This window comes from Arachis ipaensis, chromosome B1 (genome assembly GCF_059453495.1).
Source record: "Arachis ipaensis isolate K30076 ecotype BB chromosome B1, ASM5945349v1, whole genome shotgun sequence".
NCBI lineage: Eukaryota > Viridiplantae > Streptophyta > Magnoliopsida > Fabales > Fabaceae > Arachis > Arachis ipaensis.
In genome coordinates this window covers 17675393-17747481 of record NC_142436.1, presented here as the reverse complement: position 1 = coordinate 17747481, position 72089 = coordinate 17675393, and the positions used below count along the sequence as shown (strand labels likewise).

Genomic DNA, 72089 nt, shown 5'->3' with positions numbered 1-72089 from the left:
AAACGGTGAGTATCTGGGCAACCCGCCCAATCAAAATCACTGCATCCACATATATGAACAGAAGAGTCACGGAAAAAGAAAAGGCATCTGCCTGGATTAGACTTCAAGTATCTCAAAACTCGATTTACTGCACGAAAATGGGATTCAGTAGGAAAATCCATGAATTGGCTAAGCTGCTGCATAGCGTATGTAATGGTAGGCCAGGTAGTAGTAAGGTAGAGGAGACGGCCAACAAGACGATGATAAATTAAGGAATTAGGAAGCAAAGGGCTACTATCCTGATACAACTTTGTAGAATTGTCCATGGGAACAGATGCTGGTTTAGCACCCAACAAATCAGAGTCTTCCAATAAATTAACACAGTACTTTCTTTGAGATAAAGAAATTCCTTGAGCAAAATGAGAAACTTCAATATCCAAAAAATATTTAAGAATACCCAAATCTTTGATTTTGAAATGCTGATTTAAAATAGATTAAATAGCAGCCATCTCAAAAATAGAGTTACCAGTGAGAATAATATCATCAACATACACCAATAAGACAGAAATTTCAATACCAATAAATTTGATAAAAAGACTGTAACCAGAGAGAGTTTGCCAGTACCCATAAGAAATTAAAAGTTTGCATAATGATGAGTTTAGAAAACTCTAATTTAATATGATGATGATCAAACATTATTAAAATTATTTTTTAAGAAATTGTTGATTTAATTTCAGCTACAAATTATTTGATTAATAATTTCTGTTTTTGCATGCAGAATTTTGGCCATTGGGTTTAAACAACAAAAAGCCCAATATGATGATAATATTCAGCCTTGTCCTAATTTGTTATATGATATGTGGCTGAATCATTGATATGTTAATTGGGCCAAGAAATTGTTGAACAAGCCCAATTGAAATCTTTATTACAAGACCAAAAGGTTTGGTCCGAATTAAAAAAAAAAAAGAAGGAGGGAACTTTGCATGCTTAGTTTGGTTACTTTATTCACTCCATAGATGGAATTTAAAATTTGATTAAATGGAGTTAATGTAGACATTAGTAACATGAGAGAGAAATTGCAATTGATTTGATTGCTATCATTAATGACACACGCTACTAAGCAAAAGGGAAGTAGAAATTAATTCATTTTAATTTCTCTATTCAATTCCATAGAAAGCATTCTCTCTTCTCTCTCTTCTCTCATCAATTTCGGTCATGTCACAGAGAAGAAGAAGCTGCAAGTTATCAGAGATGAGGCACTGTAGCAGTGAAGCTACAAGCAAGAAAAGGGCTAAGGTGATGATGTCCTTAGCAAAAAGAAAATCTATAGTATGGTATGGCTGAGATCTTTGCCACTAAAGGTAAGAAGTAGTGAAGAAGTCTCAAGCTCTCCATACCCGAAAATGGAAGAGATCCAACTCGGTCAGAGAAGAAGATCCTAGAGGCATGGCTCATCTCTACTTTTGATCAACCATCATAGAAGGTAGCTACTGTAGCTACGTGGAGGAAGAGGCAAAAGTCGAGCAGGAGGAGCTGTCAAGCATCAAGGACTCATCAAGGGCTAGGAATCCTTCTTGGGGAGCAAGTCAAGATAGAAGGCCCGGATTGATGAAGCTTGGTGAGATGGGATGAGGAAGAGGTAACTGCATGTTGGTTTTTACATTCGGTTCTCTCTCTTCTCTCTTTGGCCAGACCAGTTTCGTTTGAAGAAGAAGAAGATTAGCTCGGTTGGACCGGTTTCAACCTTGGAGGCTTCCCCTTCTATAATAAGGGTGAACAGCCAAGGCTTTAAGCAAGGAGAAAAGAGTGAAAGCACAGAGTTCTCATAGCTACCCAAGCTAACAGAAGTTCTTCTCCTTTAATGTATTTCATGTTGTATTTTTCTGTTTAGTTTTGTCTGTCTTGAGTCTCATGGAAAAAGGCAAACATTGAGGTTTGTATGAAAAAGCCATAGAGCGAAAAAAGGCAGAGTATACAAAATTAAGAGAAAAATCCATAGATGTCCTAGAGGTCCTTTGTACATCTATGTTGTGTTTCATGATTCTGTGGGAATCCCCTTGCAAGTTGGGTTATCACTTAGTAGTTGAAAGCTTGGTAGGTGACCAAGTCAAGTTTAGGATTGGGGTTAGATTCTGGACTTGTCCCGAATAGGAAGGGTAGTTCCTAGGGAGAATTGGTGTCTGTAATCTGTTTGATTATAGTGAAATTCCGTCACTGTTGTGATGGAGATTGGATGTAGGCTGCACTGCACTTAACAGCTGAACTAGGATACTTCTGGGTGTGATTCTCTCTCTCTCTTCTACTCAATTTCTATTTTATAATGTGGGCCTCATTGTTTGTTTTGATCACAAAGTTAAAAATGATTTGTTTTTAGGATTTCTCATCAAGTCAAATCAAATTTAGAGTTTCAAAATTATATTTGACTTGTTTTTTCAACTGCTTGCTTTCATATCTCTTCAAAATCATTCTTTTTGAAACACTTTTTAATTTTCTTTAAAATATCATTTTATATTTTCAAAACTCAAGCATTTATAGCAGTTACATCTTGTAAACTATTTATCTTCTCTCTCAACTTCCATCAATTCTCCAAACTGCATTCATTGTTCTTTCATAAAGATGAGAAAGAAGGTTGCTACACGAAGAGGCACAGGCACCTATCGTGTTCCTAGAAACTCTCCATCCAAAGTCAAGCTCACACCCATATCCATATACACTCTCATTTATCTTCTCATTCTTTCCTGTTCTCGAACCTATGGCACAGACCAAGACGATTGCTTGACAACCTTCAATGGCACCACCAAAAGCAGGAACTTCTAGGGCAAATGCCGCCAAAGGGAAGAGATACATGAATGAAGAAGAACCTCCAATGTCTCCTCCTCCTCGTTCTTCATCTCGTCCTCAAGGATGTCCTGCACTTTCTAGTCGCCCTTCCAAAGGTAACCGAAGACCTTTTCTCAATTTTGTAAAAGAACTTGCAAATCCTGATCCTGTAAGCTTCAAATTCCATTTTGGTAACCTTCTTCATTCTCACTATGATCCGCTTCATTTTTCTTCAAGTATGAACTTTGAATTTCATAGAGAAATTGCTTCCAAACGTCCCTTGTGTTCCTCATATGTGGGTGATTTAAAGGCTCTGGCTAACAAAGGGATAAATTTTGTTGAAAACATTATTTATTTGGATTGAAAAAATTTATTTGCTATTCGAAAACCTGTTTAGCCAGATTTAGTTAGAGAATTTTATACCAATATGTACTATTATGAAGAATCTATTCACTCTTATGTTAAAGGCCATGAAATTCATTTAAACCAAGAACCTATTGGTGAAGACCTAGATTATTATGATATTGGTGTTAATACCTACATCATTGGAAAATGTGACAATGGTCTAGGTATTTCACACAAGAATGTTTTGGAAAACATTTGTGAGAACATATCCCTCATGGATGGTGTTACCCCTAACCATCCAGCCCTAAATCCTGTCAAAGTCCAGTTAGACTGCATCATTATGCACATTCTGTTGCCTCAAAGCGGGTCATATGAACGAGTTACTCTTTGTGACACCTTGGTTCTCTATACCATTATCAATAAAACTGAAATTTCTTTTGCGTATCTTATAATGCGTCATATGTATAATTGCATCAAAAGTGATAAAAATATTTCTCTATCATATGACATATTTTTGACTTGCATCTTTGAGCCCTTTGGTGTTGATCTGAACAATGAGACCCAAGAGAATAGAATTTCATCTTTTAAGGACGGTGATGCAGTCAAACAAACAAAGGGAAAAGAGACTAAGGCTGCTAGGGACACAATTGTGGAAGAAGAAGAAGATGAAAGTATCCATCCTCCATCAACTGCCGACACATCATCATCCCATAAGTACTTGGTCAACAGTATAGTGCAGGACGTCTTACAAGAATTTGTGAACCTAACCAAGCATATGATCAACTCAAGCCAACAAGCTAGGAAACTAGCTATACAAAATGAAAATTCCTTAAGAAATCCCAAAGTTGAGTTGAAGTACTTTTGAAGTACATTGATTCCTTGAAAGATGATCAAATAATGTCTGAACAAGAAGAAGATATTCTAGGAACCGAGAATGAGGAATCTGATGTTTAGCTCCTTATTGATGCTCCTGATTTCTGAGAAACTGATTTCTAATGTTTAATTTTTTATTTTTGAATACTTTTTATTTTTGGATAACTCTAATAGTGATTTTAGACACATAACTTTGAACTGATTGAACTACTACATTGCTTTGCAAGCCTAACAAACTTTTGTGCATGTGGTACTAACTTTCCTTGATGACAAAAGGGGGAGTGAGTATGAAAAATGAACTATTTTGGTTTGAATTGTTAAGATAATAAGTTGATGGTGTTTTGTTGCTATTCTTAGTGAACTATTGGTGCAAATTGATTAATGATGTGAATAGTTAAAATATGAATTATTGGTTAGTTGGTGCTGTTATTTTGTTTTAGCAAGTAACAATTTTGTTAGTGCTAATGAATTATTGAAGTTGTTGTTTATAATGATCAAATTTGATTGCTCTTTGACCACTGTCCAGATTGATACATTGGTTTTATAAGTGCTTGATGCTGAATCTTTTGATAGCCTTATTTTTCTGAAAAAATAACTTATCGGGCTGGATTGTTTTGATTGATACAAAGCCTATTTGAATTATTTTGGAATGTTTGGCATAATTCTTGTATAAATTCCATTGATCACAGGTTAAAAAAATACTAACATTCAGGGGGAGCCAAGTGAATAAAAGAAATGGAGAGTTCAATTTAAAATTGTATCAAAGGGAAATTCATTCACACTCTCTATTTCATTAAAGTTCATTTTATAATGTTTGTTATCAAATGGGAGATTGTTGAGTTTAAAGAACAAATAACAATTAATTGATGATGATCAAGCATTATTATTGAGTTAAAAGTCCAATTATGTGTGTGATTAGTTTGTTGATTGTGCAAAAAATATAGAAATCAAAACTGGCCCAATAACAAGCTTTAGGCCTATAAGAACTCATCTCAACTCTCATGGTTCAAGTGAATACTTGTTGATCACTAATCATACAAACACTTTCTCATCAGAATCAAAAACAAGCTTTAGCCCCAATTGATGATCCAAACCCATGTTCACATCATTCAACTTATTCACTCACTAATGGCCCAAGGAGTGGTTGCTAGTCACTAACCTAAACTAAGAGAGGCAATTCACTTCCATCTTAACTAAATTTAGTGAAACCAAACTAATTCTCTCTCTTTCTCTCTCTTTTCTCCCACCCACGTGAAGCATTCCAAAAAAAAGCAAGAAAAAAAGAAGTCTAGTTAGGGTTCAAATCAAAGATAAAAAAGTGGGTTACCAAAATCAAGCAAGAAGAAGAAAGTCAATAGCTAGGGCTCAAAAGTCGGTTACCATCTTTGTGCTTCATTGATGCTTGTTGAAGATGCCTTCTTTATGCATACACCATTTGGGAAAATTTAAGAAAACGGAGGTTATGGAACTTTGCTACAAATCAAGGGACAAGAAAGAAACTTGGAGCCAAAGCACAAATAAATGGCTCATATCTTTGAAGAAATTTGAAAAAGGATGAAAGAGAAGATGGTAGGTATGGATGCATGTAAGGTTCATACTACTCTATCTCTTCTCTGCACTGCTGCTGGTGTATTTGGGGAAGAAGAAGTGAAAACTGTTCAAACTAAGTTTCAAGCTTCAAAAGTTTTACTCATCTATTAAAGGGTAAACGGCCAGAGATTGAAGTAAGGATTGAGCACACAAGTTTGGGTATTCATAGCTTTCAAGATATCCCTTTTTCTCCTTTATGAGTTTACATTAAATTTTCTATTCTTCCATGTTCATCTTTCTTTGTTTTCTTTTCAATGGAAAAAGGCATTAATTGAGGAATCAATAAAAGCCATTGAGAGAAAAGACAAAGAGAGTTATCAAGAAAAATCCAGAAAATTATGTCAAAACTCTTTTGTTTGTATTTCTATTTTATACACATGATCCTGAGGGAATTCCCTTGCTAAGTTGGGTAAGCACTTAGTGTGACACCCTACAACACAAAGCTTTACACCTAAGATGTAAATCAAAGGTGGCGAGGCGCTACGACCTCTAAAAGTAAAATATGTACGTATATATATATATATATATATATATATATATATATATGAAAGGAAGTTTAACTAGGAGCCTTGAAAAGGAAAAGGGTACGATCAAAACCAAACCGAAGATACAACGCTCACGAGAAACGAAAAGACAGAAAACTTATACGGAAAACCAAGAGACAGATATATATAAGTAGAGTTCCAAAAGATAGTTATTTAATCAAGATCTAGACTCGACCTGCGAAGCAAAGGCCGGCTAGATTATATACATATACAACCCAACAGTAATCCAACAGACAAAATACAAATCCTAATTCTCCAAAGTCAATCTCTAAGAGGGACAAAACATAATATATACATGGTGGAGATTCTATACACATATATAAACATAAACAAAATACAATACTAAGTTCCAAGAGTTCTTCACTTCCAAAGAGTCTCCAGCATGCTTAGTGCGGTGCCTCGCGTCCTACATCTAAAAACAACAATATATGTATGGGGTGAGAACCGAGGGTTCTCAGCATAGCAATGGTGCACACATAAATAATATATAAGGTCCCAAAAAAGCCAGAGATGATCCTACAACTCCGAAGCTCAGATTTAAAACTTAGAGTTATAATTTAAACTAGAGAAAGAGTAAACTATCTAGGATATATACTTAAGTTCTAATCCAAATATGACTTAACACCTCAATCTCACTCTCATACAACCAATCTCACTCTCCTCCAACCCTCCAAACACCGGTGGATCTACCCTCATCACTCCTCCGCTATATGAGGGGTCTCTCAGTTGCACAAACATACAATTCAGACAAAGAAAACACAAATAGAAGTACAGATATGCCAGTGAGCAAATAGCAGTTAAGCATGTATAAGCATTTAGACAAACCAAAACAAAGCATACTCAAGCAAATCACACAAATGCACATGATGCATGCCTATCCTACGGCTAATGAGCTCATTTGTTGGTTATACAGCCAACCCGACATGTCCGGTAGCTAACCCAGGCATTATCTCTCTGTTGTGCACAAAAATTTTAGCACATCAACTGACCGGTAGAGGGAGAGTGTCTTGTTACCATTAGAGGGAATATATGCCCTGTCACCATTACAACCAGAAAGAAAACACAGACACACTCATCATCAATCATCCTCAATCATGCCTCACTTATCTTATTTATTCAAAATTCATAATTAACTCAGTTTTCATCATTCTTCTTCCTCATCTCTTACCCGGAGTAGGTGGACAATGTCACTGCCCCTTACTTGGGATCACATATATCTCATCTAATTACACATCATCATTACTCCCATCATCCTCATCAATCTCCTCGCATTCAATGTTACCAAAGCCTCATTAATTTAGTTATTACTTTGTAAAATCCTTCCAAATATCTTCTCAATTTATTTGACACACTCATTCTCATTCTAAGGCCTAAAGGCTTACTAACGGACCTTAAACAAGTGTAAAAGAATTTTGGAAAGCTAGAGAATTGGTTAAATATTTAAAAATCTCATTTTTGGCTAAAACAGGGGGCTCGCGTACGTGAAACTTTGTTCCTATACGCCAGATTGTAAAACAGAGAAGTGTGCTCGCGTCGCGTGCGTATTCTCGCGTATGCGAGCTTTCGAAAATTGGGTTCCGTGTACGCAGGCCTTTGCCCTGCGTACACGAGATTACAAAACAGTGAGCATAGCTCGCGTCGCACGTGCAGGTCGCGTACGCGACACTCCCTTTTCTTCAAAGGCTGTTAAGTCATTAAAAATCAGTTTTATACACCTAACTTCCGACGCTCATAACTTCTTCTACAAAACTCCAATTTTCACAAACTGTAAACCGTTTTGAAGCTCTTGAAATTATCTTTAATTTGAAATAAATTTCATTCAAATACAAAATCTGAGACTCAAGTTATGGTCCACCAAAATTTGTTAAAAATCTATTTTTTACCAAAAGAGTTCAAAACCTCTATTTTCTAAACTTTCAATTTCAAACCAAAGTTTCACATCTAAAAACAATATTATATACACTCAAGCAACTCCATAACCATTTCATTCCTTCCACAATATCTTAATATCCAATTTCATCAATTCCAATCCAAACAATTCATAATCAAAACAACATTATTCATAATTCATCAATATATCATTATCATAACTCATAATCGTTATCAAACCTCATCATCAATCTGCATCAACATCAATAGTTCATCATATTCTCATAACAAGCTCAATATTCATACTAAGACTCACTAAACTTTAACATGTTCACGTAATCCAACTTATCCTACAGGCTACAGCCAACCATCCTATGTTTTCACGTTACATTTCACATTATCTACGAGAAACCAAAACCATACCTTGGCTGATTCTTTCCTAAGCTCGGAACGTCACAAAATATACCGTTTGATAAATGTCCAAAGCTCCAAAGTAAAATAGAAAATCCAGCCACAAAGAATCAAACTCAAGCTTCCAATATTCACTCTCAAGCCTCCAATTCCATCAATTTGCCTCCATAACACATAATTTAATCTAATACCATACAAATATTACTAAATCAACATAGGAATTTTTATACCAATAATTTCATAAGAGTTAGAGGATCCTCACCTTACCAATAGATATTTGGGACAAGACCCAGCAAGTTCACAAAGCTAATTTGATCCTAAACACCAAAATTTAACAAAATCTCAACACATTTACTCAAAGTTTTCGAAATTGGGGAAGGAAGAACTGAGTATGAAATTGAGATTTTCTTACCAAATTGTTCAATAGGTTTTATAGGAAATTCCAAGACGAACGCGTGGCCGCTGACGGCTCGTCAAGTGGAGCTCCGGATTGAAAGTTACAGAGGATTAAAGATTGAATTGGAAGTTGGCTTAGGTTTTCATTCCTCCCTTTCCTCTCTCACCATGGAACCCTCACTTTTTTTGTGAAAATGAGCTGAAAAGCTCAAGATTGATGCATATATATGTTGGGTGTTGGGTCCGGTTTGGGTCTAGTTTAACCGGTTTAGTCTGTTGGTCTAATTTTGGGCCAAAAACTTTAAAATTAGTGTCAAAATTTATATTTTAATTATTTCTACCCTTCTAACTTATCAAATTTAATTTTCTAATCTTTTTAAATAAAAAATAATTTATTAATTAACTATTTATTAATTATTCGAGGTTTACATTTAGTGGTTGCAAGTCTAGGGAGTGAACCTAGCCAAATCTAGCTTGGGTAGAAGTTGGGTTTATCCCAGATAGGATTGGGTTGAATCCTCGAAAAATTGGTATTTATAATCTTTGAAAGGTAGTGAAAATTTTACCACTATTGTGGAGGAGACTGGATGTAGATTACTGATGAGCGGATAATTTATACGCTTTTTGGCATTATTTTTAGTATGTTTTTAGTATATTTTAGTTAGTTTTTATTATATTTTTATTAGTTTTTAAATAAAAATCACATTTCTGGACTTTACTATGAGTTTGTGTATTTTTTTGTGATTTCAGGTATTTTCTAGCTGGAATTGAGGAACCTGAGCAAACATCTGATTCAGAGGCTGAAAAAGGACTACAGATGCTGTTGGATTCTGACCTCCCTGCACTCAAAGTGGATTTTCTGGAGCTACAGAAGCCCAATTGGCGCACTCTCAATTGCGTTAGAAAGTAGACATCCTGCGATTTCCAGAAATATATAATAATTTATACTTTGTTTAATAATTGATGGCCCAAACTGGCGTTCAAAGTCAGCATAGAAATTCTGGCATCAAAACGCCAGAACTGGCACAAAAGCTGGAGTTAAACGCCCAAACTGGCACAAAAGCTGGCGTTTAACTCCAAGAAAAGTCTCTACACATGAAAGCTTCAATGCTCAGTCCAAGCACACACCAAGTGGGCCGGAAGTGGATTTCTGCATCATTTACTCATTCTTGTAAACCCTAGGCTACTAGTTCTCTATAAATAGGACCTTTTGCTATTGTATTTGGGAGCTTGGTTCTTCTGGTTCCCCCTGAGGGACGAAGCCAATGAACACTATTATCACTTATGTATTTTCAACGGTGGAGTTTCTACACACCATAGATTAAGGTGTGGAGCTCTGCTGTTCTTCACGAATTAATGCAAAGTACTACTGTTTTTCTATTCAATTCACGCCTACTTCTTCTCTAAGATATTCATTCGTTCTTCAACTTGATGAATGTGATGATCCGTGACACTCATCATCATTCTCACCTATGAACATGTGCCTGACAACCACCTCTGTTCTACTAGCAATGGCTTGAATGCTATCTCTTGGGTTTCTAATCTAAGATTGGAACCTTCGTGGTATAGGCTAGAATTATTGGCGCTCATTCTTGAGATCCGGAAAGTCTAAACCTTGTCTGTGGTATTCCGAGTAGGATCTGGGAAGGGATGACTGTGACGAGCTTCAAACTCGTGAGTGTTGGGCGTGTGACAGACGCAAAAGGATCAATGGATCCTATTCCAACATGATCGAGAACCGACAGATGATTAGCCGTGCGGTGACAGCGCATTTGGAATATTTTCACTGAGAGGACGGGAAGTAGCCATTGACAACAGTGATGCCCAACATACAGCTTGCCATGGAAAGGAGTATGAATGATTGGAAGAAGGCAATAGGAAAGTAGAGGTTCAGAGGGAACAAAGCATCTACATACGCTTATCTGAAATTCTTACCAATGAATTACATAAGTATCTCTATCCTATTTTATGCTTTATTCATATTTTAATTATCAATCCTCCATAACCATTTGAATCTGCCTGACTGAGATTTATAAGATAACCATAGCTTGCTTCAAGCCGACAGTCTCCGTGGGATCGACCCTTACTCACGTAAGGTTTATTACTTGGACGACCCAGTGCACTTGCTGGTTAGTTGTGCGGAGTTGTGATAAAGAATTGAGATTACAATTGTGCGCACCAAGTTGTTGGAGCCATTGATGATCACAATTTCGTGCACCAAGTTTTTGGCGCCGTTGCCAGGGATTGTTCGAGTTTGGACAACTGACGGTTCATCTTGTTGCTTAGATTAGGTAATTTTATTTTATGTTTAAGCTTTTTACTTTTTATTTTCGAAAAAAAATTTTTCAAAAATACAAAAAAAAAATTCTATTTTGTTCCTCAGAGTTTTTAAGAATGAATTCTAGAGTTTCATGATGATTTGTGAAGCCTGGCTGGCTGTGAAGCCATGTCTAATCTTTTGGACTGAGATTTCAACTTATCATCACAAGAGCTTGTTGATTTCTATCAATCTTGCTGTTGAAAGTAATGATCTGCTAAAGCTTGGCTGGCCATTGGCCATGTCTAGTGTTTTGGACCGAAGATTTCATTGAAAGCTTGGCTGGCTAGTAAGCCATGTCTAATTCCTGGACCGGAGTTTTAGACTAACATTGCAATGATTCCTGGAATTCTCATTAAAAATTTTGAATCCCTTTATTTTCTTTTCCATATAATTTTTGAAAAATCACAAAAAAAATTTTTTTAAAAAATCTTAAAACAAAAAATATTTTATGTTTGAGTCTGGTGTCTAATTTTAAGTTTGGTGTCAATTGCATTCTTCTAATTTTCGAAAATTACATGCATTTTATTCTTCATTGATCTTCAAGTTGTTCTTGATGATTTCTTTGCTCTGATCTTTAAATTCTCTTGTTTTGTGTGTTTTGTTGTTTTTCATATGCATTTTTAATTTATTAGTGTCTCTACTATGTCAATTTTTTAGTTTGGTGTCTTGCATGCATTGTTCATTTAGTTTTCCATTATTAGTTGCATTTTGATTGTTTCTCATCATTAAAAATTCAAAAAAATTTTCAAAATTATGTCTTTTCAAGTCAATAATACAGAGAATTGAAGATTCAGAACATTCAGCAGAGAAATTATACAGAAAAAGCTGGGTGTTCAAAACGCCCAGTGAGGAAGAAAAACTGGCGTTTAAATGCCACCCTGGCTGGGCGTTAAACGCCCAAAAAGGTAGCATTTTGGGCGTTAAACGCCAGAATGGCATTTTAACGCCAGGAGGACACTAGAGGGAAGATTTTGTTTTTAATTCAAATCTTTTTCAAATCATATCTTTTCAATCATATCTTTTCAAAATCAATTTCTTTTCAATTTTTTTATTTATTACTATTTTCAAAAATCCTTGCTACAATTAATGATTTAATTCAAAATTTTCAAGTTGTTATTTGCCTATTAAGAAAGGATCAAGTTTTAATTTTAGAATCATATCTTTTACTTTCTTGTTAGTCAAGTAATCAACTTTAATTTTAAAAACCTTCTTCTTTTTTATTTAATTTTCAATCATATCTTCTCAATCATATCTTTTCAATCACATCTTTTTCAAAATTAATTTTCAATCATATCTTTTTTATTTCTAATTTCAAAATCTTTTTCAAAAATCACTTAATTTCTTTCCCAATCTTAGTTTTCGAAAATCATTTATCAAATTTTCAAAATTTCTTTTAATTATTTCAAAATCTTTTACTTTAATTTTCAAAAATTCTTCCCCTCTTCTCAAATCCTTCTATTTATGGACTAACACTCCCCCCTCCTTAATGTACAATTCGAACTCTATCCTTCTTGATAAGTTCGAATTCTTTCTTCTCTACCTTCTCCTTCTATTCTTTTTTACCTCTGACACCTCAAGGAATCTCTATACTGTGACATAGAGGATTCCATATTTTCTTCTCCTCCCTTTTCATATGAGCAGGAGCAAGGACAAAGGCATTCTTGTTGAAGCTGATCCTGAACCTGAAAGGACCTTGAAGAGAAAGCTAAGAGAAGCTAAAGTACAACTCTCTATAGAGGACCTAACATAACTTTTTAAACAAGAAGAAGACATGGCAGCCGAAAACAACAACAATGCCAACAGTGCAAGGAAAGTGCTTGGTGACTTTACTGCACCTACTCCTGACTTCTATGGGAGAAGCATCTCAATCCCTGCCATTGGAGCAAACAACTTTGAGCTTAAGCCTCAATTAGTTTCTCTGATGCAACAGAATTACAAGTTTTATGGACTTCCATTGGAAGATCCTCATCAGTTCTTAGCTGAATTCTTGCAAATCTGTGACACTGTCAAGACCAATGGGGTTGATCCCGAGGTCTATAGACTTATGCTTTTTCCTTTGCTGTAAGAGACAGAGCTAGAACATAGTTGGATTCACAACCTAAAGAAAGCCTGAACTCTTGGGAAAAGCTAGTTAATGCCTTCTTGGAAAAGTTCTTTCCACCTCAAAAATTGAGCAAGCTTAGAGTGGAAGTCCAAACCTTCAGACAAAAGGAAGGTGAATCACTCTATGAAGCTTGGGAAAGATACAAGCAATTGATCAAAAGGTGTCCTTCTGACATGCTTTCAGAATGGAGCATCATAGGTATTTTCTATGATAGTCTATCTAAACTGTCCAAGATGTCATTGGACAGCTCTGCTGGAGGATCTCTTCATCTGAAGAAGACGCCTGCAGAAGCTCAGGAACTCATTGAAATGGTTGCAAATAACCAATTCATGTACACCTCTGAAAGGAATCCTGTGAATAATGGGACAAATCAGAAGAAAGGAGTTCTTGAGATTGATACTCTGAATGCCATATTGGCTCAGAACAAAATATTGACTCAACAAGTGAATATGATTTCTCAGAGTCTGTCTGGAATGCAAGCAGCAATAGGCAGTACCAAAGAAGCTTCATCTGAAGAAGAAGCTTATAACCCAATAATGGAAGAGGTGAATTACATGGGAGAACCCTATGGAAACACCTATAATCCTTCAGAGAGGAATCATCCAAACCTCTCATGGAAGGATCAACATAGGCCTCAACAAGGCTTCAACAACAATAATGGTGGAAGAAATAGGTTTAGCAATAGCAAACCTTTTCCATCATCTTCTCAGCAACAGACAGAGAATTCTAAGCAGAGCCACTCTGACTTAGCAACCATAGTCTCTGATCTAATTAAAACCACTCAAAGTTTCATGACTGAAACAAGGTCCTCCATTAGAAATCTGGAGGCACAAGTAGGTCAACTGAGTAAGAAGGTTACTAAACTCCCTCCTAGTACTCTCCCAAGCAATACAGAAGAGAATCCAAAAGGAGAGTGCAAGGCCATCAATATACCCCACACGACCGAACTTGGAGAGGAGGAAGAGGCAGTGATCTCCACTGAGGAAGACCTCAATGGCCGTCCACTGGTCTCCAAGGAGTTCCCCAATGAGGAACCATGGGAATCTGAGGCTCACACTGAGACCATAGAGATTCCATTGAATTTACTTTTGCCATTCATGAGCTCTGATGAATATTCTTCCTCTGAAGAGGATGAAGATGTTACTGAAGAACAAGTTGCTAAGTACCTTGGAGCAATCACGAAGCTAAATGCCAAGTTATTTGGTAATGAGACTTGGGAGGATGAACCCCCATTGCTCATCAAAGAACTGGATGACTTGACTAGGCAGAGATTACTTCTGAAGAGACAAGATCCTGGAAAGTTCTCAATACCTTGCACCATAGGCACCATGACCTTTGAAAAGGCTCTGTGTGACATATGGTCAAGCATAAACCTTATGCCTCTCTCTGTAATGGAGAAACTAGGAACATGTGCCTGACAACCACCTCTGTTCTACTAGCAATGGCTTGAATGCGTATCTCTTGGGTTTCTAATCTAAGATTGGAACCTTCGTGGTATAGGCTAGAATTATTGGCGCTCATTCTTGAGATCCAGAAAGTCTAAACCTTGTCTGTGGTATTCCGAGTAGAATCTGGGAAGGGATGACTGTGACAAGCTTCAAACTCGCGAGTGTTGGGCGTGTGACAGACGCAAAAGGATCAATGGATCCTATTCCAACATGATCGAGAACCGACAGATGATTAGCCGTGCGGTGACAGCGCATTTGGAACATTTTCACTGAGAGGACGGGAAGTAGCCATTGACAACGGTGATGCCCAACATACAGCTTGCCATGGAAAGGAGTATGAATGATTGGAAGAAGGCAATAGGAAAGCAGAGGTTCAGAGGGAACAAAGCATCTACATACGCTTATCTGAAATTCCTACCAATGAATTACATAAGTATCTCTATCCTATTTTATGCTTTATTCATATTTTAATTATCAATCCTCCATAACCATTTGAATCTGCCTGACTGAGATTTACAAGATGACCATAGCTTGCTTCAAGCCGACAGTCTCCGTGGGATCGACCCTTACTCACGTAAGGTTTATTACTTGGACGACCCAGTGCACTTGCTGGTTAGTTGTGCAGAGTTGTGATAAAGAATTGAGATTACGATTGTGCGCACCAAGTTGTTGGAGCCATTGATGATCACAATTTCGTGCACCAATTACATTGCACATGGTGGCTAAATCAGGATACATGACTATGTGATTCTCTCTTCTCTACTCTTCTATTTTTTTTTTCGTTATGAGACAAAATAAAAGTGTCTCTTGCATTATCCATATCTCAGAAGTCACAGCTTTCCACAACCAACGAGTTGCTTTGTTTTAGTCAGTATCGCGAATAGACAAATTCAAATTGTCTCCTGAATTTAATTTGGCAGACTTAACCGCAACTAAGTTTCTATTCCAGTCAGAAGTTAAAAACAGAAGAAGTTCAAAATGGATGCCATAGATTCAACTCCCTTTCTCAAGGCCATTTACAAACCTTTAGTATGCTTGCACCAAACCAGAATTTTCTAGGTGCGTCCACTTGATGGAATTCGGATAAGAGTTAACATTGCATTCATATATATTTGTTGTTTGTGGTTGTGATTGTTTAAGTGTATGAATGATTTTTGGTTATTCTTTGTGACTGCTATCTATTGGGGTTATAACTGGGAAAGTGTAGAGAGGTAGGATGAAATGAAAGGGAACCTCGGGTAGACATAGCCAGTTAGGGCTTGAGATTGAACTAAAGTATGTGATTTTAGTAGCACCATGTTGGGGTTGCTCCTAAGTTGTTTCTCTTGCTTTCTTTGTAGTTTGTTGATCTTTCTTTTGCAATATTATTTTTTCATGCTCTTTTTTCGGTATCTTTTTTTTTTCTAACAAACTTTTCTAATAAGACATAAAACAAACTTGACATAAGAACTAAAGATACCTGATAATAATAAATCAAATTTTATAAAAGGAATAATAGTAGGTCACTATATTAAACTTACATAATTAAAGTACTAATAAGATCATGTTCTCTGTCATGTGTGCTTGTTTGTGTGGGGTTAAAGGGTTCATAATCACTTAATGGATTAATTTGTGGCGATCTAAGGCCGCACAAAATGTTAGAAAGGGCAGCACAAAATTTTTAAGAAAATAATATATAATTTTTTATGAATTTAAAACAAAACAAACTTATTTATTTAAAACATTCGTGCTTTTTTGTTTTTTACCCACATTTGTGTTCTTTTTTGCTTGAATTTTTTGTTTGAGCATCTTTAAATTTGTTCTTTTTTGCTTGAATTTTTTGTTTGAGCATCTTTAAATTTTGTTGCTTTTGTTCTATAACAATAACAAAATAATTAAAGCAGCATAGAAAAAAAATTAAATCATTGCACAAAAATAATAGATAACATCATATAATTAAAGTTTTATAGTATATAAACTTTTTTTTTGTTGAACCTTTATTGTTTGCTGTGTCCTCTCCCTTTTTTTTTTGGTTGTTCACTTCTAATAATACATTCAAAAATCTTGAATAAAAAAGGGAGAAAATTTTATAATAGAAAAAAATTTATTAGAAAACAGTATGAAGCTTATTTAGAATCTGATTCTGTTTTAGATTCTATTTTTTTAAAATCAGAAGTGGAAGGAGAAATTTCTATTTTTTTCAATCTTTTTGGCCTCCACACGAGCTCTTTTCGTCTTTGTTTTTTATTGCTTTATGAGGCCGTGAAACAAATAGTTATTTAAGACATTTAGTTTTAGAAAAATTAATAGTATATTTAAGTCATAGAAAACTAAATAAAACTGGACAACACAGAAATTCCATCTTTCTTGGATTCATTCTCAATCCTTTTTATTAATTTTTTTTCTATCCTAGTACAACACCTATGATCCTTGAAGGGCGGTAGATCTTGGCTCAACCTCTACCTTTTGCTATAGAAGTATATGATGACTAGGGCATATATGCAACCATCAACAAATTTTTTGTTCCTTTTTCTAGAGGTTATAATTTCTTGTATGAGAAATTTATGAACATGATTAGCTTAATTTTTCTCAGTTATGTTTTCGATATCCAGAATTGTAAGGAAGTCAATTGGAGATATTTTTGGGGCTATTGTTGGGCAATTTTCTTTAGTATCAACAACAGTTTGGAGAACTGTATTCCTCAAATCCGTTAGGAACTTGTTCTGAAATGGCTTATTATATCTTTCATCTCTTTGTTGATTCAGATTCTTTAATTTTTGAAGGTAAAGCTTCACCTACAAAATAAATAGTTTAAAAAAATTTTACACAAAAGTAGAAAAATATGAGTTGTTGTGAAACACAAAAATTTTGAAACACAGTATACTAATTTAAAGATAAAGCATAAAAATTTTGAAAAATAACACCAAAAGTACCTATTGATGTTAGACCTAGGCTTGCCCAATCTTTACTAATGTGATTGAGATTGCAACATATGGAGTTCTTAAGCAGTCATTATCAAGATCATAATATCTAGTAAGCTATATTTGAAGTGTGTGGCTCAGGTTCAATGATGGGATGTTGCTTAATGTTCCAAGCCCCATTTCATTGACAATATCTCTTTTATCTTTGAACATTGTTTTGAAAATCTTCAGAACATATCACAAAAAATATCTGATGTTAGATGAAGTTGAATATTAGATCACATTGTCTAGATGAAGTTGAATGTTAGATCACATATATATACTTATAGAATTTTTTTGTTTCTTTTTTTTTTTTGGTAATAATATGGGGCACTAGCCCAAAAGAAAAAGACTATACAAAAATAGTACGAGAGATAGAGACTCTCGTTAAGTCATCAATAAGCAAGCTCTGAAGATCTGAAGGAGGCAAGTCTATAAAACTATAACCTACTAATTGACTCTGAGTACTTCTCGCTAACCAGTCTGCACACCGATTCACCTCCCTGTAAACATGTCTAAATATAATCTCCCAAAGTCGCTTCATCCACTCTGCTATCTTTTGGATGATATGGCTGTGGCCATGGCTGTCACTGGGGTTTCTCTTAATGTACATGATTGCATTTAGAGAGTCCAACTCTACTATAACCCTTCTCATCCCTAGACTCCATGTTGTATGTAAGCCATAATGAACTCCCCATAGCTCTGCTTGGGTGGCTTGGCAATAGTCCAGGTTTGCGCTGAAGCCTCCGACCCATTCCCCCTTACTAGTTCTGATTAGCCCACCACAGCTCGCTTGCTTGGTAATTACTGAGCCATCAATATTCAGTTTCACCCATCCCAAGTGGGGGGGAACCCATGCTATAGTTGAGATGACTGGGTCTCGCTTCACTTCGACAAGTTTGCTCTTCTTGAAGGCCTCCTCTATCCTCCTTGAACTCTCCATAATAATCAAAATGCATCCATCATTTGTAGGTCTACTGAAGGCAGGTTCATGTAATTCTTTGTTTCTCCATTTCCAAAGCCACCAGCAAGTTGTTATGAAAATATCAGTCCAAGCAGTTGAACTACCACAACCTATGGCATTTGTGAGATTTAAGTTTAGCCAGCTCTTAAAATCGGCCGTAAAGAAGGTGGCAAGAATACTCGGCTATACTAACTTATTCCAAACAAGAGCCGCACACGGGCAGTCCCTCAGCGCATGTAAGGTGGATTCTTCTTGATTAGGACATCTGTGACAGTATGGAGGAGTACCCATCAGCCTAGCTCTTCTCTTGTCCGTGAATATTATATCATGAGCAACCTGCCATAAGAAGACTTTAGTTATTTTTGGACCCCTCCATTTCCATATTTCCTTCCAATTCTCCGCGGTTTCCCTACTTTCTCGAGTTAGGTGCTTATAAGTCGAGGCCACTGTAAATACACCACTGTAAATGAGATAATTCTTTAGCAATCAAAATGTTATCTTGTATCTTTCACCCTGGAACAAAGCTTGACTGATGGGGAGCGATTCTATCAATTAAGGCAGGTTTAAGTCTATCCACCAAAATCTTGGACAGGCTAGTGCATGAAATCGTGATCGTTCATTCCTTGGTAACGGCGCCAAAAACTTCATGCGCACGTTCATAAATTTAGTTCTTTGTCACAACTTCGCACAACTAACCAGCAAGTGCACTGGGTCGTCCAAGTAATAAACCTTACGTGAGTAAGGGTCGATCCCACGGAGATTGTCGGCTTGAAGCAAGCTATGGTCACCTTGTAAATCTCAGTCAGGCGGATTCAAATGGTTATAGAGTTTTAATAATTAAAATATAATTAAAATATAAAATGGGATAGAGATACTTATGTAATTCATTGGTGAGAATTTCAGATAAGCATATAGAGATGCTTTCGTTCCTCCTGAACCTCTGCTTTCCTGCTGTCTCCATCCAATCATTCCTACTCCTTTCCATGGCAGGCTTGTGTAGGGCATCACTGTCGTCAATGGCTACATCCCGTCCTCTCAGTGAAAATGGTCCAAAATGCGCTGTCACCGCACGGCTATTCATCTGTCGGTTCTCGATCATACTAGTATAGGATTCAGTAATCCTTTTGCGTCTGTCACTACGCCCAGCACTCGCGAGTTTGAAGCTCGTCACAGCCATCCCTTCCCAGATCCTACTTGGAATACCACAGACAAGGTTTAGACTTTCCGGATCTCAAGAATGGCCGCCAATAATTCTAGCCTATACCACGAAGACTCTGATCTCATGGAATGGAAGGCTCGGTTGTCAGGCGAGGCAACCATGCGTCATGAACCAGGAGGCTAAGAGATATGCACTCAAGCTATTGCAAGTAGAATGGAAGTGGTTGTCAGGCACGCGTTCATAGGTGAGAATGGTGATGAGTGTCATGGATCATCACCTTCCTCAGGTTGAAGAACAAGTGTATATCTTAGATAAGAAATAGGCTTGAGTTGAATAGAAAAACAATAGTACTTTGCATTAATTCATGAGGAACAGCAGAGCTCAACACCTTAATCTATGGTGTGTAGAAACTCTACCGTTGAAAATACATAAGAACAAGGTCCAGACATGGCCGAATGGCCAGCCTCCATGATCTAAGAACTAAACGTCCCGAGATGTAAATACAATAGTAAGAAGTCCTATTTATACTAAACTAGTTACTAGGGTTTACAGAGATAAGTAATTGATGCAGAAATCTACTTCTGGGGCCCACTTTGTGTGTGCTTGAGCTGAGCGTTGAAGCTTTCATGTGTAGAGGTCTTCCTTGGAGTTAAACGCCAGTTTGTAACTTGTTTCTGGCGTTTAACTCTGCTTTGCAACCTGTTTCTGGCGTTTAACTCCAGAATAGGGCAGAGAGCTGGCGTTGAACACCAGTTTGCGTCATCTAAACTTGGGCAAAGTATAGACTATTATATATTGCTGGAAAGCCCTGGATGTCTACTTTCCAATGCAATTTAGAGCGCACCATTTGGACTCCTCTAGCTCCAGAAAATCCACTTTGAGTGCAGGGTGGTCAGAATCCAACAGCATCTGCAGTCCTTCTTCAGCCTCTGAATAAGATTTTTGCTCAGGTCCCTCAATTTCAGCCAGAAAATACCTGAAATCACAGAAAAATACACAAACTCATAGTAAAGTCCAGAAATGTGATTTTTATTTAAAAACTAATAAAAATATACTAAAAACTAACTAAATCATACTAAAAACTATGTAAAAACAATGCCAAAAAGCATATAAATTATCCGCTCATTGATGAGTGGATAATTTATACGCTTTTTGGCATTGTTTTTAGTATGTTTTTAGTAGGATCTAGTTACTTTTAGGGATGTTTTCATTAGTTTTTATGTTAAATTCACATTTCTGGACTTTACTATGAGTTTGTGTATTTTTCTGTGATTTCAGGTATTTTCTGGCTGAAATTGAGGGACTTGAGCAAAAATCAGATTCAGAGGTTGAAGAAGGACTGCTGATGTTGTTGGATTCTGACCTCTCTGCACTCAAAATGGATTTTCTAGAGCTACAGAACTCAAAATGGCGCGCTTCCAATTGCGTTGGAAAGTAGACATCCAGGGCTTTCCAGAAATGTATAATAGTCCATACTTTGCCCAAGTTTAGATGACACAAACTGGCGTTCAACGCCAGCTCTCTGCCCAATTCTAGCGTCCAGCGCCAGAAACAAGTTGCAAAGTGGAGTTCAACGCCCAAAATGGCACAAAAGCTGGCGTTCAACTCCAAGAATGACCTCTCCACGTGTAGACTTCAAGCTCAGCCCAAGCACACACCAAGTGGGCCCCGGAAGTGGATTTATGCATCAATTACTTACTTCTGTAAACCCTAGTGACTAGTTTATTATAAATAGAACTTGTTATCATTGTATTCAGAGTCTTGGTTACTCCGGTTCCCCTCTGGGGCCAAGACCAATGAACTCCATTATCACTTATGTATTTTCAACGGTAGAGTTTCTACACTCCATAGATTAAGGTGTGGAGCTCTGCTGTTCCTCAAAGATTAATGCAAAGTACTGCTGTTTTCTATTCAATTCATCTTATTTCGCTTCCAAGATATTCATTCGCACTTCAATCTGAATGTGATGAACGTGACAATCATCATCATTCCCTATGAACGCGTGCCTGACAACCACTTCCGTTCTACATTAGATTGAATGAGTATCTCTTAGATCTCTTAATCGGAATCTTCGTGGTGTAAGCTAGAATGATGGCGGCATTCAAGAGAATCCGAAAAGTCTAAACCTTGTCTGTGGTATTCCGAGTAGGATTCAATGATTGAATGACTGTGACGAGCTTCAAACTCGCGATTGCTGGGCGTAGTAACAGACGCAAAAGGATAGTAAATCCTATTCCAGCATGATCAAGAACCGACAGATGAATAGCCGTGCCGTGACAGGGTGCGTTGACCATTTTCACTGAGAGGATAGGATGTAACCATTGACAAGGGTGATGCCTCCAGACGATTAGCCGTGCCGTAACAGGGCATTTGGATCATTTTCCCGAGAGAAGACCGAAAGTAGCCATGGACAATGGTGATGCATTACATAAAGCCAACCATGGAAAGGAGTAAGACTGATTGGATGAAGATAGCAGGAAAGCAGAGGTTCAGAGGAACGAAAGCATCTCTATTCGCTTATCTGAAATTCTCACCAATGATTTACATAAGTATTTCTATCCCTATTTTATTAATTATTTTCGAAAACCCCATTACTATTTTATATCCTCCTGACTGAGATTTACAAGGTGACCATAGCTTGCTTCATACCAACAATCTCCGTGGGATTCGACCCTTACTCACGTAAGGTATTACTTAGACGACCCAGTGCACTTGCTGGTTAGTTGTGCGAAGTTGTGAACCATGGTATTGGCATCATGTTTTTGGCGCCATTGCCAGGGAAAGAAAGAGCAATGAATTTTACATAATCAAAGTGTAATCACAATTTCTGCACACCAAGTTTTTGGCGCCGTTGCTGGGGATTGTTCGAGTTTGGACAACTGACGGTTCATCTTGTTGCTCAGATTAGGTAATTTTCTTTTTGTTTTCTTTTCAAAAATTTTTCAAAACTCTTTCAAAATTTTCTCATTTTGTTTTCGAAAAAAAAAAAAAAATATACAAAAAAATTAGAAAATCATAAAAATCAAAAATATTTTCATGTTTCTTGCTTAAGTCTTGAGTCATGTTATAAGTTTGGTGTCAATTGCATGTGCATCTTGCATTTTTCAAAAATTTTCATGCATTCATAATGTTCTTCATGATCTTCAAGTTGTTCTTGGTAAGTCTTCTTGTTTGATCTTTGCATTTGCATGTTTTGTGTCTTTTCTTGTTTTTCATATGCATTCTTGAATTCTTAGTGCCTAAGCATTAAAGATTTCTAAGTTTGGTGTCTTGCATGTTTTCTTTGCATTAAAAATTTTTCAAAAATGTGTTCTTGATGGTCATCATGATCTTCATAGTGTTCTTGGTGTTCATCTTGACATTCATAGCATTCTTGCATGCATTCATTATTTTGATCCATAACTTTCATGCATTGCATCATTTTTCTTGTTTTTCTCTCTCATCATTAAAAATTCAAAAATTAAAAAAATATCTTTCCCTTTTTCTCTCTCATAAATTTGAAAATTAGATTTGACTTTTTCAAAAATTTTTAAAATCTAGTTGTTTTTATGAGTCAAATCAAATTTTCAATTTAAAAATCTTATCTTTTTCAAAATCTTTTTCAAAAACCAATCTTTTTCAATTTTCTTAGTTATTTTCGAAAATTCTAAAAACATTTTTCAAAAATATTTTTCTTATTTTTATATCAAATTTTCGAAAATAACATCACCAATTAATGTTTTGATTCAAAAATTTCAAGTTTGTTACTTACTTGTTAAGAAAGATTCAAACTTTAAGTTCTAGAATCATATCTTGTGATTTCTTGTGAATCAAGTCATTAATTGTGATTTTAAAAATCAAATCTTTTTCAAAACTAATTTCAATCATATCTTTTCAAAAATATCTTCCTATCTTATTTTTTTTTAAAATTTGATTTCAAAATATCTTCTCTAACTTCTTATCTCCTTATCTTTTCAAAATTGATTTTCAAAATTTGTTTCAACTAACTAACTAACTTTTTGTTTGTTTCTTATCTTTTTCAAAACCACCTAACTAACTCTCTCTCTATTTTTCGAAAATATCTCCCCCTTTTTCAAAAAATTTCTTTTTAATTAACTAATTATTTTAATTTTTTTTATTTTCATTTTCGAAAATTACTAACTCTTTTTCAAAAACTATTTTTGAAAATCCTCTCCCTCTCTCATCCTATTCTATTTATTTATTCATCGACTAACACTTCTCTTCATCTCACATCACTGCTCCTATCCTTACCCTTGTGTTTGGATTCTTCATTTTTCTTCACCCATATTCCTTTTCTTCTTCTACTAACAATAAGGAACCTCTTTACTGTGACATAGAGGATTCCTCTTCTTTTCTTTTTCTCTTCTCTTTCTTATGAGCAGGGACAGAGAAAAAGGCATTCTTGTTGAAGCTGATCCAGAACCTGAAAGGACTCTGAAGAGAAAACTAAGAGAAGCTAAATTACAATAATCCAGAGACAACCTTATTGAAAATTTCGAACAAGTAAAGGAGATGGCAGCCGAACCCAACAACAATAATGCAAGGAGAATGCTTGGTGACTTTACTGCACCTAATTCCAATTTACATGGAAGAAGCATCTCCATTCCTGCCATTGGAGCAAACAATTTTGAGCTGAAACCTCAGGTAGTTTCTCTGATGCAGCAGAACTGCAAGTTTCATGGACTTCCATCTGAAGATCCTTTTTAGTTCTTAACTGAATTCTTGCAGATCTGTGATACTGTTAAGACTAATGAAGTAGATCCTGAAGTCTACAGGCTCATGCTTTTCCCTTTTGCTGTAAGAGACAGAGCTAGAGTGTGGTTGGACTCTCAACCCAAAGACAGCCTGAACTCTTGGGATAAGCTGGTCACGGCTTTCTTAGCCAAGTTCTTTCCTCCTCAAAAGCTGAGCAAGCTTAGAGTGGATGTTCAGACCTTCAGACAGAAGGAAGGTGAATCCCTCTATGAAGCTTGGGAAAGATACAAGCAGCTGACCAAAAAGTGTCCTTCTGACATGCTTTCAGAATGGACCATCCTGGATATATTCTATGATGGTTTATCTGAGCTATCAAAGATGTCATTGGATACTTCTGCAGGTGGATCCATTCACCTAAAGAAAACGCCTACAGAAGCTCAAGAACTCATTGACATGGTTGCTAATAACCAGTTCATGTACACTTCTGAGAGGAATCCTGTGAATAATGGGACGCCTATGAAGAAGGGAGTTCTTGAAATTGATACTCTGAATGCCATATTGGCTCAGAACAAAATATTGACTCAGCAAGTCAATATGATTTCTCAGAGTCTGAATGGAATGCAAGCTGCATCCAACAGTACTCAAGAGGCATCTTCTGAAGAAGAAGCTTATGATCCTGAGAACCCTGCAATAGCAGAGGTGAATTACTTAGGTGAGCCTTATGGAAACACCTATAATCCATCATGGAGAAATCATCCAAATCTCTCATGGAAGGATCAAAGGCCTCAACAAGGCTTTAATAATGGTGGTAGAAACAGGTTTAGCAATAGCAAGCCTTTTCCATCATCCACTCAGCAACAGACAGAGAATTCTGAGCAGAATCCATCTAGCTTAGCAAACTTGGTCTCTGATCTATCCAAGGCCACTGTAAGTTTCATGAATGAAACAAGGTCTTCCATTAGAAATTTGGAAGCACAAGTGGGCCAGCTGAGTAAAAGAATCACTGAAATCCCTCCTAGTACTCTCCCAAGCAATACAGAAGAGAATCCAAAAGGAGAGTGCAAGGCCATTGACATAAGCACCATGGCCAAACCTGTAAGGGAAGGAGAGGACGTGAATCCCAAGGAGGAAGACCTCCTGGGACGTCCAGTGACCAATAAGGAGCTTCCCTCTGAGGAACCAAAGGAATCTGAGGCTCATCTAAAGACCATAGAGATTCCATTGAACCTCCTTATGCCATTCATGAGCTCTGATGAGTATTCCTCTTCTGAAGAGAATGAGGATGTTACTGAAGAGCAAGATGCCAAGTTCCTTGGTGCAATCATGAAGCTGAATGCTAAATTATTTGGCATTGAAACTTGGGAAGATGAACCTCCCTTGTTCACCAATGAACTAAGTGATCTGGACCAACTGACATTGCCTCAGAAGAAACAGGATCCTGGAAAGTTCATAATACCTTGTACCATAGGTACCATGATCTTTAAGGCTCTGTGTGACCTTGGTTCAGGAATAAACCTCATGCCCCTCTCTGTAATAGAGAAACTGGGAATCTATGGGGTGCAAGCTGCTAAAATCTCATTAGAGATGGCAGATAATTCAAGAAAACAGGCTTATGGACAAGGACGTGTTAGTAAAGGTTGAAGGCCTTTACATCCCTGCTGATTTCATAGTCTTAGATACTGGAAAGGAAGAGGATGAATCCATCATCCTAGGAAGACCTTTCCTAGCCACAGCAAGAGCTGTGATTGACGTGGACAGAGGAGAATTGATCCTTCAAATAAATAAAGACAACCTTGTGTTTACAACTCAAGGATCTCTCTCTACATCCATGGAGCGGAAGCAGAAAAAGCTTCTCTCAAAGCAGAGTCAAACAAAGCCCCCACAGTCAAACTCTAAGTTTGGTGTTGGGAGGCTACAACCAAACTCTAAGTTTGGTGTTGAACTCCCATATCCAAACTCTAAGTTTGGTGTTGGAGAGTCTCAACAATGCTCTGAACATCTGTGAGGCTCCATGAGAGCCCACTGTCAAGCTATTGACATTAAAGAAGCGCTTATTGGGAGGCAACCCAATTTTTATTTATCTAACTATATTTTTTTCTTAGTTATATGTCTTTATAGGTTCATGATCATGAGGAGTCACAAAATAAATATAAAAATTGAAAACGGAATCAAAAACAGCAGAAGAAAAATCACACCCTGGAGGAAGCATCTGCCTGGCGTTCAACGCCAGAACAGAGCATGGTTCTGGCGCTGAACGCCCAAAATGGGCAGTATCTAGGCGCTGAACGCCCAAAATGGGCATCATCTGGGCGCTGAACGCCAGAATTGCACCCTGGAGAGGAGCTGGCGCTGAACGCCCAAAACAAGCATGGTTTTGGCGTTCAACGCCAGAAATGGGCAACAAATGGGCGTTGAACGCCCAAAATGGGCACCAACCTGGCGCTGAACGCCCAGAGTTGTGTGCAAGGGCATTTTACATGCCTAATTTAGTGCAAGGTTGTAAATCCTTGAACACCTCAGGATTTGTGGACCCCACAGGATCATCTCAGGATCTGTGGACCCCACAGAATCCCCACCTACCTCCACTCACTTCTTCTCTCCCCTCACCACTCTCTTTCACAAAATCCCATAAACACTCTTCCCCAAAACCCTTCACCAATCACCTCAATCTCTCTTCCCCATCACCTCCTCACCACTCACATCCATTCACTCATCCCCATAAACCTACCTCATAAACTCCAACTACCTTCAAAATTCAAAATCAATTTCCCACCCAAACCCACCCTATATGGCCGAAACTCCACCCCCCTCCCATCCCTATATATAACCCTCCATTCTTCCTCATTTTCACACAACACAACCCTCTCTTCTCTTCTTGGCCGAAACACAACCCCTTCTCCCTCTCCTCCATTTCTTCTTCTTCTTCATCTATTCTTTCTTTTCTTGCTCGAGGGCGAGCAAAATTCTAAGTTTGGTGTGGTAAAAGCATAAGCTTTTTGTTTTTCCATTACCATTGATGGCACCTAAGACCGGAGAATCCTCTAGAAAAGGAAAAGAAAAGACAAAAGCTTCCACCTCCGAGTCATGGGAGATGGAAAGGTTCATCTCCAAAGCCCATCAAGACCACTTCTATGATGTTGTGGCCAAGAAGAAGGTGATCCCCGAGGTCCCTTTCATACTCAAAAGAAATGAGTATCCGGAGATCCGACATGAAATTCAAAGAAGAGGTTGGGAAGTTCTAACAAATCCCATCCAACAAGTCAGCGTCCTAATGGTTCAAGAGTTCTATGCCAATGCATGGATCACCAAGAACCATGATCAAAGTAAGAACCCGGATCCAAAGAACTATGTTACAATGGTTCGGGGAAAATACTTAGATTTTAGTCCAGAAAATATGAGGTTGGCGTTCAACTTGCCAAACATGGAAGAGAACGCACGCCCCTATACAAGGAGAGTCAACTTTGATCAAAGGTTGGACCAAGTCCTTATGGACATATGTGTAGAAGGAGCTCAATGGAAAATTGACTCAAAAGGCAAACCGGTTCAACTAAGAAGACTGGACCTTAAGCCTGTAGCTAGAGGATGGTTGGAGTTCATTCAATGCTCAATCATTCCCACTAGCAACCGGTCTGAAGTTACTATAGACCGGGCCATCATGATCCATAGCATCATGATTGGAGAAGAGGTGGAAGTTCATGAGATTATACCTCAAGAACTCTACAAGGTGGCTGACAAGTCCTCCACTATGGCAAGGTTAGCCTTTCCTCACCTCATTTGCCACCTATGCAATTCGGCTGGGGTTGACATAGAGGGAGATATCCTCATTAAAGAGGACAAGCCCATCACTAAGAAAAAGATGGAGCAAGCAAGAGAGCCCATTCATGGAGCTCAAGAGGCGTATGAAGCTCATCACCATGAGATCCCAGAGATGCCTCAAATGCATTTTCCTCCACAAAACTATTGGGAGCAAATCAACACCTCCCTAGGAGAATTGAGTTCCAATATGGGACAACTAAGGGTGGAACATCAAGAGCACTCCATCATCCTTCATGAAATAAGAGAAGATCAAAAAGCAATGAGGGAGGAGCAACAAAGACAAGGAAGAGACATAGAAGAGCTCAAGGACATCATTGGTTCCTCAAGAAGGAAACGCCACCATCACTAAGGTGGATTCATTCCTTGTCCTTATTTCTTCTGTTTTTCATTTTCTATACTATGTGCTTATCTATGTTTGTGTCTTCATTACATGATCATTAGTAGTTAGTAACTATGTCTTAAAGTTATGAATGTCCTATGAATCCATCACCTCTCTTAAATGAAAAATGTTTTAATTCAAAAGAACAAGAAGTACATGAGTTTCGAATTTATCCTTGAACTTAGCTTAATTATATTGATGTGGTGACAATGCTTCTTGTTTTCTGAATGTATGCTTGAACAGTGCATATGTCTTTTGAAGTTGTTGTTTAAGAATGTCAAATATGTTGGCTCTTGAAAGAATGATGACAAAGAGACATGTTATTTGATAATCTGAAAAATTATAAAAATGATTCTTGAAGCAAGAAAAAGCAGCAAAGAACAAAGCTTGCAGAAAAAAAATAGGCGAAAAAAAATATAGAAAGAAAAAGAAAAAGTAAGCAGAAAAAGCCAAAGCTCTTAAAACCAAGAGGCAAGAGCAAAAAGCCAATAACCCTTAAAACCAAAAGGCAACGGCAAATAAAAAGGATCCCAAGGCTTTGAGCATCAGTGGATAGGAGGGCCCAAAGGAATAAAATCCTGGTCTAAGCGGCTAAACCGAGCTGTCCCTAACCATGTGCTTGTGGCGTGTAGGTGTCAAGTGAAAACTTGAGACTGAGCGGTTAAAGTCAAGGTCCAAAGCAAAAAAAGAGTGTGCTTAAGAACCCTGGACACCTCTAATTGGGGACTTTAGCAAAGCTGAGTCACAATCTGAAAAGGTTCACCCAATTATGTGTCTGTGGCATTTATGTATCCGGTGGTAATACTGGAAAACAAAGTGCTTAGGGCCACGGCCAAGACTCATAAAATAGCTGTGTTCAAGAATCATCATACTGAACTAGGAGAATCAATAACACTATCTGAACTCTGAGTTCCTATAGATGCCAATCATTCTGAACCTCAAATGATAAAGTGAGATGCCAAAACTATTCAAGAGGCAAAAAGCTATAAGTCCCGCTCATATGATTGAAGCTATGTTTCATTGATAGTTTGGAATTTATAGTATATTCTCTTCTTTTTATCCTATTTGATTTTCAGTTACTTGGGAACAAGCAACAATTTAAGTTTGGTGTTGTGATGAGCGGATAATTTATACGCTTTTTGGCATTGTTTTTAGTATGTTTTTAGTAGGATCTAGTTACTTTTAGGGATGTTTTCATTAGTTTTTATGTTAAATTCACATTTCTGGACTTTACTATGAGTTTGTGTATTTTTCTGTGATTTCAGGTATTTTCTGGCTGAAATTGAGGGACTTGAGCAAAAATCAGATTCAGAGGTTGAAGAAGGACTGCTGATGTTGTTGGATTCTGACCTCCCTGCACTCCAAATGGATTTTCTGGAGCTACAGAACTCAAAATGGCGCGCTTCCAATTGCTTTGGAAAGTAGACATCCAGGGCTTTCCAGAAATGTATAATAGTCCATACTTTGCTCAAGTTTAGACGACGCAAACTGGCGTTCAACGCCAGCTCTCTGCCCAATTCTGGCGTCCAGCGCCAGAAACAAGTTGCAAAGTGGAGTTCAACGCCCAAAATGGCACAAAAGCTGGCGTTCAAGTTCAAGAATAACCTCTCCACGTGTAGACTTCAAGCTCAGCCCAAGCACACACCAAGTGGGCCCCGGAAGTGGATTTATGCATCAATTACTTACTTCTGTAAACCCTAGTGACTAGTTTATTATAAATAGAACTTGTTATCATTGTATTCAGAGTCTTGGTTACTCCGGTTCCCCTCTGGGGCCGAGACCAATGAACTCCATTATCACTTATGTATTTTCAACGGTAGAGTTTCTACACTCCATAGATTAAGGTGTGGAGCTCTGCTGTTCCTCAAAGATTAATGCAAAGTACTGCTGTTTTCTATTCAATTCATCTTATTTCGCTTCCAAGATATTCATTCGCACTTCAATCTGAATGTGATGAACGTGACAATCATCATCATTCCCTATGAACGCGTGCCTAACAACCACTTCCGTTCTACATTAGATTGAATGAGTATCTCTTAGATCTCTTAATCGGAATCTTCGTGGTGTAAGCTAGAATGATGGTGGCATTCAAGAGAATCCGGAAAGTCTAAACCTTGTCTGTGGTATTCCGAATAGGATTCAATGATTGAATGACTGTGACGAGCTTCAAACTCGCGATTGCTGGGCATAGTGACAGACGCAAAAGGATAGTAAATCCTATTCCAGCATGATCGAGAACCGACAAATGAATAGCCGTGCCGTGACAGGGTGCGTTGACCATTTTCACTGAGAGGATAGGATGTAACCATTGACAAGGGTGATGCCTCTAGACGATTCGCCGTGCTGTGACAGGGCATTTGGATAATTTTTTCGAGAGAAGACCGAAAGTAGCCATTGACAATGGTGATGCATTACATAAAGCCAGCCATGGAAAGGAGTAAGACTGATTGGATGAAGATAGCAGGAAAGCAGAGGTTCAGAGGAACGAAAGCATCTCTATTCGCTTATCTGAAATTCTCACCAATGATTTACATAAGTATTTCTATCCCTATTTTATTAATTATTTTCGAAAACCCCATTACTATTTTATATCCGCCTGACTGAGATTTACAAGGTGATCATAGCTTGCTTCATACCAACAATCTCCGTGGGATTCGACCCTTACTCACGTAAGGTATTACTTGGACGACCCAGTGCACTTGCTGGTTAGTTGTGCGAAGTTGTGAACCATGGTATTGGCATCATGTTTTTGGCGCCATTGCCAGGGAAAGAAAGAGCAATGAATTTTACATAATCAAAGTGTAATCACAATTTCTGCGCACCACTCATCACAACACCAAACTTAAATTGTTGCTTGTCCCCAAGCAACTGAAAATCAAATAGGATAAAAAGAAGAGAATATACTATAAATTCCAAATATCAATGAAACTTAGCTCCAATTAGATGAGCGGGACTAGTAGCTTTTTGCCTCTTGAATAGTTTTGGCATCTCACTTTATCCATTGAAGTTCAGAATGATTGGCATCTATAGGAACTCAGAATTCAGATAGTGTTATTGATTCTCCTAGTTCAGTATGTTGATTCTTGAACACAGCTACTTTATGAGTCTTGGCCGTGGCCCTAAGCACTTTGTTTTCCAGTATTACCACCGGATACATAAATGCCACAGACTCATAACTGAGTGAACCTTTTCAGATTGTGACCCAACTTTGCTAGAGTCCCCAATTAGAGGTGTCCAGGGTTCTTAAGCACACTCTTCTTTTTGCTTTGGACCTTGACTTTAACCGCTCAGTCTCAAGTTTTCACTTGACACCTTCACGCCACAAGCACATGGTTTAGGGACAGCTTGGTTTTGCCGCTTAGGCCAGGATTTTATTCCTTTAGGCCCTCCTATCCACTGATGCTCAAAGCCTTAGATCCTTTTTATTACCCTTGCCTTTTGGTTTTAAGGGCTATTGGCTTTTTGCTCTTGCCTTTTGGTTTTAAGAGCTTTTGGCTTTTTCTGCTTGCTTTTTCTTTTTTTTTTCTTTTCTTTTTTTTCACCATTTTTCTTTTCTTTTTTTTTTTCTGCAAGCTTTGTTCTTCACTGCTTTTTCTTGCTTCAAGAATCATTTTTATGATTTTTCAGATTATCAAATAACATTTCTCCTTTTCCTCATTCTTCAAGAGCCAACAATTTTAACATTCATAAACAACAATATCAAAAGACATATGCACTGTTCAAGCATTCATTCAGAAAACAAAAAAGTATTGTCACCACATCAAAATAATTAAACTAATTTCAAGGATGAATTCAAAATTCATGTACTTCTTGTTCTTTCGTAATTAAAACATTTTTCATTTAAGAGAGGTGATGGATTCATAGGACATTCATAGCTTTAAGACATAGACACTTAAACACTAATGATCATATAGTTAAGACACAAACATAATTAGAACATAAAGCATAGTAAACGAAAAATAGGAAAATAAGAACAACGAGATTAAGGAATGGGTCCACCTTAGTGAGGGTGGCGTCTTCCTCTTCTTGAAGAACCAATTGTGCTCTTGAGCTCCTCTATGTCTCTTCCTTGCCTTTGTTGCTCCTCCCTCATAGCTCTTTGATCTTCTCTAATATCATGGAGGATGATGGAGTGCTCTTGGTGCTCCATCCTTAGTTTTCCCATGTTGGAACTTAATTCTCCTAGGGAGGTGTTGATTTGCTCCCAATAGTTTTGTGGAGGGAAGTGCATCCCTTGAGGCATCTCAGGGATTTCATGGTGAGGAATTTCCTCATGCTCTTGTTGAGGCCCATGATCTCTTGTTTGCTCCATCCTTTTCTTAGTGATGAGCTTTTGAGATGAATCTCTCCATCTCTCATGACTCAGAGGTGGAAGCTTTTGCCTTCCCTTTCCTCTTTCTTGAGATTTCTCTGGCCTTAGGTGCCATTAATGGTTATAGAAAAATAAAAAGCAATGCTTTTACCACACCAAACTTAAAATGTTTGCTCATCCTCGAGCAAAAGAAGAAAGAAAGAAGGAGAAGAAGAAGAAAAATGGAGGAGAGGGAGAGAGGTGTGTATTCGGCCAAGGGGAAGAAGAAAGGGTTGTGTTTTGTGAAAATGAAAGAGTAATGAGGGGTTTATATAGGAGGGGGGAAGGTTTAGGATTCAGCCATTAGGGTTGGGTTTGGGAGGGAAAAGAGTTTGAATTTTAGAGGTAGGTGGGGTTTTTGGGGAAGAGTGGATGGATGTGAGTGGTGAAGAGGTGATGGGGAAGAGTGAGTGAGGTGATTGGTGAAGGGTATTTAGGGAAGAGAGTTATGAAAAGGTGTGAAGGAGAGAGAAGAAGAGATGGGGATCCCGTGGGGTCCACAGATCCAGTGGGGTCAAGGACTTAACATCCCTGCTCCAATTAGGCGTGTAAAACGCCCTTAGCATGCATGTCTGGCGTTAAACGCCAGCTTGCTGCTTGTTTCTGGCGTTTAACGCCATCTCCATGCTCTGTCCTGGCGTTAAACGCCAGTATGGTGCTTGTTTCTGCCGTTTAACGCCAGCTTGATGCTTCTTTCTGGCGTTAAACGCCAGTTTGATGCTTCTTACTGGCGTTTAAACGCCAGTAAGTTCTTCCTCCAGGGTGAGCTGTTTTTAAAGCTGTTTTTCATTCTGTTTTTGATTTTTCAGTAGTTTTTTTGTGACTCCACATGATCATCAACCTAATAAAACATGAAATAAAATAGATATAATTAAATAACATTGGGTTGCCTCCCAACAAGCGCTTCTTTAATGTCAATAGCTTGACAGTGAGCTCTCATGGAGCCTCACAGATAATCAGAGCATTGTTAGGACCTCCCAACACCAAACTTAGAGTTTGACTGTGGGAGCTTTGGTTGACTCTGCAGTGAGAGAAGCTTTTCATGCTTACTCTCCATGGTTACAGAAGGAGATCCTTGAGTTTTAAACACAAGGTTGTCCTCATTCAGTTGAAGAACCAACTCTCCTCTATCTACATCGATCACAGCTTTTGCTGTGGCTAGGAAGGGTCTTCCAAGGATGATGGATTCATCCTCATCCCTCCCAGTGTCTAGGATTATGAAATCAGCAGGGATGTAAAGGCCTTCAACCTTTACTAACACGTCCTCTACTAGTCCATAAGCCTGTTTCATGGATTTGTCTGCCATCTCTAATGAGAATTTTGGCAGCCTGTACCTCAAAGATTCCTAGTTTCTGCATTACAGAGAGTGGCATGAAGTTTATGCCTTACCCCAGGTCACACAGAGCCTTCTCAAAGGTCATGGTGCCTATGATACAGGGTATTAAGAATTTACCAGGATCCTGTTTCTTTTGAGGTAATTTCTGCATATCCAATGCATTCAGTTCATTGGTGAGCAAGGGAGGTTCATCTTCCCAAGTCTCAGTACCAAATAATTTGGTATTCAACTTCATGATTACACCAAGGTACTTAGCAACTTGCTCTTCAGTAAAGTCATCATCCTCTTCAGAGGAAGAATACTCATCAGAGCTCATGAAGGGCAGAAGGAGGTTCAATGGAATCTCTATGGTCTCTAGATGAGCCTTAGATTCCTTTGGTTCCTCAAAGGGAAACTCCTTATTGGTCACTGAACGTCCCAGGAGGTCTTCCTCACTAGGATTTACGTCCTTCTCCTCCTCTCTGGGTTTGGCCACACCATGTAAGGTAATGGCCTTGCACTCTCTTTTTGGATTCTCTTATGTATTGCTTGGGAGAGTACTAGGAGGAGTTTCAGTGACCCTTTTACTCAGCTGGCCTACTTGTGCCTCTAAATTTCTAATAGAGGACCTTGTTTTATTCATGAAACTTAAAGTGGCCTTAGATAGATCAGAGACTATATTTGCTAAGCTAGATAGATTCTGCTTAGAATTCTCTGCCTGTTGCTGAGTGGATGATGGAAAAGGCTTGCTATTGCTAAACCTGTTTCTTCCACCATTATTAAAGCCTTGTTGAGGCTTTTGTTGATCCTTCCATGAGAAATTTGGATGATTTCTCCATGATGGATTATAGGTGTTTCCATAGGGTTCACCCATGTAATTCACCTCTGCTATTGCAGGGTTCTCAGGATCATAAGCTTCTTCTTCAGCAGATGCCTCTTGAGCATTGTTGGATGCAGCTTGCAATCCATTCAGATTCTGAGAAATCATATTGACTTGCTGAGTCAATATTTTGTTCTGAGCCAATATGGCATTCAGAGCATCAATTTCAAGAACTCCCTTCCTCTGAGGCATCCCATTACTCACAGGATTCCTTTCAGAAGTGTACATGAACTGGTTATTTGCAACCATGTCAATGAGTTCCTGAGCTTCTGTAGGCGTTTTCTTTAGGTGAATGGATCCACCTGTAGAATGGTCCAATGACATCTTAGATAATTCAGACAGACCATCATAGAGTATATCCAGGATGGTCCATTCTGAAAGCATGTCAGAGGGACACTTTTTGGTCAGTTACTTGTATCTCTCCCAAGCTTCATAGAGAGATTCACCTTCTTTCTGTCTGAAGGTTTGAACATCCACTCTAAGCTTACTCAGCTTTTGAGGAGGAAAGAACTTGGCTAAGAAAGCCGTGACCAGCTTATCCCAAGAGCTCAGGCTATCTTTAGGTTGAGAGTTCAACCATATTCTAGCTCTGTCTCTTACAGCAAACGGAAAAAGCATAAGCCTGTAGACCTCGGGATCAACCCCATTGGTCTTAACAGTGTCACAGATCTGCAAGAATTCAGTTAAGAACTGAAAAGTATCTTCTGATGGAAGTCCATGAAACTTGCAATTCTGTTGCATCAGAGAAACTAATTGAGGCTTTAGCTCAAAATTGTTTGCTCCAATGGAAGGGATTGAGATGCTTCTTCCATGTGAGTTGGAATTTGGTGCAATAAAGTCACCAAGCATCTTCCTTGCACCTCCACCATTATTATTGGTTTCGGCCATGTCTCCTTCTTTTTCGAAAAATTCTGTCAGATTTTCTCCAGAGAGTTGTGCTTTAGCTTCCCTTAGCTTCCTCTTCAGAGTCCTTTCAGGTTCAGGATTAGCTTCAACAAGAATGTTCTTATCCTTGCTCCTGCTCATGTGAAAAAGAAGAGAACAGAAAAGAAGGGGAATCCTCTATGTCACAGTATAGAGATTCCTTTATGTGAGTAGAAGAAGAAAAGAATAGAGGTAGAAAGAGAATAAGAAGAATTCGAACACAGATAGAGGGAGGGGTTCGAATTTTAAGTAGAGAAGTGTTAGTAATTAAATAAATTAAATAGAAAGAGATGAGAGGGAGAAGAAATTTGAAAATAATTAAAAAGGAAAAGGAAAATATTTTTGTTTTTATTTTAATTTTAAGTTAAAATTCGAATTTGTTAAAAGAAATAAAATTAAAATTTAAAACAATTAGTTAATTAGAGGAATTTTGAAAAAGAGGAAGGTGATTTTCGAAAATTAGAGAGAGAAAGTTAGTTAGGTGATTTTGAAAAAGATAAGAATCAAACAAGATAAGATTAATTGAAAAAGATTTGAAAATCAATTTTGAAAAGATAAGAAGTTAGATAAGAAGTTAGAAAAGATTTTGAAATTGATTTTGAAAAAGATGTGATTGAAACTTATTTTGAAAAAGATTTGAAAAAGAAAATTAAAAAGATTTTATTTTGAAAATTAAAGTTGATTACTTGACTAACAAGAAACAAAAAGATATGATTTTAAAATTTAAAGATTGAACCTTTCTTACTAGGCAAGTAACAAACTTAAATTTTTTGAATCAATCACATTAATTGTTAGCATTAATTTCGAAAATGTGAAATAGAAATAAGAAAAAGATTTTGAAAATAAATTTTGAAAATTTCGAAAATTATGAAAAAATGAAAAGGATTTGATTTTTGAAAAAGATAAGATTTTTAAATTGAAAATTTAATTTGACTCATAAGAAACAACTAGATTTTAAAAATTTTTGAAAAAGTCAACTCAGATTTTCGAATTTTATGAGAAGAAAAAGGGAAAGATATTTTTTTATTTTTGAATTTTTAATGATGAGAGAGAAAAACATCAAAAAGACTCAATGCATGAAAATTTTGGATCAAAACAAATGATGCATGCAAGAACACTATGAATGTCAAGATGAACACCAAGAACACTTTGCATGTCAAGATGAACACCAAGAACTTATTTTTGAAAATTTTTAAGAAAAGACACACATGCAAGACACCAAACTTAAAAATTTTTAATGTTGAGACACTAACAAATTGAAAATGCATATGAAAAACAAGAAAAGATACAAAACATGAAAATGCAAAGATCAAACAAAGAAGTTCATCAAGAACAACTTGAAGATCATGAAGAACACATGCATGAATTTTCGAAAAATGCAAGAAAATTATAAAAACATGCAATTGACACCAAACTTATAATTTGACACAAGACTCTAACAAGAAACACAAAGTTATTTTTGGTTTTATGATTTTATTAAAAAAAATTTTTGGATTTTTCAAAAATTATTTGGAAAAAGAAAATAAGAAACTCAAAATTTTTAATAAAGATTCCAGGAATCATGCAATGTTAGTCTAAAGTTTCAGTCTAAAGAGATTAGACAAGGCAGAACAAGCTTCAGCAGGACATTACATGCAACAGCCAAATTGATGGGAATCAACTGACTCTTGTGATGATAAAAGCATCATTTGAAACTCTAGAATTCATTCTTAAAAATTCTGAAGAACATAGAATACTTTATTTATTTATTTATTTATTTTTTTTAAATTTTTCGAAAATAAAAAGAACAAAAACAAAAGGCTTAAAAATTAAAATAAAATTACCTAATCTGAGCAACAAGATGAACCATCAGTTGTCCAAACTCGAACAATCCCCGGCAACGGCGCCAAAAACTTGGTGCACGAAATCATGATCGTTCATTCCTTGGTAACGGCGCCAAAAACTTCATGCGCACGTTCATAAATTTAGTTCTTTGTCACAACTTCGCACAACTAACCAGCAAGTGCACTGGGTCGTCCAAGTAATAAACCTTACGTGAGTAAGGGTCGATCCCACGGAGATTGTCGGCTTGAAGCAAGCTATGGTCACCTTGTAAATCTCAGTCAGGCGAATTCAAATGGTTATAGAGTTTTAATAATTAAAATATAATTAAAATATAAAATGGGATAGAGATACTTATGTAATTCATTGGTGAGAATTTCAGATAAGCGTATAGAGATGCTTTCGTTCCTCCTGAACCTCTGCTTTCCTGCTGTCTCCATCCAATCATTCCTACTCCTTTCCATGGCAAGCTTGTGTAGGGCATCACCGTCATCAATGGCTACATCTCGTCCTCTCAGTGAAAATGGTCCAAAATGCGCTGTCACCGCACGGCTATTCATCTGTCGGTTCTCGATCATACTGGAATAGGATTCAGTAATCCTTTTGCGTCTGTCACTACGCCCAGCACTCACGAGTTTGAAGCTCGTCACAGCCATCCCTTCCCAGATCCTACTCGGAATACCACAGACAAGGTTTAGACTTTCCGGATCTCAAGAATGGCCGCCAATAATTCTAGCCTATACCACGAAGACTCTGATCTCATGGAATGGAAGGCTCGATTGTCAGGCGAGGCAACCATGCGTCATGAACCAGGAGGCTAAGAGATATGCACTCAAGCTATTGCAAGTAGAACGGAAGTAGTTGTCAGGCACGCGTTCATAGGTGAGAATGGTGATGAGTGTCACGGATCATCACCTTCCTCAGGTTGAAGAACAAGTGTATATCTTAGATAAGAAATAGGCTTGAGTTGAATAGAAAAACAATAGTACTTTGCATTAATTCATGAGGAACAGCAGAGCTCCACAGCTTAATCTATGGTGTGTAGAAACTCTACCGTTGAAAATATATAAGAACAAGGTCCAGGCATGGCCGAATGGCCAGCCTTCATGATCTAAGAACTAAACGTCTCAAGATGTAAATACAATAGTAAGAAATCCTATTTATACTAAACTAGTTACTAGGGTTTACAAAGATAAGTAATTTATGCAGAAATCCACTTCCGGAGCCCACTTGGTGTATGCTTGGGCTGAGCGTTAAAGCTTTCACGTGTAGAGGTCTTTCTTGGAGTTAAACGCCAGTTTGTAACTTGTTTCTGGCGTTTAACCCTGCTTTGCAACCTGTTTCTGGCGTTTAACTCCAGAATAGGGCAGAGAGCTGGCGTCGAACACCAGTTTGCGTGGTCTAAACTTGGGAAAAGTATGGACTATTATATATTGCTGGAAAGCCCTGGATGTCTACTTTCCAACGCAATTAAAAGCGCACCATTTGGACTCTTGTAGCTCCAGAAAATCCACTTTGAGTGCAGGAAGGTTAGAATCCAACAGCATTTGCAGTCCTTCTTCAGCCTCTGAATCAGATTTTTGCTCAGGTCCCTCAATTTCAGCCAGAAAATACCTGAAATCACAGAAAAATACACAAACTCATAGTAAAGTCCAGAAATGTAATTTTTATTTAAAAATTAATAAAAATATACTAAAAACTAACTAAATCATACTAAAAACTATGTAAAAACAATGCCAAAAAGCGTATAAATTATCCGCTCATCACAGGCCTTTATAGCTAACATTGCATAATGCAATTGGGTGAAATTGAGTGATGAATTCTGGCCTTGTAACCTTCAGAATAAGGGTGATTAAGGCTTTATTGTGACTTTTAATATTACTTGGCTCTTCCCAGCAGCTCTTAACATGATTGATGACGCTCTCCCCTATAATATCCCAATTTTCTTTGTAGAAAATGGCTGGGAAGCCATCCAACCCAGGTGCTTTGAGGGACCCAATCCTGAAGAAAGCATTTTTAATCTCTTCCCCAGTGGGCATCACATCCATATTCCGTTTTACATCCTCATGAATCTTTGGGTAGGATTTGGAGGATTGGAGTTGTATTGTATCACCTTGTTCTTGGTACAAGCATGTGAAAAAATTAATTGCTAAGTTTTCCAACTCCTCTTGGTCTTCCACCCAAGTCCCTTCATTATTCCGCAGCTTAAGGATCTTGTTCTTCCTCCTAAGAATAATGGTTCTTGTATGATAGTAGCGGGTGTTACAGTCCCCATCAATAATCCACTTCTCCCGAGACTTTTCCAACCACAAAATTTCTTCTCTATCAAGGGTATCTGCCAGCTCTTTATGAAGTTGAAGTTCTAACCTTTCAAGAAAAGGGTTCTTACCATTTGCCTGAGCCCTCTGTATGCCTCCAATGCGATTAATAAGTCTTCTCTTCATCCTTTCAACATGGCCAAAAACTTCCTTGTTCCACCTAGAGAGGTTGCTACACAGGGCTGTGAGAGTATTGTCAAGACTCTCCTCGTAATTCCAGTTCTGTCTGACGGTTTTCTTGTACTCAGGGTGTGTAATCCACATCGCTTCATATCAGAAGGGTCTTTCATACCTACTGGCTAACTGGGGATTTAGAGTAACAAGGAGGGGATGGTGATCCGAGCGCATTCGAGTTAACACATCAATTTTTGCCTCCGCAAACTTAGTTCTCCAGTCAATATTACAAAGGGCCCTATCTAACCTTTTAAAAACACGTTCCATCCCTTCCCAGATAGGGCCCTTCCAAGTAAATTTGGCCCAATGTATCCCAAATCTATCAAACAACAATCATCTATCCATTTTTTAAATTTTGCGCAAGCATGTAAGTCTGTTCGTCCCCCACCCTTCTTTTCCGAGGCGCACATAATCTCATTGAAATCCCCTACAAGGAGCCAAGCTTTGGACATACATGTCGCTATAGTTCTCAACTCTGACCATAAACTCCTTCTAGTCCTTTCTTGTGGGCTCGCATAGATTGCTGTTAGCATCCAGCTATGGTTGTTTCCATGAGTTACCTCCATATGTATGAATTGCACACAAGATCTAACCACTTTAACAGAGATATTTAGGTCATTCCAAATAATCCAAATTCTTCCACTAAAACCGTTGGCATCCTGCACATGACTAAAGGCAAACCCACTTCTATCAATAGTGCGGCGCGCAGTATCTCCACTACACCTCGTTTCCTGTAGGATGACCAGATCAGGTTTATGCATTCTCAGATATTCCTTAAGGGTGCGAGTGAAGGACTGACTCGCTGCCCCTCTACAATTCCATGAGAAAATAATCATCAGATCAGATCTAAAGAAAAGAAAGGATGGCCTCATTGCTCCATAGCTGCATCGTCCTCCCCACGGGGCACTTCCACTTCCATGGTTCCCTCGCCCTCCTCTCTTTCCTTTATCGGGCCGCTTCCCTTCCCATTCTCTAACCAGTGATTTTGGTTCTCTTCCACCATGCCAGCTCTCACACCCTTGGCTTCGTAGAGAAGAGCAGCCTCAGCCATTATCTCCGTATCAATTGTGTTCATGTCTGGTGGCTCTGGCTCAGGACTCTCATCCATTGCTTCATCAACTTGTCCTGTTTCTGGGACAAATGACTCTTCCATTTGTGAATCTTGTGAATTGAAGGTGGGGTCTGAGTTTTGTGACTCTGGGGCATTATTGGAGCTAAGGTTTGGGATATTATTTGTCAGATTCTTCATATTTGGTTCAATGGTGTGGCTGTGGGGTGTTTGGTTTATGTTTCTAATTTGGGTCAGGATTTTTTCTTTTTGTGGGTGCTTAGTTTGGTCTGGTGGGTTACTGGGGTTAAAAACTAGTTGGGTTGCTTGGCCTACATTGCCATTGGACTTTGGTTAGGCTGAAATGGTTATTATTGTACTTTTTTGGTTATAGGCTTTCTCATTACTTTTGGATGCTTGGTTCTCTTTCCTTTTGCTCATTGTGGGTGCTAAAGTCAGGGTGCTTGTCGTATTGTTGGGGACATTCCCTGTGCCCTCATGATTGGCTTTGGGGTCATTATTGTTCTCATCATCGAGGACAGCAAACCTCGTATCAGCAATTGCTACCTTTCCTTTCCTTACCTCTCCTCCATTCACCCCACTACTTGTACCTGTGTCTCCCCCTTTTTTTTGTATTTCTGCCACGCGTCCCCCTTTGTACGATCCAAAGGGCTCTTCTAGTACGTCAATGATGCTTTTGCCCTTGTCAAGGTTGGCATTTCCCGTATTAACCTTTCCATTTATGTCTCCTCCACTTCCATTCCCCTGAATTTCTCCTTCTCTCTGTGCCTCTTCTGTGACTTTCTAGCCAACGTTCTCCCCAGTTTTTCTGCCTGGACAATTTGCTTTTTCATGCCCCCACAATCCCACAAGAGAAGCATATATTATGTATGCCCTCGTACTCCACCAAGTAGCGGATTCCATTAATGGAGTATTGGGAGATCAGTGGTTGTGATAGGTCTAGCTCAAGCACAACCTTGCAAACCTTCCTCGACACTTGTTAGCTGTGTTAGTGTCTACTTTTAGTGTTCTTCCGATTACATTGCCAATCTTCTGCAGCATTTCATCTTCATAATATTCGATAGCAACGCCGGACAACCTTATCCACGCTGCCACCGTGTCAATGGTAGCTTCCATTGGGTTGAAGTCTGGCTTCCAAAATCTCAGAGTGAGATAGTGGTCAAATATCTTTCATGGCCCCCCAGTGAGGGTGTACTCAAGATCCTCTTGAGAGAAGAATTTGACGATAAAAAACTCATTCCCTATATCAATGACTTCAATACTTCCCTATTTCCCCCACATTGCTTCAAGCCTCCTAGTAAGCACCGGCAAGGATATCCTCCTTCCCATAAGCTTAACAATGAGTGTTTTCCACCAGGGCATTCTTAAGCTCTTCATTGCAGCTTCATTAACTACAAAGTTAAAGATACCATTTACCTTCTCAACACGGATCTCAGGTTGCAGGCCTTCCCCCTCCTCATCATCAGACTCATCTGATGATTCTGAACTCTCATTTTCTTCTATGGCTACTGGCTTCTTGCCACCTTTCACCGCCTCACTGAAGGATCTTCTAGATGGCTGCTCCTCGTTGGGACAACCTTCCCTTTCTTCCACCATCCAATCTTCTTCTCTTGGAACTAGTGACATATCTCCAGAAAAGTCAAGACCTTCACCACCTTTCCTTATCTTTTTAGCTGAGCATTGTTCTCGATTGCGTCTCGACGTTCTGGGGGCTCATGGGAACGGGAGTGTCCTCCCCTAACATAACCACCTCTCATTGGTGGCTCACAAAGATAATTGAGGAAGCTTGTGATTGGAAGTGCTAACGAGAGAAAGTTTAACGAATTTTTTTGTTTCTTTCTCCTCCTCATGTTTCTTTGTAAAATCACATTTTTTGATAAGTGTTTTTCTCATTCTATAAATATTTAAAATGTGAAATTAGAAAAATAATTATTCACAGCAATTTAATAACAGATAACATCACACGAACAATAAACTTCAATAATAAATAATAAATCACAACACACAAGCAATAAAACATATTATACAAAGAATAAAACTCACTGTACATTTAGAATGATAGCACATAAATAATGAACTTCAACATACAAATACATAATCATAGTACATAAACAATGAATGCTAATAAAAACAATGAATTGGATCAATTTAATTGGACTTGATTTTTTTTTTAAGTTAGGAGTGAGACTTAAGATTTTTAAATGAAGATAAAAAAGCTATATCATTTAAATTATAACTCGTTGACATTTAATTGAATTTGATTACCAAAAAAATTTGTACGTGTAATATTATTGTATAACTTAATGCATTCATCCGAAGTTAAAACCGCATTTTATTACTTATGTATATATAATAATTGTCTTTTTTTTTTAAATAATTTATTTAAAAAACACAACTTCTTTTAAATTATTACAAATTAACATCCAAAATCTTATTTGTTTAAATTTTAGTTGTTTGATAATCTCAAATTAGTAAATTAGTGTGGGAAAACCCCAAAATACTGCTACGACAAAGACACCCCCATTTCCCAATTTCTATTCACTTACCAGCCGATACCCACGGCTCCAAATTTCCCTAATCTTCTCTCCCACAGGCCACAGGCCACAGCCCCCAGTCTGTCGCTCTGTTAAAAACCAGAACCGCCAACCACTTCTTTTTCCAGCACCACCCCCGTCTCTTCACTGCGGTTACTGCCATGTGTTCTCCCTCCACCGTCGCTGTTGCTATGTAATGCCTCTCCGGCGAGGCTGCAACCTGTGAGCTCGTCGCCGATCTCCTCTCCCCTGGTCTTATGTGCCTCTCTCCGCCGCTGTTGTACTCTCTGCTTACCCACCTCGGTCACTGCCTCTGTACTCTCTCTTTTCTCAGGTCAGGTCTCGCCACCGATCTGTTCTCTTCTAGTTTTCTGTTCCTATCTCTACATTGATTATGATTATTGAATATTGATGACTTGATGCGTATAGTTCAATTTTTTAAATTTCTATTTTATTAGGTTAGTTCTGGTTTTGCCTCTTTATGGGATGAAAATACCGCGTGTGACTAAACTTGATTAAATTCAGCGAGGGCTCTTTAATCAGCGGGGGCTCTTTAATCTTTAGAGCCTTAATTTGCTTGTGTATGATTAAACCTTGTTATTTATTAAAGGATGAACTAATTAACATTCTGGAGCCTTAATTTACTTCTGTTTTGTTTGTCATTTGGATTTAATTGAAGACAAATGGAAGGAGAAAGGCCTTAGTTTACTTCTGTTTTGCTTGCCATTTAGATTCAATAATCCATCTTCATTGAACACAGTGTAATAAGTGCCTTGCATATGATTGTTAACCATGTTCTCTTTTCTTTTTCTTTTATTACATATATAATTTTGCGAACAGCTGGGATTCATTCATTCATATTTCATGTACTTCGTGTTATCGTATCACTGTTATGTTGTATTTTTGGGCTATAGTTATCTTCAGATTGGCATTATAGAAAGGTGGTTGCTTGGTGGGTTGGTTTGTATTTATTTTAAACTTTTATTAGAGACTGCTTTTGTTATTTTTTGCCCCACTTCACTTGGGTGAATGATTTGCAATAGATGTCATGAAATTACTTATCCTAAAAGCTTAAATTTTGATAGGCAGAGATACATGAATTGTTGATTATATCTTATGGTAGGTCTTTGTTGCCTTCGATGATTATCTGTGTTTACACTAGGCTTTCTATGAATCTGGCTGCTATGTGATGTCCTGTTATGTTTTGCCATTTGGTTCTGTTTTGTGGAATCTCTTTGTTTATGGATTTTACTTTCTAATTTGGTTTATTGGATGCAGATGAGTGTTGCAGCAGACTCTCCGATACATTCATCCAGTAGTGATGACTTCGTTGCGTATCTTGATGATGCATTAGCTGCAAGTTCGCCAGATGCGTCATCCGATAAAGAAGTTGAAAATCAAGATGAGCTGGAAAGTGTCAGGTGATCTTTATTATAGCTGTTACAATTTATATGTTAATTTCACAAATTAATTGCTGTGGATTAGGTGTATGTGCTGTAAGACATATTTATATATCAGGTCATGATTAATTAGAGGGCTAAGTACTCTGATGTTCAAGTAAATATCTTTAGCTGTCACACTCTAGTAGGATACGACTTGGATCTAAGGGTTGAGTTACATTAGGGTTTTGCTTTTACGTATATCAGATGGTATGTGTTAAGTACTTAAGGAAAGTAGGGAACCACACCTTCAGGCTTCAGGCCAGGTTAAACTGGTTATACTTAATCTTCATAACTACTCACATTACAATATACCTTAGCTGCAGTTTGCTCTTGGTATCTGCACTGTTGTGTGTAGACTTATTCCAAGAGACATTATATATTTATATGGATCTAGGTTTTTTTTCTGTTTAATAATTTTGGCTAAGTTTTATCGTGCTACTATTTAGTTAATGAATTTTAAAGCAGAATAAAAAGGTGCAAGTTTGAAAGTGCCGAGGAAACTGAGGAGTCTACTTCAGAAGGGATCGTGAAACAGAATTTAGGTAATTTTGAATGTTTAGTCACTATCTTTTCTCAATGTTCAGTAATAGAATCCTTTCCATTGAAAGTGCAACTGGCCACTGGGTGTTTTTTGGTAATTTAGTCATACGGAGCTTTACTTCTAGATCAAGGAAACAAACTTTTAGCAAAGGGGCAAAGGGCGTGATAATGTTTTTTAGGTTTATCTTTTTCTACAGCCCTCTTGAATTATTTCAGCGGTTTAGCCAATGTTATTTATCTTGAATTGCTGGCTGTTTTCCCCTTAAAACAGAAAAAAAGTTAATTGCTTGTTTACTTCCTCCATCCATTCTTACAGAAAAAAATGTTAAACACAACTGATTCCTCAACAACTCAGTGCTACCCCTTCTCGTAGGCCATCGGGTAGAAACTAAATTTTACTTATATTCTTTCAAATGGCCGGGAATCTGTGAAATATACTTTTTTGCAACTATTATTTTCAGTTATTGTACATCATTATCAGGTTGTATCGGAAGTGTTCTAGCTTTCGCTTTTTTGTTATTGCAGAAGAATATGTGTGTACACATCCTGGTTCATTCGGAGATATGTGTATACGTTGTGGGCAAAAGTTGGATGGTGAATCTGGTGTGACATTTGGCTACATACACAAGGTATGCACATCTCAGAAGGAATGATGCACAATAGTTTGTGGAATTACAAATTTGGCTTTGAATAATTGTTCTTTTTTACCTGCAGTTGCTGCCTCTGCATACAACAGTTTACACATAACTGTTAGATCAACTGAAAATAAGATATAGCCAATGAGATAGTTATGTCCTAGTTTAGTGGTGGTTATTATTGATCATGGCCAAAGAGTGGTGTTGAGTTTGTAGCTCCACTTATTTCGGTTATTTATCTATGTATTTGAATTTTGAAATAATTGTCCCTAATATAAATAAAATATAATATGCTAGTGTATTCAATAAGTTTACAAACAATGAATCAAGTCCAAGTTAGATTGTTGAAGTTCCATGTTAATTCCTTCTTTATGATTTATAGGTATTTACATTTATTAAGTTGGTGGATTTTAAACTGCACATACATTTCGTAGTCTTAGGAAATCCGAAATCTTATATTCCATTTTTATCAGCCATGTGGTTGAGTTGGTTCACAAAAACATAGTGATGGAAATTTTATGTATTTGCAGGGATTGAGACTTCATGATGAGGAGATCTCTAGATTGCGAAATACAGATGTGAAGAATTTGCTAATTCGTAAAAAACTTTACCTGATTCTTGACCTAGATCATACGTTACTAAATTCCACTCACCTTGCTCATTTGAACTCTGAAGAGTTGCATTTAATTTCCCAGGCAGATTCTCTTGGAGGTATAATGTCATTCGATGTGCTTTGCTGTTGATATGTATTTTAGATCAAAAGACCCGATGCAATGTGAATGCTAGATGCATGTTATAGTTCTGCTGTGTTCTGACCAGAATATCTGTTTGTCAAATATTGTTATGCTGGCATGATATACTTTTTGGATTTTGTTTGGTAAGTTTTGGACATATGAATGATTTTTTCATGTTTAGTGTGTCACTATGTTGATAAACACAAAGATGTCTTATTATTTTGCAATTGCAAGGACCATGGTGCATATATGTATAAAATAAAAGTCATGCCCTAAAACTGGCATTTCTTAAATTGTTGAATAGTGTGGCATGTTGCTAACTTGATTTCTTGTATTTTGTTAAATTTGGGTCTTCTAGACTTGCTTGCATTCTTCATTTTATGATGTGTGTATTTTCTAACAACTATTAGTTGATTACTTTATTTGATGTTATGTTCTTGGCCTCTTGGGTTTTAATGGCTCTTCATTTATGTTGCATTTCTGAAATATGTAATAAATCAACTAGATGTTTCCAAGGGTAGCCTTTTCAAATTGGACAAAATGCATATGATGACCAAGTTGAGGCCTTTTGTCCGCACATTTCTAAAAGAAGCAAGTGAAATGTTTGAGATGTACATATACACCATGGGTGATCGACCCTATGCATTAGAGATGGCTAAGCTGCTTGATCCTCTAGGAGAATACTTCAATGCAAAGGTGATTTCTCGAGATGATGGCACTCAAAAGCATCAGAAGGGTCTTGATATTGTGTTGGGGCAAGAAAGTGCTGTTGTAATTCTTGATGATACAGAACACGTGAGTGCATTGACACTTTTCAAGTAATGCTGAATTACTTTAATTTAAGTGCTTCTTTGACAATAGTTGTGTTTTAGTCTGTGTATGAAGTCTGAATAGAGCAATTATTTTGTGTACCTGCCAACAAATCTGTTCAAGATGGTCTTATATTTAATTTAGAAAAATGCTAGAGGACTATCAGAATTTATTGTTTTTGACTATCACTTTTAGCCATCAACCCAGTTTCTTTAGTTTAGTAATCCAACAACATACTTTAGCCTACACTTTTAAACATTGATGGTTAATTGATGGTCAAAAACAATAAATTCTGATGGTCCTCTAGTACTCTTCTTTAATTTATTATGAATCATGATGGCACTAAAACTTATTTGTGTTCCAATTACTTAGTGGCACTGAAACCCATACAGCATTGGATTCATCCATTAAAAGTGATATGATAGGGCTTACAACTTCAGTCAGAAATTTCTAATTCAAAAAAGTTATATATTCAGTCCAGTGAAATATGACTCTTGACTCATTTGCAGTTACTTTTACTATTATCTACTTAATTTTTCATTATTTTAGGAAATGAAGGACTGCTTTTCCATTTAATTCATTGATGCTTGGATATTTATATTTTATTGGCTGCATATCAAACTGTGTTAACAGATTTCTGATTTCATTCTGGTCAAATATTTTTTTCTATCTGCCTATGAGTACTAGTTTGGATGCTTGATTTTTGTGAGGTTTTACTGAATGGTCCCTTCCAAAAGGCTTCAAGGACAGCTTATATGTAACTTTTTACTAAGCATGGTTGATCTATATATGATAGTGGTTTGCAGAATTATCGGCAAAAATAAGTGTGCTAAGATCTTTCCATCTTAATGTCGGTGCTAATGATGTAGGCATGGGTGAAGCATAGAGATAATTTGATTCTGATGGAAAGATACCACTTTTTTGGTTCAAGTTGCCGGCAATTTGGTTTCAATTGCAAATCTTTAGCTGAATTGAAGAGTGACGAAGACGAAGCTGAAGGAGCACTCACTAAAATCCTTAAAGTTCTTAAGCAAGTCCATTATAAATTCTTCGATGTATGCCATTTCTCATTTTGTCAACTTGGAAAAAAAAAGGTTTGATATCTCTAATATAAAGCTAAAATTGTGTGGTGGTGAATCTTTTGCAGGAACTTAAAGAAGATATTGCTGAACGAGATGTAAGGCAGGTAGTTATGTTGGTCATATATCCTTGAGGAGTTAAGCCCCAAAGTGGTCCCTGAGGTTGGCCCCTTGCACCAAAAAGGTCCCCAAGATTCTAATTGCACCGTAAATGTCCTCGAGATTAAAAAAATTGCATCATGCTAGTCCCTCAAACCCTTTCTGTCGAGTTACACCTCATGCCGTGAGTGACTTGTGGCACATTCCCTTCACGCTGGATTAGATGAAATGGCGTTGCTTTAGTTTTCACGCTAAATGCTTGATGAAATGACATCGTTTAACCTTAATGGTTATACATTTTTGTGTGGGGAATAAGACGTTTTGTGGTTCATTAAGGTTAAATGACTTCGTTCAATCAAGTATTTAATGTCAAAACTAAAGCAACGTCATTTTGTCTAGTCTAGCGTGGAAGGGTATGTGCCCGGTCACTCACGGTGTGGTGAGTAACTCGACGGAAAGGAAGTGGGAACCAACGTGATGCAATTTTTTCAATCTTGGGGACTTTTATGGTGCAATTAGAATTTTGGGGATCTTTTCATTGTAGGGCCAATTCAGGGACTACTTTAGGCTTTTAACTCCTCGAGTCCTTTCTCATTGCAAATTTATAGTTAATTTGTAATTCTAATGTGAAGCTTTAATCAATTAGTTTGGTTTTTACAATCAATTCATTTTTCCCAGGTTTTGAAATCAGTTCGAAGGGAAGTCTTGAGCGGGTGCGTGGTTGTTTTCAGCCGTATCTTCCATGGAGCATTACCACCACTCCGGAAGATGGCTGAGCAGTTGGGAGCCACTTGTTTAATGGAACTTGACCCCTCTGTGACACATGTGGTTGCTACTGATGCTGGAACTGAGAAGGCCCGGTGGGCAGTGAAAGAGAAGAAGTTTTTGGTTCATCCACGATGGATAGAGGCTGCAAATTATTTTTGGGAAAAGCAACCTGAGGAGAACTTTGTCCTCAAGAAAAAGCAGTAGTAACTGGTAACTTATCTTGTAGCGTCACACACTTTGTTGTGTTCATAGTCTGATAGATGTTATAGTCGCCCAAGGTTATAAAGCAGTAGTAACTGGTAACTTTCTTGTAGCATCACACACTTTGTTGTGTTCATAGTTTGTTAGCTGTTATAGTCGCCCAAGGTTATGAAAGCATATTGGTTTTCATATACTTCTGATTCTGGAGATATATATATAGTCTTCTACTCTTCTTGCCATTTGAATAGGAAAATGAAACTATGTTTAAATTTCTAGCTTATGGGCTAATCTGGCTTCCATATTTTAATTTTAATTTTTGGTACTCCCATCATATCATTCGAAAATGGTGAATGATTGGCAGTGCGGCCAATGGTTGTCTATCCCGTCTCACCAAGTTCTTTATGGAAATAATCCAATAATATATCCAGCAGTTTAATCAAGTTGGGTTGGTCTAATGATTAATTCACTAATCCATTTAAGTAATTATCAAAAATTTAAAACTCACCTTATACATACAGCAACTCGTTATCCAAGTCCATTGTGTGCATGTTATATTGTTATGGTGTCATCTATTTTATAATTCTTAAATTTGATGTGATTTATATTTTAATTGTTTAATTTTTTGCTATATCTTTAAATTATAGTGTTGTGTCTGTGAATACTAAATTTTAGGTGTTGTAATTTTACTTAATATATATATTCTATAAACAAATTTTAAGATTACTAATTAAAAAAGTTTGTATAAAAAAATACAAAATTTAAATTTTAATGTATTTATTATTTATTTATTAAAATAAAATATTTAGAAATTTTATTATTAGTAACTTTAATATATGTTTTCATGACATAAGTTAGCTAAACCCATTAATTGAAAGGTTTTTTTCTGTCTATATTACACTAATGATAATGGTGTATGCTAATGTAAGTAGACATAAATATTGAGGTGTGTATTAAGTAATTTTAGATAGACGTACCACGAGAATCTATCTTTTCATTTAAAAATATCATAATCTTATTATTTGTCTCACTTCCACTAAAATTTTATCGTTATTATTTTAAAATTTGTAATTATGTTCTAATACTAAATAAAATTTTTAAAATGATTCTTACCGATAATTTTCAGGAAAAAAGATGGTAAGCCTGAAATCTTCTCTTCTAAAATATTTCAAAATTCATCCTACATAAAATATAAATATAAATATTTTAAAAATATTTTATGAATATAACTTTACATTTAAGCAAAATACTTAACTAAGTATAACCAAGTTATTATAACAATTTTTTTAAATTACGCCTTTCTTTCTCTTTTTCTTTCTCCTTTTCCATTTCCTTCTCTTCCTCCTCCTCCTTCTCTTTCTCCTTCTTCTTCGCACACACAAATTCTTTTTCTTCTTTTTCTCCTTCTTCTTCAATAATATTAGTTTTCGCACAACAAGTTATACACTAATAATAACTATAACTGTAATTAATATCAGCAATCAAGATTTTGTCTCCTTGTTTCTTATTATTCAAGTCATGCATGGTTTTAATTGTAGTATAAAATGAGAGAATATGTAAGTAACCTTACTCTACCGTCATCATAATATAAAATCTATTATTGTTCTATAAACATTGTTCTTTTCTTTACTTTTATTGGATACTATGTTATTTTTTATATAAATTCGAATTCAGAAATACCTGCGTCTAGAATAAACCGAAAATATTATCAAAGAAAATCCATCGAATATTTGTCCATTAGATAAATTCGAATTCAGAAACACCTGCATCTAGAATGAACCGAAAATATTATCAAAGTGAAATCACGGTATAATACTAAATAAACCAAACATTATCCATTATATAAATTCAAATTCAATTCAAAATGTTAGTTTTTGTTAGTAAAATATTGGTGTTGTTGGTGATTACGATAACGAAAGAGAAGTTACATGCGCGAATTTAAAAGAAGGAAGAGGAGGAGGAGGAGAAAACGGAGAAATAAAAGGAGAAGACGAAGATAAAGAAGTTGCGTTATTAAAACACGCGTGTGATACACACTAGTATAATAAAAGTGATTTTTGTTGAGTTTGGGCCAATTTAGTTAGATTTAGATACAAAAATCCTTATGTGTAGTTGGGCTGATATTTTATATTTTTTTGAATAAAAGTAGTTAGCAATGATCTAATTTAAAAAAAAAATTATCTAGTATAAGAATATATGTGGTACAAATATTTTGTTAAATTGCTACTTATTGACAATATTTCGAATATGACATCTTTTAAATGGTGTGTCTATTCAATTATATCCTAGTAAAAGAAATAAATAAAAAAAAAACTTTTTCTTACATACTTCAACATACCCAAATACGATTACGTAGTGTGTCTGACCTTATTCGTGGTATATATCTTGATCAAATAAATTTAAAAATAATATATATAATTAATTATTAATAAAAAGAAATATTTAAAATATTTTAAAAATTAAAAAATATTAAAAATATTTTAAAAAATAAATTTGTACTTTAATATCCATACACGGTTAAGATATCAATAAGTGTCTAACAAATGTTTGAAATTAACGTGTATCTGTTTCATATTCTTGTCGTCGGTGCCTAAACTCAATTATAAACTTTTAAAAGTTTAAACCGTAAGAATTTAGTTGTCCACAATAAAATTAATAATTTTGTTAGTTAAACAATGACTTTTGTAAATAATGTGAATAATGGGTTTTAGAATTGATTCAATAAAATAAAAAAATATTTCACCTTCAAATTACATCCTAAACCTTAACATTAGGATAACCATCTGCACTAAATTGAACATCCCGTCATTGTTAACTATACATAAGTAAATCGAATCAAAAGAAATAATCATTCAATTAAAAATAATAAACATAATCGTCTGCATACCTATTGAATTGAACATCCGACATATTTATTGTTCACATTGTTTACTATTTCCATTGTCTACCTATACTTTTCCTAAAATTAATTATTGTATTAAAATTTAATAACCAAATTAATCCATATCCCTATTTTATATATTTCCACAACCTCATGAATGACAATAAGGTAGTCCAATATATCTCATCAAATGCATTGTCGCGAATTCCTTAGGACAAATTAAAGATATAAGCATGATGGTGCATGTAATAACTGAGTATGGAATTAAAGAAGGAGACATAAAGTTGTTGAAGATCTTTGAAAGCTTCCGCCCAGGCGATGGAGACGACAGAGCAACGAGCATGCGCTTATGCTCTCACTAACCCGGCAGCAGCTGATCAACATTTATTGCTCACCAATTTGTCTCATCATCCAATACTAATATTATTGTATAGTATACTAATAAATTCTGGGACCATATATACATACATTTATAATTTTATATAATTATCCTTAGAACCTAATAAGTTATAACGAACTTGTCGTGCATGGCATGGCCACATTGCACTAGCTAGACCGATGTTGACGTTATTGTCAGCAGCCAAATAAATAAATCCAAATTTTAGGACCAATCTAGGAATCATGTTAATTTTGTAATCTTTGTAGGGAACGGATTTCTTACACAACCTTTATTTGATGTGGGATTATTATTATTTTAGAATTTTCTGTCGTGAGTTTCTAATAATTGTGTGAAAACAAATTGAATGTTTAAGTTTGATATTTTGTAAGTCTATGAAATGATAAAGTATAATTATCAAGGTCTTGAAATCTTATGAATAATATATATCATAAGATAAGATAGAATTAATCTTAGCATACAAGCAATTAGCATTTATAAGCCTTACAAGTGCGAAACTTACTAAAACCCTAAACGCGCTCCAATTCATACGTACAAGTCACGCGCTATATAACAGACTTTAGTTTCAATCAAAATCAATTAACGCGCGAATATCTCTCTTCCAATCTTCAAAAGATTTCCTTACCTTCTTCGAATCTCTTGCCAAGTTTCTTCGTTCTCCTTCTCGCGTTCTTCCCTCGTCTTTTGGATCCTTCTTTCTTCTGCGTTTATCACTTCTTTGGTCTTCGTCATTCGCCTGAGTTTTGCGAACTGTAACGCTAGCTTCGTTTTATTTTGATTTTCTGGTTTCTGAAATCAAATTTTGAAGTCCTTTTGAAGATAATGGATGATTCAACCTCAGATTGTTAGCGCAATCACGGCAAAGTGGATTCAATCTCAGATTGTCAGCTCAATCACAGCGAAGTGGATTTTGAATTTGAATCGAACGAAGTTCCTGAGATTTGATTTAGTTTCAGTTAATTTTGATTGTCTAGCTGAATAATTCGTGAAGCTAGACTGTGAAATTAATGCGTGAACATAATCTGTGGATTGAATATAATGTATTAATTTTGATTAATTATCTGTAATTTATAGCAGACGCTCGGGTGTAGATCAGAACTTTTTGGGTGTATTTTTATGGAGGTTTGGGTGTATTTACAGTTTATGGTTTTTCTTGTTATTTTTAATTGACTTGTTGTCGTTCGGGTGTATATCAGGAGTCCTTGGGTGTATGTTACTTTGATTGTTATTTTTTTTATGAGGTGCAGAAATTCTATAGTATTTTCTTGTTTTTAACATGTTGTATTTTGCAGTCTCTCTCTGTTGTTGATGAGCAACTTGTTCCCAAGGTAGGAATGACTTTTAAAAACCTTGAAGATGCTGCAAAATTTTACAAGGACTATGTCAAGACTGCATGTTTATTATATCCAGTTAAACATCTTTCATGCTGTATCAGTGGTGCATCCAAATTCCAGCCAATATCAAGGACATGTTATGAATTATCAGTTCAGGAAACCAGCAACAGTGGATAGTTTTTTGGGTGTATAGTTACAGAATATGGGTGTAAATCATAGTTTTCTTGAGTGTATTTCTGAATTTTCTTGTGTTTGACATTTTACATATATATATATATATATATATATATAATCTGCTGTTTATGTTATAAATTATTGTTTGTTTTTTTTATTTTGGTATAGGGTTTATGGTTTATGGGCTTAGGGTTTAGGGATAAAGCATTAGGGGATAGAGTCTGGTGTATATTTAACTTTTCTTGAGTGTAAAATAAAATTTTATGGGTGTAAAAATCAATGATTTGAGTGTATAATAGGTTGGGTGATTTAGGGTTTAGGGTTTAGGGTTTAGGGTTTAGGGTTTTAGGGTTTATGATTTAGGTTTTTAGGTTTTAGGGTTTAGGGTTTAGGGTTTAGTTTTTAGGTTTTAGGTTTTTAATGTTTAGGGTTTATGGTTTATGGTTTAGGTTTTTAGGGTTTAGGGTTTAGTGTTTAGGGTTTAGGGTTTAGGGTTTATGGTTTAGGGTTTAGGTTTTTAGGATTAGGGTTTAGTGTTTAGGGTTTAGGTTTTAGGTTTTTAAGGTTTAGTGTTTAGGGTTTATGGTTTAGGGTTTTTATGGATAAATCATCAAGGGGAATAGATGTTTGGGTGTATAATCAACATTCTTTGGGTGTAAAATGTCAGGTTATGGGTGTATATTTGGTTTGATGTTTTCCTTCATATTATAGTACTTGTAAATCAGACATTTTCAATATACCAGAGAGAGTTTAATTATGGAAAAAAAATTTACTTATAATTGGATCAAATATATTTACAGCATGTGTTCAATTTCTTACAAGAGTATATAATAGTTACATTAATCAATGTTAATATCATTAGAATCTATCTGACAAAATGGACTCAATAACAATGAGGATGGTATGGACAGTCTTATTGCATGACTTTCGCTAATGGCTTCAGCTTTGTCTTGATTCATTTCATGGAATAGAAGACATATATTTGTTCTTACATTTTTTACAGCTTATTTTTTGCCTTCCATTTTTACTGCAATGAAAAATACACACATAGATATCAGTCAGATACACTCATAGATCAACCAGATACACACAAACCGATTTCATAAGTATTTGATGAGATCAGTTCAAAATGATGTTCAATTGACTCAAACATCGATAAATATACAAGTTCAAACAATATTACAATGTCAAGCAATATACAGCCAAGGACAAGCAGTATTAGAACATTTGCAACAGTTGACTATATTAAATTATGAGTTCAAAAATATACACCCAACAAGTTACGCCATATACACCCAACACATTACGCCATATACACCCAACAAATTACGCAATATACACACAAAAATTAATTAGGAGAAGAACTAGAACAAGAAGAACTGTAAAAGCTAGAACAAGATGAACGATAAAAACTTAGATCAGGCACGTACACCCAAACCAATTTCATAAGTATTTAATTAGATCAGTTCAAAATTATGTTCAATTCACCGAAACATGGATAAATATACAAGCTCAAGCAATATTACAATGTCAAGCAATATACACCCAAGGACAAGCAATATTAGGACAGTTGCAACAGTTGATTATATTACATGATATAGGTTCAGGAATATACACCCAACACATTACGCCATATACACCCAACAATCAACCATATACACCCATACAAATTACTCCATATACACCCAACAAATTAAGCAATATACAGCGAAAAATCAGTTACGAGAAGAACTAGAACAAGAAGAACAGTAAAACCTAGAACCACTTTGAAGAACAGTAACACCTAGAGGAACTTACAAGAAGAGTAAAACCTAGAATAAGAAGAACAGTAAATACAGTGATATGAGATTTAGAACAAGAAGATCAGTAAAACCTAGAAGAACATAGAAGAACAGTAAAACCTAGTTCTTCGATTTCGAAATCAGAAACAGAAATGTGAAAAATGTACAAGATGAGTAAAATAGTAACGTACCTTGAATAATATTTCTTCGTTTTTTCTGGAGATTGTTGATGGAGAGTTCTATCTTCGCGACGAGTTCGACCTTGAATAATGTCTCTTCAGTTTGGAATGTTGCTCGAAACTTTGTGGTTTGTGTTTTGTTTGAAGGAGAAGAGGAAGAGTTAGCCATGACGAGCGCTTATTCCAAAGAGTAACCGTTTAAGTGACGCACGTGGGTTGACGCTCCATTCAAAGGGAGTGAGTGCGTATGGACAAGTTATTGGGCTGAGTTAACTTGTAAGATTTGTAAGCCTTTTTTACTTGTATGTGTAGCAGGTCCTGATAAAATCTTTTATTTATGATCTAAGTTTTTTTTATAGTTAAGACCTGAATATTATATACTATTATATAAAAAAGATCTCATTAACCATCATGAATATTATTTAACAATGGACAAAACAGTCTTTTTTCATGACCTGTGAGCAAGTATCGTTTCCCATGTCATGAGGGATGAGGCATTGTGTAAGAAATCCATTCCCCACTTTTGCATGTGCTGGTGGTTTGTTCACTTGTTGTATAAACAAGTTAACGTTTGTTTCATTGTTTGTAATCGTGGATACTAATATATATGTACCATTAGTCTATTACCATACACGATCATATCATGCAACTACTTGCAAGTTGTAACCTTCTGTACGGATTTTTGTTTTTGGCACAAAAAATTTATGCAAGAGAAATTCCTTCGGTGAAAAGTGAGGTTATAATAAATAAATTTAAAATAAATCTCGCTAGGGAGTCAATAAAATATTTGTACAATGTATACAATTGACTATATATTAAAAAATGAACATCATTCATAGATCAAATTCTTGACCTTTTAGATCTAGAACTCTGATACCATGTCATGAAACCACTCATTCCAAAAGTTTAAATGGATAGGAAAAAATAACATTAATAGTTATATTTCTAATACTGAATCGAACATTCCTAAACCTCCATTGTACACATTGTACAGATATTCCATTGACATATATATATATATATATATAGTACGTAATATTTTATCATTGTTCTAAGTTTTTAGAAACTTTTGTCTAAGTTCCTAGATTTCATTCATTAAAGGGCTGATTTTTTTTTTCAGATAAATTAGCCTGTGTTTAATTATAAACATTACATTATAAACTCACATATCTATTTACATATACAATTATATAAATTTTTATATTAAATCACTAACACTTATTTGAACAGATAAATAAATACCAATTCAAATTACTAATATATCTACAATTTGCGTCAAGTCCAAGCTGGTCTGAAGTAATGAAGTATTATAGGTTATCACTATAGGACACGTAGAAAGCTACAACTATAGGGCTCTAGTCTATTCAATTGGTCCATTAGCGGTTGGTTAATCATTTACCGAAAAGTGGTCCAATCTAGTGGTCCAACTTTACGTGGGACCAATTTTTTTTTCTTTTTCACAAGTTGCAAACACTATACCTTGTGCTTGCATTTTTAGATACTCTCTCAAATTACATTATTTGTTGCTATTAGGCTGCTTTTGAGTCACACGAGCTTCCTATAATTAATTTTGATTTTCTCCCTCGAAACAATGAAGCTATACATATTCTAACTAAATTGAAACTATAATATATGTTTTAACCCCCTTGATTTTTTTTCACTTTTAATTACTGCTAAACAAGATTTTAGGCTGAATTAGGAATCAGAATTTCAGCATCCACACAAAAGTTAAAAGCTGACTTTAGATAAAGTTGGGTAGAGCTGTGACCACCATCATCAGTGTCTTACAAAAAAGCAAAGCTAGTTTCTTCACTCTCTTGATGATCTGAATTAATGCACTTTGATTATTCATAATTGTATGTCAGTTACATACCCAAGGTTAACACTAATGTTCCCTACAATGTACCATATATATTGAAGAAATAGTCAAACGAGCCTCTAAAAGATTATTCGTTTTTTAACTTAGTTTTCGAAAAATTTTTTAATTAAATTTATCTTTTAAAGATTTTAAATTATTCATGTTAGTCCTTCGATAACTTCTATTACTACTATTACTAATAACTTCAGAGTTTGTTGATGTAGTATATTAAGTAACATCACAACACACCTAGTAGTCTTAATTGACTATTAACATAATTATTAGTTTATGAAATTAGATCAAATTAATCCTAAATTGAAGAATTCCAATGCCTCAAGTTCTCCCCTCAATTAGATTTTTATGTAATCTAATTTCATAAACTTATTATGCTAATAGTTAATTAAGATTCTTATAGGTGTATGTTGGGATATCACTTAACGTGTTACATTAATAAATTTTGACACTATCAATAAAAAAAATGACAGAAAAACTAATATAATTAATTTAAAATTTTTAAAAGATAAATTTGATTAAAAAAATCTTTCGAAAACAAATTTAAAGAACGAACGATTTTTCAATGACTAATTTAATAATTTACTATAATCTCATCGGAAGATAATTATCATCTATTTAATAATATTCTTATATATATATATTTGACGGAAATAATATCAAATTCTTATATTTGAATATATTGTATATATTTAATAACAAAGAAGCATGCATGTGGATGGAGAAACAATTGTTGGCTAATTTTTTTTATATGGAATAAATATTGGTGTTTTTGTTAAAAATAAAAATATTTGGTGTAATTCCAGATGAGTGAATTTTTTAGACAAAAAGTTAACACGTGGGGAGCGTGTTGCAACACGTGGGGAGCGTGTTGCAACACGTGGGGGCGTGTTGGATACGTGGCAGTATTCTAACCAACACGTGAAAGACGTGCTGAATAATTTTCATCATACTGTAATACATTTTAAATATCAATATTCAACTAAAACACCATCTTTTTTTTCATATTAAAAATAATTTCTGACAATTGTTACTTCAGTATTTGTCTACACAGGCAATCCTATTAATTAAATTAAATATTTGTTAACAAATATTTAAGAAAATCACACTTCTCTCTCTTGTAAATATTAAAATTATATTTCTTTCTCTTTTATTTATAAAATGTGATTTATTTTAAAGACTAAAATAATATACACTTTAGTTTATTTAATCAAAATATCTTTTAATAATTATTGTAATTTTATATAAATTAATAATAATTATTTAGTCTGTTCAAATAATGATAACAATAATATATTTATTATTGATGCAATCATTTGTTGTTTTTAATATTTTATCATTAATCATAAAATATCTAAAGAAATTTAAATTAAATACTTTTATAACAACTTATAATATTTTAAATTAAGTGATCAAAGATTAAGCATAAATAAAATTTATTATAAAAGTAATAAATATATATATTTTATACTATTATTATTATTATTATTATTATTATTTGAATCACTAATATATAATTATAATAACTATTAATGAAAAATATTTTGGCTAAATAAACTAAAATATATATTATTTTAATTTTCTATAAAAGAAAGTATTTCTTTTATAAATAAAAGAGAGAATATTGTCATTTAAACGTCTTATAAACTAGAAAAATGTCATTTTCTCTAAATTGTTTTTAGGACACTAGTAAGGATTTAATTTCTCTTAATATAAATAACTTTTATTTTAAGCCAAATACATTAATTTAAAAGTTTTATTTTTTATTAATTTTTCAAAAACCATATTAATAATACCTTTAGCACAATCTTTTAAAAAAAATCGTCTAATTAAAAGTAGTGAGTTACTCCTGAATGAAGATCACCTTGGTCATTCAAAGAAATCACACAACGACAGAGTTTGAGATGATGAATTTTCCATCCATATCATCTATATGATTAGTTATCTAAATCAAATCAAAGACAATTTTTCCAGTGATGGGATTGATTATAGAAATTTTGAGATATTTTAATGCCAACAGGGAAACACTAGTACCTTCACATTCACACCTTAATAAGTGGTGTACCTGTAAACTTTAGAAATGAGTGGAGATTATTTAAGCGAGTGAACTTTTTTCTTTTTCTATCTTTTTTACTTAAGCATTTGCATGTGACTTGTCCTTGCACTTTTGTACAAATCACAATGAATTAACTTCTCATTGTTCAACTTTATAATCACTACTTTGGGTCAGATAAGACTTGCAATCCCTACATGTTTATTTACTTAATTTCAATTAGGAACTCAATTAATTCAATTCCACTCAAAATTTTCAAAAAAATATATTAGGTGTATGTTCACCATCTTAGGAAGATTTTTCATTTTTTTTTTTATTTCTCACAACTCAAATCTAAGACATATAATTCAAAATATTTAGTTCAGGGGTTAAAAATACCTGGTTAACTTAATTTATGATCGCAAGTTGTTGCAATCACTTTGAAAATGAACCCAGTAAGTTTATGGAGGTGGGTCACTTTGCACACCCTTTATCTATGCATAGGATATGGGACCAAGCAATAATAATATTCGTACACACAAACACAAATCAAGTGATTTTGTTAATCCTTCAATCGAATCATTGTAGGCTTTTTCAGTTTATACAAGTTCGATGCATATATAGCATTCGACTTTGTTTATTATTTATAGGATACTTAACCCTTTTCTTATTTTCTTTATAATTTCGTTATACTCTATTAAAAAATTACTTACTACATACGAATACTTTTAATAAATTTTATTCTATATTAAATCTGTCTATAAATTCATTTATAATATGTTATTGAATAAAGTACTAAATTAGTCCTCTACATTTGAGCGTATTCCTGTTTTAGTCCTTAAGATTTAAAGTGTCCTATTTGAATCCAAAAAAATTTCATTTAGTTTCAATGTAGTCCCACCGTGAAATCAAAGTTAAATAATTAACGAAATCTCCTACATGACAGTAGTACAAGAACAAGGTCGATAATCTAAAAAATAAGTACAAGTTCCAAAGGTATAAAATAAACCGTGAATGCATCAATACATTTATTTATAGATTTTCTTACAATTTAAATAAAATATTTTCTATAGAACTAAAGAGCATAATAAATAAATATATTGATGCATCCATGGTTGATTTTATACATGTGGAGCTTGTAATTATTCACGTCATGATACTAAAACGTTTTAAAAATGTCACGCCAAACACTTTATAGTATTTAAAACTTATAAAATCTTAACCTATCACAACCTTTCTACTATTGAAAAAAATCCTATAAAATGAAGAGACTTGTAAAACAATAAAATAAAAAAAAATATTGTTAATTTATAATTTTTATCATGCATGAATTTTATGACTCTATTTTAAAGGTGATTAGGCTGCTACTTTTTTTATTTTACAAAAAATGATAACATAATTGTGTAACTTTTTTATGTTGAAAAAACTCGCTATTTTACCTTTCTTAAGAATTTATTCTTTTAATATGCATATTTTCATTATCCCAAAAGATTGTAAATAATGAATTTCCATGTATGACATAGGAATAAGTTTTATCTGTTAAAATATATCAAAATATCCCTCAAAATAGTAAAACAACATATGTAATTAAATAAATTAGGACTATTTTAATAATTAGCATATATATATGTTCTCAACAGTGTATATTATAAACCAAATAAATTCTTAACAAATATGCAAGAAATCCAAAAATATTTCAAGAAACTTAATTTGTGAAGTGTCTTGACAAATTTAAAAGTTCTTAATAACTTAAAAAAGGGATTAAATCTATGATATTCTTTTAAATTTGATTAAATAAGTCTCAAATAAGAAATTACAAACTGAATTTTTTTATCTACGAGATGAATTATATAGGAGACAATTTCATTTTATCTCATAATAATAGAAACAGAAATAAAATAAGGAAGAAGAGAATGACACAGTCATGTATCCTGGTTCAGCTACCTTGTGCAATGTAGTCTACATCCAATCTCCACCACAACTGAAGTGGAATTTTTATTATCTTTTTAAGTATTACATACACCAATTCTCAAGGATTCAACCTAATCCTATCAGGACAAACCAAGCTTCTACCTAAACTTGACTTGTCTAGGTTCACTTCCTAGACTCTCACCACACTAAGTGCTCATCTAATTTAGTAAGGAATACCTCTCTCGTACATGATACAAAACAGAAATACAACCAAAAGACACATGACATAAATTTTTGCTTTTCTCTCCAAATATTTATCTTTGTCTTTTCTCTCAATGATTTTTACTTAATGTCTACATATGCCTTTTATCACTGAATAGAAACAAAAAAAAAGATACAACATACAAACTGAATATTCAATGATAAATTATGAAGGAGATTATATAGAATAGCTCTAAAACTTTAAGATGAACTAGATTCAGCACTCTCATATGTAGCTCTCCATCTTGGTAGAATATTTTTTTGAAGTAGAAACACTATCCAAGATGTTGAGCAAGAACAATAGAGAAGTTCTCAATGAAACTCAAACTTTGGTTCACTCTTCTTGACAAACTGAAGTTGATTTCTCCTTTTTGTAATGAGTTCTGTTTTCATAGTTAGGGCTTGCTTTCCAAAGTCAGCTCTTTAAATTTTGAACTAACTGAAGTCTCCTTTTTTTTTCTTTAATCAGACCAGAAAATCAGAGATTAGATATCAAAGTTAATCACAACAGAGGAGAGATGAGCAGCAGCAACTTGCTTCTTTAATGAGTTTGCCAAATTCAAACCCTTAATCTTGTACTTTGGCCCCAAGTTTTAATATTAGCCATTGATTTACAGTAGATCAGAATAGCCACCACTTTTTTTCATATTATCCGAAATAATTGTGCAGAAGAAAGAAGAAATTAGCAAGTAATTGACTTGCATGTTAATGAAAACTTCATACCTTTATCTTCTAATTTAGCTTAACTTGAGCAAATTACCTTCGGCTACCTTTATCTTCTAAGTGAAGCGCCTTTTTTTTTCTTTGATACTTAGTAAAAAAATAAACTTTTCTTTCTTCTTTGTGCCTTACCTAAACCACCAGAGCTCCACCATTAGCTATATGCTCTTCTTTGTATAAAGACAATGGGTTAGACTAAGAGCTTGGTCCAAGTAGTTAAGATTCATATTCTTGGTTCTATTATTTGAGCTGCACAATAACAATTGGGCCTGCAACACTAAATAAATCATCAAAACACTTTTGGGCTTTTAACCTAACTAAAATTATGTTTGTCATCACCAAAAATATTATTATTATTGACTGAATTCAACAATCTCCTCCTTAATGATAAACAATATTTAACACGAAAATAAAGAAAATAGAATAACAAATTTATATTAGAGACTTCTCTTTGATAATTCCAGTTCAAATGTGATATGCTCTCCCTTTCTCTCATAAGAGATATTCCCCTTTTATGTGAGCTTCTTCACAAACAATACACATGTCATATTGATAGACAATCAGAATTTTAGCAACACATATAAGAGAATATCATTAAACATGAGTAAGATAATTAGCAAATTATCAAAACATCATATGTCCATATGTCTCCATCTATTTAATCTATCCTATTTATCCTATTGATGACTACTCCTTCTTTTGTCATTAAGGGAGAAAATGGTAACCAAGCAAGAAACATGTTAGATTCCAAAGATAACAAATCTACAAAAGAAGTAATGATTTAGATAAGAGATATAGTTATCCAGAAGACAAAAGAAATAGTAGCTAAAAGACAAATTGTCTCATAAAATTAAGTGCAACAAAATTAAAAGTCTTTAATATGAGACATTCCTAGGCATTCGAGCCTTCATCCTCAGCACCATGAGATCCTCTTGATCAGTTGTCATAGTGTCATCTTCATGAATGTTGTCCACATACTTCAGAAGAACAACAATTCTATCTCTTGACTTGTGCAAAGCATTTTCATTCTGAAGAGTAAGCTTTCTCACTTGTTGGCTGGAAGATATGAGATGATTGGACAAGTTGACAAATTCTTGGAGAACATCCTTGACAACCCTATACGGAAGAGATTTGTGCCCAGTAGAGGTTGATGTTCCAGTAGTGGAGTAAGGAGGAATGTCATCAAACTCTTCTTCTTCATCATCAATGACCATTCTTTCGGGTCTGATAGGTCATTTCTTTTATTGTTTCATTGTACCATAACCTTTTAAGTAAGAGTTCCTATTTTAAGTGACTCATTGGACAAGTTAACACCAAAAAATTTAAAGAAACAGATTAAAAATATGCCATAAGGAAGTGATACATTTTTATCACTTTTTGTATAATCATATATATGCCTCATCATCAAATAAGTAAAAAAAATTAATTTTCATAATGATAGCATACAACACCAGTGTGTCACAAAATGAAACCTTTTAATATAAAATGCTTTGAGGGAGGATAATGTGGTTTAGAATGTGATGGAGTTGTGAATAGATAGGACCTAGAGCCTTATGGGTAGGACTAAGACCATCAATGAGAGAAATATTTTCACAGATAGAGGATAGGGCATCTTGGTATGAGATACCTAACCCTTCATCCCATTTTTTCGAAGTGTATGCATTAACACCAACATCAGAATACCCTAGGACTTCACTATTCTACTGTTCAGATTTAATTCATGCCTTTTGATATAAGAATGAACATTTTCATTGTGGTAGGTCATGTTAGCATAGAACTCACGAATAAGGTCAGGGTAGACAAGTTTTTTATTTTAAAAAGATGATTTCAATCCATAAATACTATGTTTTTCACAAAGTCAAGACATTTCTTTTCTAAAGCAAGTAAATCAGCAAGATAGGTAAGACATAAAGGACGATGAACAACAACTCCCTTATAAAACTCAAAGTTCATAGTAGAGAAACAAAAAAGACGGTTGAAGTGAGAGTGAGACATGTTTGCAAAGTGAAATTTGAAAGCAAAAGGGTCACTATTTGGAGGTTCTTTGACTAAACAAAGGGAGATGCAAGGGTTACTTCTCTGAGAACATTGAGAAACTAACTTAGGTTTAGATCTTGGGAGATCACAAGTCTCTTCTTCATTTTCTTGTTGTTTTCCTTTCAACACACTGGGACGAGAAGGAGCACTGAATGGTTCGACTGCCTGAGAGGAGGAGGGACAACGTGCCATTGTCTTGGTGTGAGCCATCGATTCAGAGTGAAGAGGAGAAGGATATGGAGTTGGTGTATGAGAATGAATGTGAATATGATTGTGGGATGGTGCACGAGAACTTTCAAAAATTCTGGAAAGTTTATGAGTGAACGTGCCTCTTTGGGTAGCGGTTTTCTTTCTCATCTTAATGACACAGGGGTGTTGCAGTTTTTCAAAATAAATTGAAATGATAAGAATGATAAATATGAAGAAGAATGTAAGATATATGAAGAGTTTTTGTTTTGCAACTGCAGCAAGTTAAAGCAGTTCTTGAAAAAAGAGAAGTTCAGAACCCTATGACAACTTGATTTGAAAAGGATTTGACTTAAAGTCGAAAAGTTGTATTTTTAAAATAATACTTTAAAGTGCAGAAAAGATAGAAGTTCGAAAAAGATTTTCAATGTATGACAAAAACCAATGAGGCCCACTCATAAACATACAAACTCATATTGGGTCTAAAGGGGGTAGTGTTTAAGGAAACACACAAAACCACTTGAGATAAAAAAAGAAAAGTTTAGTCCACTTGAAATTATCTAAAATTAGAACCCAGAGTCACGTTCCATATTAAAAGCTCTTCATCTGTCCAGAAATGTCTCATCTCGACTTGTGAGACAAAAACATCAAACACCACATTAGCAATATTAAAACAAAGATTCATAACTGAGTATACCCAAATTAGTTCTTAATTTATAGAACTTGTCTTCAGCCAAAGGTTTTGTGAATATATCAGTCAGTTATTCCTCCGATTTAACAAATTAAATATTAATATTCTTTTTTTGAACATGTTCCCTTATTAAATGGAATCTTACTTCAATATGTTTTGTTCTTGAGTGCAAAATAGAATTTTCAGAAATATTAATGGCACTCATGTTATCACAAAATAAAGGAATATTTTTTGTTTTCAATTTATAATCGACTACTTGAGTTTTTAACCATAACAATTAGGAACAACAAGATGAAGCAGCAATGTATTCGGCTTTGGCAGTGGATATAGCTACGGTAGACTACTTCTTGCTTGACCACATATTTAGAGATCTACCCAAAAAATAGCAAATTTCAGAAGTACTTCTCCTATCCATTCTATCTCTAGCAAAATCTACATCTAAATAACCAACTGCAAAAAAATCATCAGACCTAGGATACCATAAACTAAAGTTGGATGTGCCATGAACATATCTAATGATTCTTTTAACTACAGAAAGATGTGATTCTTTTGATTATGAGTGAAATCTTGAACAAACTCCAATACTTTGCACAATATCAAGTCTAGAGGATGTAGGATACATAAGAGAACCTATCATTTTTCTATATCTGATTTCATCAACATCTTTCTCAATTTCATCTTTTTTCAACTGTGAATTCGGATGCATTGGAGTGCCCATGAGTTTGGCATTCTCCATTCGGAATTTCTTAACTAGTTCCTTGACATACTTCTCTTGATGTATAAAAATTCTATTTGAAGTTTGTTTTATTTAAAACTTAAAGAAAAAAGTTAAGTTCATCCATCATGCTCATGTCAAATTTACTAGTCATGAGTTTACTAAAATCAGCACAAAGAGACTCATCGACTAAATCAAAAATTATATCATCAACATAAAATTGCATTAGGATGAAAAAATTATTAGAATTTTTAATGAAGAGAGTAGCGTTGGTGGTGCCTCTTTGAAAACTATTTTTCAAAAGGAAAGAACTAAGTCTTTCATACTAACCTTTGAAACTTGTCTTAAACCATAAAGTGTTTTTAAAAGCTTAAAAACATGGTTTGAAAATTTTTTATTTTTAAAATCCGGAGGTTGTGTCACATACACTTCTCTATTAATGATACCATTCAAAAATATACATTTTACATCCATTTGAAAAAGTTTAAAACCATAATGGGCAGCATATGAAAGGAGAAGCCTTATAGCTTCCATTTGAGCCACTGGTGCAAAAGATTCATCAAAATCTATTCCTTCCTCTTGATCATATCCTTGAGCCACTAATCTTGCTTTGTTCCTAGCTATGATTCTGTTTTCACTCAATTTGTTCCTAAAAATCTACTTAGTGCCTATCACTTTCTTCCCAATTAGATCGGGTACAAATATCCATACTTGATTCTTTTCAGATTGTTGTAACTCTTCTTCCATGACTTTGACCCAAGAAGGATCACTAAGAGCTTCATTAACATTTTGAGGCTTAATTTAAGGAAGAAAGGCCAAATTATTTTCCTCTGATGCTCTTCTAGAAGAGGATCTTGTGTTGACACTTTGTGAAGAATCCCCTATGATGAACTCTTATGGATAGTTCTTTAGAAATCTCCATTCATGGGGTCTTGGTGATTTAGGAACAGATTCGGATAGGTTTGGTTCATTGGTACTGGTATTTTCAGGAATATCAACAGTTGCAGGAGATAAAATGAGATTGTCTCCTGCAAAATTGTATACAACAGCTGAATCAGGAACATTGTGTACAGATTCAAATTTTTTCTGATCTTGGACTTCACTCATGTTGCCTTCCACTTGATTACCTGCATCACCATCTTCTAAAATACTTAGAACAACATTAGAATCACAAAATATAACATATATAGACTCCTCAATAATTCTAGCATCTTGATGATACACTCTATAGGCTTTACTTGTTGTGGAGTAACCAACAAAAGTACTTTCATAAGCCTTTGGATCAAATTTTTCTAAATTATTTTTAGTGTTTAAAACAAAATATTTACATAAAAAAATGTGAAAGTAATTTAGATTTGGTGGATTTTCCTTCCAAAGTTCATAGGGGATTTTTTTCAAAAAATTTTTTATAATTCTTCTATTCAAGATGTAGCATGTCGTATTCACAATTTCAGTCCAAAGAAACTTAGGAACTTCACTTTCACATAATATGGTTCTAGCAATTTTTTGAAGACTTCTATTTTCTTTTTTTCACAACACCATTTTGTTGGGGTGTTCTTGGGTAAGAGAAGTTATGTGAAATTCCTAATTTATTATAAAAAGATTCAAAAAATTAATTTTTTAAATTCTTTACCATGATTACTTCTAATAGAAACAATCTTTAAATCTTTTTCATTTTGGATCCTTTTGCTAAAAATTTCAAAATTTGAAAATGCATCACTTTTATGTGCAAGAAATAGAACTCAACCAAATCTAGTATAATCATCCATAATCACTAAGTCATAGTGTTTACTACCTAGACTTTGAGTTCTAGTTAAACCAAAGAGATCAACATGTAGCAATTCAAGAGGTCTTTTAGTAGAAATGTCTTTCTTAGGTTTAAAAGAACTCTTGGTTTATTTTCTCATTTGACAAGCATCACAAGTGACGTCTTTGTCAAACTTGATTTTATAAAGATTTTTTACTAATTCTCTTCTTACTAGCTTGTTAATTTGATACATGCTAGCATGACCTAATCTTTTGTGTCATAGCCATTTTTCAGAATCTTTTGAATGAAAACATGCCACATTTTTATTCTTAAGTTCATCTAAAGTGAGGCTATATATATTATCACAATGTTTTGACACAAACAACACTTCATCAGATTTTTCATTCACGACAAGGCATTCTAATCTTTTGAACATTACAAATAACCAAGATCACACAATTGGCTAATACTTAAAAGATTGTACTTCAATTCATCAACCAAGAAAACATCATCAATGAAAGTAGAGAGATCTTTACCAACTTTTTCAATTGCAACAATTTTTCCTTTACCATCATCATCGAAAGTCATAAATCCTCCATCATACTTGTTGAGTTTAACAAAGAATGTTGACTTTCCCGTCATATGCCTAGAATATCCACTATCCAAGTACCACATGTCTTTCTTCTTCTTGGATGCTAGACAAATATGAATATATTCTTAAGTGACCTTAAGTATCCAAATTAATTTGAATCCTTTGAAGTTAATCCATCTTGGTTGTCCAAGAACATTGAAATCACAAACAACTTTGTATATTTTGTTTCTCACCAATCTTTTGACAATAAAGCATTGAGAAGAGGAATGACTATGTTTATTATAATTTGAACAATGATTTCTGTTTGCATGATCGTGTAAGTGATTAAATGTTTTGAATTTTCTGGCTTTTGAGATTGATACATCACTTTTGATAAAATGAGTTTTAGCAGCTGCACCATCTTTAGCAACATATTCCATACCAGACTTTCTAACAAAAATTTGGTCCTTGATGATGATGCATTTTTATCAAAATAAGATTTTTTAAAAGTAGCATCATAGTTAGTGAAGTAATTCAGACCAGATTTTTCAAATAAATTTTCTTTGATTTGCAAGCAATTTGTCCAAGTTGCTAGAACTATGCGCAAATTTTGTTAAATCATTATTCAAACCTTTAATCATTTCATTTAATATTTCATTTTCTGCAACGAGTTCTTGTGAAACGTCAACCGAGTGCTTTTCTTTAAATTTTTCAATTTCAAGTTTTAGAAATCGGTTCTCTTTAACAAGTTCAATGGCACTTTCGGTTTTTTTCACTTTTTTTTCAAGAAATTATTTTCAGCTTTCAAAATTTTATTTTCAGATTTGCATTTATTGTATTTATTCAACAATTTCTTAGAATGATTAGGAAGATCATCAATTATAACATGTAAATCTTCAATGGACAAGTCAAAGTAGCTTGCCTTATCTAATTGATCATAACCTGCCATTAGACATATTTGTGCTTCATATTCAGATTCTTCATCCTTATCAGAATTGTTCTCTAGATTCTCCCATGAAGCCATAAGCACTTTCTTTTTTTTTCTTCGCATTATCCTCTTTCTTTAGCTTAGAACAGTTGAACTTGAAGTGACCTACCTCCTTGCAGTGATGACAAATGACTTTGCTTAGATCCCTTTTTTATTCCCTTGAACTCGAGCCTTTGATCTTGCCTTTGCTTCTCATTAACCTTCTCAATCTCCTAGCAAACAATTTAATTTCATCATCTGAGAAACTATCATTGAAATCATCATCCAATGACTCAACTTTTGATTTTAGGGGCATTTCTTTTCTTTTTGTGTCTTGACTGGTGTGTGTGGTTTCATATGCAAGAAGTTTTCCTCTCAACTCATCATAAGATAACGAACTCAGGTTGTTGCTCTCGGCTACCACAATTGCTTTTGTTTCACACTCTTTTGTAAGGCTTCTAAGAACTTTTTTCACAAGTATTTGTTTAGTGTGGGTCATTCCCATATCATCCAAACTGTTTATAATGATTGAGAATCTCTCAAACATCTCATCAATAGTTTTTCTATCTTTCATGAAAAACATCTCATATTCTTTTTGTAGCATATCTATCCTTATTTCCTTGACTTGTTTGGTAACTTCGTGAGTGACTTGGAATTTATCCCAAATCTTTTTTGCCATTTTTCATCTAGATACCTTCCGATATTCCTCGAAGCTAATAGCATAGTGCATCATGTTGATGGCTTTGGCATTCAACTCCACTCTCTTTTTGTCTTTTTCGTTTCATTCAGCTTCTTCTTTCGGAGTCACCACTCCTTCAGCACTTCTTTTTGTAGGAACTTGAGGACCATTTACAATGATTTTCCATATATTGGAGTCAATGGATTAAATAAAGATCTGCATCCTTTTCTTCCAGTAGGTGTAGTTCTTTCTATTAAAAAAAGGAGGCCTGTTGTTTGACTGACCCTCAGTAAGAGTATAGGCCACAGTATTTGTACCCAAGTTGTTAGCCATTAGACCTTTCCTCCAAGCTATGAAGCTTGCTCTTTGAGACCAAGCTCTAATACCAATTGAAGGTTCTTGATGGCCTAGAGAAGGAGGGTTGAATCTATGGCCTTCTTTTAAACTTGATTAAATAAGCCTCAAACTAGAAATTAAAAACTGAACTTCTATCCTGTCTGCGAGATAGATTATACAGGAGACAATTTTGTTTTGTCTCATAACGATAGATACAAAAACAGAGCAGAAAAAAAGAGAATGACACAGCCATGTATCTTGGTTCAACTACCTTGTG

The 72089-nt window shown here is 35.2% G+C and overlaps 2 protein-coding genes and 1 non-coding gene across 8 annotated transcripts; 1 reads left to right on the top strand and 2 right to left on the bottom strand.

The window, feature by feature from the left end:
• Positions 1–24673: 24673 nt before the first annotated feature.
• LOC148575846 (small nucleolar RNA R71) lies at positions 24674–24781 on the bottom strand. Its single transcript, XR_015904198.1, has one exon. It is a non-coding gene; the product is annotated as a small nucleolar RNA R71 (small nucleolar RNA).
• Positions 24782–40677: 15896 nt separating this feature from the next.
• LOC107647406 (uncharacterized) lies at positions 40678–41307 on the bottom strand. The gene has a single exon (XM_016351483.1). It carries the CDS (start codon positions 41305–41307, stop codon positions 40678–40680), a length of 630 nt encoding a protein of 209 aa, XP_016206969.1.
• Positions 41308–43945: 2638 nt separating this feature from the next.
• Positions 43946–50624, top strand: LOC107626536 (RNA polymerase II C-terminal domain phosphatase-like 4). 6 transcript variants are annotated; one of them, XM_088501164.1, is made up of 10 exons: positions 43946–44377; positions 45317–45459; positions 45946–46022; positions 46546–46649; positions 47186–47366; positions 47895–48184; positions 49069–49254; positions 49347–49385; positions 50056–50348; positions 50439–50624. In XM_088501164.1, exons 2-10 carry the CDS (start codon positions 45317–45319, stop codon positions 50446–50448), a joined length of 1323 nt encoding a protein of 440 aa, XP_088357290.1. In that variant the 5' UTR covers positions 43946–44377; the 3' UTR covers positions 50449–50624. The 6 variants fall into 6 exon arrangements, with proteins under 6 accessions (XP_088357290.1, XP_088357292.1, XP_088357289.1 ...); XM_088501166.1 differs by having other exon boundaries at positions 44010–44372; positions 49347–49376; XM_088501163.1 differs by having other exon boundaries at positions 44010–44372.
• The last annotated feature ends 21465 nt before the right edge of the window (positions 50625–72089 follow it).

What these genes read in the sequence shown, in the direction of transcription:
- LOC107626536 (XM_088501164.1), top strand. Translation starts at nt 45,317, where the DNA reads ATGAGTGTTGCAGCAGACTCTCCGATACATTCATCCAGTAGTGATGAC. An exon ending in GATCGTGAAACAGAATTTAG is followed by an intron (nt 46,023 to 46,545) that starts GTAATTTTGAAT and finishes TTGTTATTGCAG; the next exon opens with AAGAATATGTGTGTACACAT. An exon ending in CCAGGCAGATTCTCTTGGAG is followed by an intron (nt 47,367 to 47,894) that starts GTATAATGTCAT and finishes TAAATCAACTAG; the next exon opens with ATGTTTCCAAGGGTAGCCTT.
- LOC107647406 (XM_016351483.1), bottom strand. Translation starts at nt 41,307, where the DNA reads ATGAGGCCATCCTTTCTTTTCTTTAGATCTGATCTGATGATTATTTTC.